This window comes from Somniosus microcephalus, chromosome 7 (assembly GCF_052327205.1).
Source record: "Somniosus microcephalus isolate GS21.2 chromosome 7, FLI_Smic_1.0, whole genome shotgun sequence".
Taxonomy (NCBI): Eukaryota; Metazoa; Chordata; class Chondrichthyes; order Squaliformes; family Somniosidae; genus Somniosus; species Somniosus microcephalus.
In genome coordinates, this window is record NC_140993.1 from 8414470 (window position 1) to 8486315 (window position 71846).

The 71846-nt window shown below is 52.7% G+C and overlaps 1 protein-coding gene across 1 annotated transcript; it reads left to right on the forward strand.

Moving 5' to 3' along the window:
- Positions 1 to 24791: 24791 nt before the first annotated feature.
- LOC147114489 (acid-sensing ion channel 1C-like) lies at positions 24792 to 53523 on the forward strand. Its single transcript, XM_085993925.1, has 2 exons — positions 24792 to 25352; positions 53437 to 53523. Exons 1-2 carry the CDS (start codon positions 24792 to 24794, stop codon positions 53521 to 53523), a joined length of 648 nt encoding a protein of 215 aa, XP_085850051.1.
- Positions 53524 to 71846: the final 18323 nt, after the last annotated feature.

Here is a 71846-nt window from a genome sequence, read left to right on the forward strand (position 1 = left end):
GTGTGTGAGTGTGAGTGTGAGTGTGAATGTGTGTGAGTGTGAGTGTGTGTGAGTGGGGGTGTGTGTGAGTGTGTGTGAAAGTGGGTCTGTGCATGTGTGTGTGAGTGTTAATGTATGTGAGACGGTGTATGTGAGTGTGGGAGAGAGTGTGTGTGAGTGCATGTGTAAGTGTGTGTGAGAGAGTGTGAGTTTGAGAGTGTGTGTGAGTGTGAGTGCGTGTGAGTTTGAGAGTCCATGTGTGAGTTTGTGTGAGTGTGTGTGAGTCTGAGTGCGAGTGTCTGTGAGTGTGTGTGTGAGTGTGTGTTTGAGAGAGTGTGAGTTTGAGAGTGTGTGTGAGTGTGAGTGGGTGTTTAGTATGTGTGAGTGTGAATGTGAGTGTGAATGTTTGTGAGTGTGAGTGTGTGTGAGTGCATGTGAGAGTGTGTGTGTGAGTGGTGTGAGTGTGAGTGTGTGAGAGTGTGTGTGAGTGTGTGAGTGTGTGTGAGTGTGTGAGTGTGTATGAGTGTGTGTGTGAGTGTGAGATTGTGTGAGTGTGAGTGTGTGTGAATGTGTGTGAGTGTGTGTGTGAGAGTGTGTTGGTGAGAATGTGTGTGTGAGTGTGTGAGAGTGTGTGTGAGTGTGAGTGTGTGTGTGTGAGTGTGCGTGTGTGAGTGTGAGTTTGTGAGAGACTGTGTGTGAGAGAGTGTGAGTGTGAGAGGGAGTGTGTTTTGGTGTGTGTGCATGAGTGTGTGTGTGCGAGAGTGTGATTGTGAGTGTGAGAGAGTGTGTGTGTGTGAGTGTGTGTGAGAGTGTGTGTGTGAGTGTGAGTGTGCGTGAGTGTGTGTGAGTGTGTGTGAGTGATTATCTGTGAGTGTGCGTGTGTGAGTGTGAGTGTGCGTGAGTGAGTGTGAGAGTGCGTGAGTGTGTGTGAATGTGTGTGTGAGTGATTGTCTGTGAATGTGTGTGAGTGTGAGTGTGTGTGTGAGAGTGTGAGTGTGAATGTGTGCGTGTGAGTGAGTGTGTGTGTGTGATTGTGTGTGAGTGTGTGTGAATGTGAGTGTGTGTGTGAGTGTGTGTGTGAGTGTGTGTGAGTGAGAGTGCGGGTGTGAGTGTGTGTATGAGTGTGAGTGTGTGTGAGTGTGAGTGTGTGTGAGTGTGTGTATGAGTGTTTGTGACTGTGAGTGTGTGAGTGTGAGTGTGAGTGTGAATGTGTGTGAGTGTGAGTGTGTGTGAGTGTGTGTGAGAGTGGGTCTGTGCATGTGTGTGTGAGTGTTAATGTATGTGAGACGGTGTATGTGAGTGTGGGAGAGAGTGTGTGTGAGTGCATGTGTAAGTGTGTGTGAGAGAGTGTGAGTTTGAGAGTGTGTGTGAGTGTGAGTGGGTGTTGAGTATGTGTGAGTGTGAATGTGAGTGTGAATGTTTGTGAGTGTGTGTGAGTGTGAGTGTGAGTGTGAGTGTGAATGTTTGTGAGTGTGTGTGTGCATGTGTGTGTGTGAGAGTGTGTGTGAGTGTGTGTGTGAGAGTGAGTGTGTGTGAGTGTGAATGTGTGTGTGTGAGTGTGGGAGTGTGAGTTTGAGAGTGTGTGTGAGTGTGAGTGTGTGTTGAGTATGCGTGAGTGTGAGTGTGAGTGTGAATGTTTGTGAGTGTGTGTGTGCATGTGTGAGTGTGAGTGTCTGTGAGTGTGTGTGTGAGTGTGTGTTTGAGAGAGTGTGAGTTTGAGAGTGTGTGTGTGTGTGAGTGTGAGTGGGTGTTGAGTATGTGTGAGTGAGTGTGTGAGTGTGTATGAGTGTGTGTATGAGTGTGTGATTGTGTGAGAGTGAGTTTGTGTGAGTGTGAGTGTGTGTGTGTGTGAGTGATTGTGTGAGTGTGTGAGTGTGTGTGTGAGTGAGAGTGTGTGTGAGTGTGTGTAAATGTGTGTGAGTGTGTGTGTGAGAGTGTGTGTGTGCGTGTGTGAGTGTTTGTGAGAGACTGTGTGTGAGAGTGTGAGAGGGAGTGTGTTTCGGTGTGTGTGCATGAGTGTGTGCGTGCGAGAGTGTGAGTGTGAGTGTGAGAGAGTGTGTGTGTGTGAGTGTGTGTGAGAGTGTGTGTGTGTGTGAGTGTGAGTGCGTGTGAGTGTGTGTGTGAGTGATTATCTGTGAGTGTGTGTGTGTGTGTGTGACAGTGTGGGTGTGAATGTGTGAGTGTGTGTGTGAGTGTGTGTGTGTGATTGTGTGTGTGATTGTGTGTGTGTGTGAGTGTGTGTGTGTGTGTGAGTGAGTGTGAGTGTGAATGTGTGTGAGTGTGAGTGTGTGTGAGAGTGGGTCTGTGCGTGTGTGTGTGTGAGTGTTAATGTATGTGAGACGGTGTGTGTGAGTGCGAGAGTGTGTGTGTGTGAGTGTGTGAGTGTGAGTGTGAGTGTGTGTGTGTGTGAGTGTGTGTGTGAGAGTGAGTGTGTGTGAGTGCATGTGTAAGTGTGTGTGAGAGAGTGTGAGTTTGAGGGTGTGTGTGAGTGTGAGTGGGTGTTGAGTATGTGTGAGTGTGAATGTGAGTGTCAATGTTTGTGAGTGTGAGTGTGTGTGAGAGTGTGTGTGTGAGAGAGTGTGTGTGTGTGAGTGTGTGTGTGAGAGTGTGTGTGAGTGTGTAAGTTTGTGTGAGTGTGTGTGAGAGTGTGTATGTGTGAGTGTAAGTGTGTGTGAGTGTATGTGTGTGAGTGTGAGTGTGAGTGAGTGTGAGTGTGTGTGAGTGTGTGTGTGAGTGTGTGTGTGAGTGTGTGTGAGTGTGTGTGTGTGAGTGTGTGTGTGAGTGTGTGTGAGTGTGTGTGAGTGTGTGTGAGTTTGGGTGAGTGTGTGTGAGTGTGACTGTGTGTGAGAGTGTGTGTGAGTGTGTGAGTGTGAGATTGTGTGGGTGTGTGTGAGAGTGTGCATGAGCGTGTGTGTGAGTGTGTGTGTGAGTGTGTGTGTGTGAGAGTGAGTGTGTGTTGAGCATGTGTGAATGCGTGTGTGAGAGTGTGTGCATGTGTGTGTGTTGTAAAGTCCGCGCCTCAATAATACACGGACTTCGGGAGAACAGTTTAACAGGCACTTTACTGAACAAGAGGCAGCTTGAAACTGAAACTACAGAAGCCTGCTAGGGCCTTTTATACAGGGGTGGTCACTGCCGGTACTGCAGTCTAAGACCAGTTGTTCCCTTAAAGGTACATACACAACAATTCCTCCCCTTTTAGATAAACAGTACATAACATTCATTTAACAACTAAATAATAACTAATTAACATTACAATTTTCTCAGTAATATATACATCAACTGAAATAGTCATTTATAAGTTCAGTCTTTGAGGAGGCTTCCTGATCCGGACTGGATAGCGCCTTTCTCGAGTATCCTGTTCTGGCGGTGGAGTCAATTCTGGCTCATTGTCATTGGTTGGTTCGTCAGCTTCCAATACCCCTGCTTCTGAGGTAGACGCAATCTGTACTTCGGGCTCATTACCAGGTGCACATGCTTGTGGTACAGGTTTGGCTTGTTCCTGTGACTCTAGAATCTGGTCAGCATGGCGTCTCACGATGCTCTCTCCAACGTCCACTGTGTACATTAGTGGTCCCTGCTGTGTGCAATCGTGCCTGGCTGCCATTTTTCTGTTCGGTAGTCGCGGGCCAAGACTGGTTGCCCTATCTTGAAGCTCCTGGTTGGCTTCTCATTTATGTGCTGGAACTGCTTATCCTCAACATCTCGTCTTATGTTTGGTTTGAGCAAATCCAAGCGACATCTTAGTCTCCGGTTGAAAAACAGTACGGCTGGATTTTGGTTGGTTACTGCATGTGTCGCATTCCGGTAAGCAAACAGGAAGTTATCCACCTTGTGTTGCAGTGGTATGTCGTCATTATACATTGCCTTTATGGCCTTTTTAAAGGTCTGAACAAACCTCTGAGCCAATCCATTTGTGGCTGGATGATATGGGGCAGATGTGTAATGTTTCACCCCATTATTCTTCAGGAACCTCCGGAAATCCTCAGACACAAACTGTGGGCCATTGTCGGAACAGATCTGTTCTGGCAACCCATTCCTGGCGAAGATGGTCCTTAGGACTGCAATAGTTTTCTCCATGGTGGTGGAGGACATTTTGATGACCTCTGGCCATTTCGAATGGGCATCCACAGCGATTAGAAACATTGGTCTAGAAATTCAGTCTAGCCACTTTTGGGGCGGTAAAGTCGGGCGGGCGCTAAAGTTTGCGCCCGGCGCAAAGTCGATGGCACTTCGCCGAAATTCAGTAGCTTCGCCCTAAGAGGTTGCTTGAGCGCTAAAACTGGCGTTGCACGCCTATCTTTAGGCGCTAAGCCGGCGGTGCAGAGGGATAGCGCCGAGGCCGGGCGCAGCGCAGGTGCGGTCATTTCTTGATTGACAGCAGACACCGTGGCGCCGGCCAGCTCTTAAAGGGGGAAGGATCGACTTGCTCTGCTGCAACGGCCTGCACACTGCAGCCTTCCAGCTAGGCCTGAACACTGCTGGTGATCAGAAGGAGCCATGGCAACGGTACAGAAGGCCCATGAGCGTGCCCTGCGCTTCTCAGCCCATGACTTGAAGGTGATGGTGAGGGCCTTGGAGAAGAGACAGCACATCTTGTTCCCGGACACTGGCAGGAAGCCTCCCACCAGCGTCTATAGGAAAGCCTGGAGGGAGGTCGCCCGCTGGGTGTCGGCCACCGGCGATGCCCCCAGGGACAATGTCCAATGCCGGAAGAAGTTTAATGACCTGACCAGGATTGTCAGGGTGAGTACCCTTTCCAGTCTCCTCCTCATCCTTGCATGTACACCTGACATGATGGGCAAAGGGACCTGAAAGCCCTAATGGCCAGCCCTCAGCCAGCAGCTATGAGACAGTCATGAACATCAATTGCACATTCTGCACTTTACACCATGGGAGGCAGCGCACACCACATCAGGGCTACACACTGGCCAAGCTATTCCACCATGGGAGGCAGCGCACACCACATCAGGGCTACACACTGGCCAAGCTATTCCACCATGGGAGGCAGCGCACACCACATCAGGGCGACACACTGCCCAAGCTATTCCACCATGGGAGGCAGTGCACACCACATCAGGGCTACACACCGTACTTACAGGCCGTCCTTTCTCTTGCAGGCAAAACTTGCCAACAATCGAAGGCACCAGGAGCAGACCGGGGGAGGCCGCCCCCAGATCCAGGAGCTCACTCCCCTGGAGGAGCGCGTGAGTCGCCTCATGGGACCCCGGGTGATTGGGCCCGTCGCCTGTGGAGATGCCGACCCTCTTCTGGGCCACAATGGTATGGACATCACCTTTTGGACCTCTCTCGTCGCACTTGCGCATCCGATCTACCTCCTTTGCCATTGTCCGACCAATGCGCTGAATGCCACCAGTCATGCCTCCCTCGCTGACGCCCTCTCCTCACTCTAAAGCTACTCTTGTGCCTTCCTGCTTTCAGCTGGTGACGAGGAGCTCCCTGAAGCTGCCAGTGACAGCCCCTCCGAGGAGGAGGAGGAGGAGGAGGAAGAGGAAGGCGGACCATCAGGGCAGCAGTCAGGTCCGGCTGCAGATGCCGAAGTAGTGGACACGTCTTCCCTGGAGGAGAGCCTAGAGGAAGTGTCGGAGGGGAGTGGAGCTGCTGGGACCAGTGGCGTCCAGCAACCCAGGAGGGCTGCGGTTGGTCCGCGGCCTTCCCCCCAGAGGGGGGAAGGATCGGAGGGGAGTGCAGTTGCTGGGCCCAGTCGCCGCCGGCAACGTGGCAAGGGTCGGCCAGCTCTGCCCCCTGCTCCCCAGCGGGAGAGTCCGGACTCCAGTCCGGCCACCTTCAACTCAGAGGAGGTGCGCCACCTCGATCAAATGGCCCAGGATTCGGATCGCCGGCACACCGAGCTGATGGGGGTAGTGGCACGGATGCCTGAGGCCATCGAGTCCCTGGCTAGTAGTGTGCGCGAGTTCGGGGCCTCACATGCCGCGAGTGGCCGGCTGATCAGTGATGCCGTCCAGACAGCGGCTGCTCTGTTGCAGTCGCAGACCAGGGCAACAGGGGCACTGACTGCTGCCACACGCGCTGCGTCAGCCAGGCATCGCCTGGACACCCGCCGCGCTGCAGCAGCACAGCGGGCTGCCCTTCGGCAGATTGGTGCGCATGCTGCAGTGCGGGCCCGTGCGAGTGCCAGAGTGGCACATCACCAGCCAGGGCCGACCATCCGCCAGATTGCACACATTCCTCCAGCCGTCACCGCCACTCCCCCAGTGGCGCCTCAATGGCAAGCGGCTGCGAATGATGTTGGCCAGGCACAGCTGCGCCCATCACCAGCCGGCCCCTCGAGGGGCAAACCCCGTCTAGGCCGCCCCCCAAGGGCATCTGCCGGAAGGACATCTAGCCCTCAGGAGCCTTTCCCCAGCCTCGCAGCAGCCACTGGGCAGAGCTTGCGGAGGAGCAGCAGGCCGGGCAGGGGCCCCAAAAGGCTCGACAAAGTCTCGCCCTCGCGGCCCAAGAAGTAGACGGTGTGGCCAAGTGTTATTTTATATGGCGATGCCTATGTTTCTTTTGGCCATGGTTGTTTTGTTTCTGGGGATGTTTTTTGGGTTAAGGCCGAGGATGAAGGCCATTTTTGTCCAAATGTTCAGTTATTCCTCCCCAGGTTGTGGGAGTGAGTCATTTGATGTACTGTTTTTTGGGGCCGTTTAATGTTTCTGGGTTTCATGTGTGAAGGGGTTTCATTGGTCTAAAATAAAGATTTCTCTTTATTCAGAGAGTGTCCATGTTTGTTGCTGTAAGTGTTTGTTGCCTTCGCCGGCTGAGGGCTTGCGGAGCGGCTGCGTTCATGCTCCTTCATGGCCACAAGGCATTCCCTGACAGGGGGCTTAGAAGTGACGTTCAATAAGCCGCCGACGGACGGCCCTTGGACCTTCTCGCTCCCTCCTGGGATGGTACTCCTCCTCCTCCTGCTCCTCCTCCTCATGCTCCTCCTGCTCCTCCTCCTGAGGTGGTGGTCCAACGTGAGGTGGCAGTGCCTGAGTCCTGCGGAGAGCCAGGTTGTGCAGCATGCAGCAAACAACGACGAATTGGGATACTCGGTCCGGGGAATACTGCAGAGATCCGCCGGAACGATCCAGGCAGCGGAACCGCTGCTTGAGGACGCCAATTGTTTGCTCGATTATGTTCCTGCTCGCTTGATGACTCTCGTTGTATGCCTCTTCAGCAGGGGTCCTGGGCGCGCGGAGCGGGGTCATGAGCCAGGTACACAAAGGATAGCCTTTGTCCCCGAGAAGCCATCCTCTTGGGGGAGGCTGTGCCTCGAACATGTCACGCACAGTTGTCTGCCGCAGGATAAAGGCATCGTGGCTGCTGCCTGGAAAGCGGGCATTGACAGCTAGGATGCGCTGCTTGTGGTCACACACCAGCTACACATTGAGAGAATGGTAGCCCTTCCCGTTGCGGTAATCCTCGGCATGCTCCACAGGTGCCCGCAAAGCCACATGCGTACAGTCAATGGCGCCCTGCACCAAGGGGAAGGCTGCGAATCTTGCAAATCCCAGTGCACGCTGATGCTGCCTCTCCAGGGCCATGGGGAAGGAGATGAATTGGCGTCTCCTTCTGAAAATGGCATCGGTCACCTGGCGGATGCAGCAATGCACGGCGAACTGGGATATGTTAGCAATGTCCCCAGCAGCGGATTGGAAGGAGCCGGTGGCATAGAAGTTCAAGGCCACCGTCACCTTCGCCTCCACCGACAGAGACGTCCTGCTCCTGAGCTTTGGACGCAGATCTCTGCGAATCAGATGGCAGATCACTCCAACCACCTCCTTTCGGAATCTCAGCCTTTTTACACATCTCGCGCCACTCATGTTGAGGTAGGTGCGCTGCTGGCGGTATGCCCTGACTGGGTAAGGCCTATGTTGCCGACGCCTGTTGCCCCCTCTGCGTCTAGCCAGGGCTGCCCCTCTCACACCGCGTCTGCGAGCCCTACGGACATGACGCTGAAACTCAGCGTTGGCACCCCATGCAGCCCCCATAATATGCTGCCAAACAGTCAAATATCCAAGAGGCCACTTGCAACGCTCTGGCCTGAAGCCAAAAATACCTGAGCTAGTGTTGGCCCAAACCAGAAAGCTGTCTTCCTTGGTCTCTCTCCAGAAATCCGTTGCACAAGAGTGTTTGCTGCAAAATGGCTGCCCTTTATAGTGCAGGGTAAGTGCCCTTTAATTTACGCTCCCCGGGTCCCGCGTCGGCTCTGTTGCGTTCCACTAAACAAGCGTGCGGGCCGCCGGCCGCACAATGGGGCGGTCCCACTGAAGTTCTGGATCGGGGCGCGCAAAGGGAGTTGCACGAGGATATGACGTCATTTTCTGCACGCGCAGGTGAGCGCGCGCTAAACTTTGCGCCGGCGCTAAATGTCTACTTAATTTGGGGCGAGGCGCAGATCGCGCTGCGCCCGGACGCTACACGCATAGCGCCCGAAATTCACTTCTCTTAAGGCGCTAACGGCTGGCGCAAGCAACTGAATTTCTAGGCCATTGAGTCCATAAATGGACCAGTGAAATCAATGTGTACCCATTGCCATGGAGATGAGGGCCACTCCCATGGATGTAGCGGGGCCTGTGGTGGAGCGTTTTGGACCTTCTGGCATCCTGTGCATCTCTTGGTCATATCCTCGCTTTCTTTATCGATTCTCGGCCACCACACAAACGCCCTGGCTAGGCTCTTCATTTTTACCCCTCCCAGATGACCCTCGTGAAGCTCATTGAGTACTCTATCTCTCAACTTGGGTGGAATTACCACTCGGGATCCACACATCAAGGTTCCCCAGCACACTGACAGCTGTTCCCTCCTTGGCGAGAATGCTGGCAACAGTGAGTCGCCATATGCTGGCCATCCCTTCACCGTCAAATCATAGACCCGAGAGAGTGTCGGGTCATTTCGGGTTTCCTTCTCAATACTTGCGTTTGTAACAGGCAAACATTCGACTATGGTCGCATGGAATCACAGAATCACAGAATCACAGAAACCCCACAGTGCAGATAGAGGCCATTTCGGCCCATCGAGCCTGCACTGACACATATCCCACCTGATCCCTGTAACCCCTACACCAACACATATCCCACCCTAGCCCCGTAACCCCACGTATTTAATCCCCCTAACACTAAGGGTCAATTTATCATAGCCAATCAACCTAACCCGCACATCTTTGGACTGTGGGAGGAAACTGGAGCACCCGGAGAAAACCCACGCAAACACGGGGAGAATGTGCAAACTCCACACTGACAGTCACCCGAGGCCGGATTTGAACCCGGGTCCCTGGCGCTGTGAGGCAACAGTGCTAACCACTATGCCACCGTGCTGCCACAGGGTCTCCACAGGGTCCACCGGGTCCACTGCAGGTGCTTCTTCCACCGTAGGCAACGGTAGGCGCGACAGCCCATCAGCGTTTCCATGTTGTTTCGTACCTTTGTACTCTATGTCATATTGATGTGCCCCTAGAAAAAGTGACCATCTTTGCAGCCGTTGCGCCATCATCATCGGAACGCCCTTCTTTGGGTTAAAAATTGAGACCAGGGGTTGATGATCAGTCAGTAGGGTGAATTTCTGCCCGTGCAGATAGTGATTGAACTTCTTCACCCCCCACACCAGGCTGAGGGCCTCCCTGTCAATCTGGGCGTAGTTACGCTCGGCTGAGGTTAGCGAGCGCGATGCAAAGGCTATTGGCCTCTCTGAACCGTCACGGAATTTGTGTGACAGCACCGCTCCAATGCCGTAAGGTGACGCATCACATGCCAACCAAATCGGTAGTGTTGGGTTGTAGTGGGCCAATACTTCTTCTGAAGTGATTTGGCATTTACATTCCTGAAAGGCACGCTTACACTCATCACTCCATTTCCATGTTACACCAGTTTGAAGGAGGGCATTCAGTGGGTGCAGAATTGTAGATAAATTCAGCAAGAACTTATGGTAGTAGTTCACCAACCCGAGGAACGACCTCAGTTGCGACACATTTTCTGGTGCTGGAGCCTTGACTACAGCCTCAACCTTGTCCGGTGACTTATGCAACCCTTCCTCATCAATCATGTGGCCACAATACGAGATTTGTCTCCTGAAGAACTCGCATTTGGGACGGTTGGCTCGTAGCCCATATTCCTGCAATCTCGTGAGCACCTGTTCCAGGTTGGCAAGGTATTCATTGTCATTTTCGCCCGTAACCAGGATGTCGTCCAAATAGCACTGGGTCCCCGGGATCCCTTGCAGGACTTGTTCCATTGCCCTCTGCCACATAGCCGGGGCTGATGCTACCCCAAATACCAGTCGATTGTACTGGTAAAGGCCTTTGTGAGTGCTTATTGTGAGGTATTTCCTAGGTGCTTCTTCCACCTCCATTTGTAGATACGCTTGAGCCAGGTCAATCTTTGTAAAACGTTTCCCTCCAGATAGTGAGGCGAAAATATCTTCTATCCGCGGAAGTGGATATTGTACTGTGTGCAGGAATGGGTTCACAGTCACCTTGAAGTCCCCACAGATGGGAACCTTCCTTGGCTCCCCAGGCGTGCTGCTCAATGCTTTCTTCATTACAGGAACGATGGGTGTGGCCCACTCACTCCAGTCCACCTTAGACAGCACCCCCGAATGCTCCAGACTCTCCAGTTCAGCTTCCACAGCTGGGCGTATCGCGTATGGCACCGGTCTGGCCTTGAAAAATTTTGGGGTTGCGTTATCCTCAATATTTATGGTTGCCTTTACTCCTTTTAGAGTCCCAAGTCCTTGTTGGAACACCTCTTCCGCGTCAGATAGAATTTGTGACAGACGTCCAGGTGCGACGTCATCATCTTTTTTGTCAGTCACAGTTAGTGCCAGAATGGAATGCCAATCCAATTGTAGTCTTCGGATCCATTCACGTCCCAATAATGGTGGTCCTCCATCTCGTAGTATATACATGTATAGTTTCTGTGTTTCCTTTCCGTTATATTCAACTGGCACCCTTATTTTTCCTCTGGGGTAGACCTTTTGCCCCGTGTATGTCTTCAATACAATTGACGTGTCCTTTAAGGGTATGTGTGAGAATAGCCGCTCATAGTCTCATCGATTCATGACAGTTAGGGCTGATCCTGTGTCCAATTCCATCTTCACTGGGGACCCTGCTATCATGAGGGTGACCCAAATGGTTCGGTGATCTTCTTTTGCAATCACGTTGTGTAACTTTAAACAACTTAGTCGCCTGCTCCCGGAGTCCTTATCACTCTCCTGATCTTCTGAACTACTATCTGTCAGTTTCTTTATTTTCCTGTACTGTTCCTTAGTAGTTCTTGTCATGTTGGTCTTCTTTCCCGACCTGCAGACTTTGCTATATGTCCTATTTTCCCGCATTGCCTGCATATTTTGTCTTTAAACCAGCAGTCCTTCTGCTCATGGGTTGTTCTGCCGCAGCGATAGCACTTTTCGGCTCCATACGCCATTTCGTTAGCGCTGTATTCTTGTGGTTTCTGTTGTATTTCCGCAGCTCCCCGTGCTGCTGTTTAGTAGGATACTGCCACGCTGAAAGCCTGTTCTAGCGTCGGGTCCTTTTTTGAAAGTAGTCGTTTCTGGGTTCCTTCACTCTGGAGCCCGCAGACAAACTTATCCCGTAAGGTGTCTGCCAGTCCTGCTCCGAACTGGCAGTGCTTCGATAACTTGCGTAGTTCCGTAAGATAGTCAGCATTGCTCTCATCTTTGTGCTGGTTTCTTTTATGGAACTTGAATCTTTCTGCTATCAGCAGTGGTGTAGGGCTTAGGTGTTCCTGTAAGATATGAACAATCTCCTTAAAACTTTTCTCCATTGGTTTAGCTGGGGTAATTAAATTCCACAATAGGCCGTACGTACTCGCACCCATCAGATTTAATAGTACCGACGCCCTCTTTCTGTAGTGTCCGTGTGTAGATAAAGACACTGAAGACAGGAGTTCGTTCATAGGTATTTACTAAGCAAGTCTGGCGGGGGGGGGTTTCTAAAGCTCTTGGTCATGTCTTCGATGTCTCCATCGATACCTGGCCACCATACAAACGCCCTAGCTAGGTTCTTCATTTTCACTCCACCCAGATGCCCCTCGTGAAGCTCCTTTAGCACTTTATCCTGGAGTTTGGGTGGAATCACCACTCTGGATCCACACATCAAGGTTCCTCGGCACACTGACAGCTGTTCTCTTCTTTGCGAGAATGCTGGCAACAGTGGTTCGCCATGTGCTGGCCATCCCTTCACTGTTAAATCGTAGACCCGTGAGAGAGTAGGGTCATTTCTTGTCTCCCTTTCAATGGCAGAATTTGTCACCGGTAGACATTCCACTATGGTAGAGTGGAATATCTCTACTGGGTCTACTGTAGGTGCCTCTTCTATCGTTGGCAACGGTAGGCGTGATAAACCGTCAGCATTCCCATGCTGTTTTGACCCTTTGTATTCAATGTTGTATTGGTGTGCCCCTAGAAAAAGGGACCACCTCTGTAGTCTTTGATCAGTCATAATGGGGACACCTTTTTTAGGGTTGAATATGGAGATGAGGGGTTGATGGTCAGTCAGCAAGGTAAATTTTTGTCCGTGTAGGTAATGGTTGAATTTCTTCACTCCCCATACCAGGCTGAGTGCTTCCCTGTCTATCTGGGCATAGTTACGCTCAGCTGAGTTCAATGAGCGTGACGCAAAAGCTATCGGCCGTTCCGAGCCATCAGGGAATCTATGGGACAATACCGCTCCTATGCCGTAAGGGGATGCATCGCACGCCAGTCTGATTGGTAGTGATGGGTTGTAATGAGCCAAAATTTTCTCGGATGTGATTAAGTCTTTACATTTATGGAAGGCATGTTTACAGTCTTCGTTCCATTTCCAAATCACTCCTGTCTGTAGAAGATCATTAAGAGGGTGTAGAATAGTTGATAAGTTCGGTAAAAATTTATGATAGTAATTTATTAATCCCAGGAATGACCTTAATTGTGAAACATTTTCAGGTGCTGGGGCTTTTATAATTGCTTCAATTTTTTCAGGTGACTTATGCAACCCTTCCTTATTAATTATGTGGCCACAATATGATATCTGATTTTGGAAAAATTCGCACTTGGGGCGATTTGCTCGTAGGCCCCGTTCTTTCAGCCTAGTGAGCACCTGCTCCAAATTGGCAAGGTGCTCGTTGTCGTTTTCTCCTGTTATAAGGATGTCGTCTAGGTAGCATTGAGTCCCCGGAATCCCTTGCAGGGCTTGCTCCATAGCTCTTTGCCAGATAGCTGGAGCTGATGCTATTCCAAAAACCAGTCGATTGTACTGGTACAGGCCTTTGTGTGTGTTTATTGTGAGATACTTTTTAGAGGTCTCCTCAACCTCCATCTGTAGATATGCCTGTGCCAAGTCAATTTTTGTGAAACGTTTCCCTCCGGATAGTGAGGCAAAAATATCTTCTATCCTTGGAAGAGGATACTGTACCGTGTGAAGGACCGGGTTTACAGTCACCTTAAAGTCTCCACAGATGCGAATTTTTTTCTGTTCCTCAGAGTTATTTTTCAATGTTTGTTTCATGACTGGAACGATGGGTGTTGCCCATTTGCTCCAATCTATTTTGGATAATACACCTGCCTTTTCCAAATTCTCCAGCTCTGCCTCGACTGCCGGACGTATTGCGTATGGCACCGGTCTTGCCTTAAAAAATTTTGGAATTGCTGTATCTTCCACTTTTATTGAGGCGGTGATGCCTTTCAAGGTTCCTAGTTTCTCTTGAAACACTTCTTTGGCGTTGGCCAAGATGTCTTTTAATCGTTCAGGTATGATGTCATCATTGTTTTTTTCCTTACTGGTCACCGTCAGTGCCTGAATGGAGTGCCAGTCTAAACGTATCTTCCTTATCCATTCACATCCCAACAACGGTGGACCACCATCTTGTAGAATGTATAAATACAACTTTTGTATTTCTTTGCCGTTGTATACCACAGGCACCCTTATTTTTCCTTTGGGGTAGACTTTCTGCCCCGTATATGTTTTTAAGATAATGGATGTGTCTTTTAGAGGTATATGCGAAAATAGCCTCTCGTAATCTCGTCGATTTATTACGGTTGGAGCTGATCCTGTATCTAGCTCCATTTTAACTGGGGACCCTGCTATTGTGAGGGTAACCCAAATGGTTTGGTAATCCTCTTTGGCAAGTACATTATGTAATTTGAGACAGCTTAGTCTCTTGTTTCCGGAGTCGCTATCGCTATTCTGGTCTTCGGAGCTATTGTCCGTCATCATTTGTACCTTCCTGTACTTTTCTTTATTGATTTTTTGTTTTCTGTCAGTGGATTTATTTTGTCCAGATTGGCATGCCCGTGCAATGTGTCCAATCTTACCACATTGCCTGCATGCTTTGCCCTTGAACCAGCAGTCCCTCTGGTTATGGGTGGATCTGCCGCAGCGATAACATCTTCCGAACTCCTGTGTCATTTTATGGGTGCCGAAGTCCTGTGTCTCTTGTTGTATCTCTGCAGCTCCTTTTGCTGCTGCTTCGTATGATACAGCCATACTGAAAGCTTTGTCCAATGTTAAATCTTTTTCAGAAAGCAGTCTTTTTTGTGTTCCTTCACTTAAGAGACCGCAAACAAATTTGTCTCGAAGATAATCCGATAGTCCTGCTCCGAATTGGCAGTACTTTGATAGCTTTCTTAATTCGGTTAGGTAATCAGCGTTACTTTCATTCTTGTGTTGATTTCTCTTGAAGAACTTGAATCGTTCCGCTATCAGCAGCGGTGTTGGGTTTAAATGCTCCTGCAGGGTATCAACAATTTCTTTAAAAGTCTTGTCCTTTGGTTTGGCTGGAGTGATTAAATTTCGTAACAGCCCGTATGTCTTCGCGCCCATTAAGTTCAGAAGTACTGAAGCTTTTTTTTCATCTGTTATTCCATTTGCAGTGCAATAAACCTCTACTCTTTCCACGTATGTGGTCCAATCTTCTATTTCGCCATCAAAAGCCTCAATATTACCAGATTTAGGCATTTCAGAAAAGATATGGCGCTTCCCGCGCTTTTTTTCTTTCTCTCTGTAGCAACGATATGGCGCTTCCCGCGCTTTCCCGCCGCTGCTACCGATAACAACGCTGTTTTACTGTGGTTTCCGTTTATTCACTGTTGGAGACTCGTTCCCGACGGAGGTCTAAACGCTGACCTGCTTGCCGCGCCGGCCGTCTCTCGAGTGCACCCTCCCAGTCCGTTATTGCTTGCCTCCGATTTCGCTGCCTATCTCAGCTGTAGAGCCCGCCGCTGGAGCCCCAGCCTGACGCCCAGGAAGGATTAGCGCAGTACCTGCCACCAGCTTGGCCAGCTGGTGAAACCACAGTTTCTCTTACTTCCTTGAGTCTTCTGGACGCTGGAGGAATCGATGTCCTTGAGGTGCTGCCGAATTGCAGGTAAGTCCGTTTCCACTTCGTCGCCACTGTAGTGTCCGTGTGTAGATAAAGACACTGAAGACAGGAGTTGGTTCATAGGTATTTACTAAGCAAGTCTGGGGGGGGGTTTCTAAAGGATATACACAATACACAGGCTTATATAGCCCAAGTGGCAATTACCGGCACTACGCACACCTGGGGCTCTTAAAGGCACATACACCACACTTTCCATCAGCCACCTCATTTGCCTTGCAGTACACTTCAATTCTTTCCACATACGTGGTCCAGTCTGCTACCTCGTTGTCGAAAGCAGTGATACTGCCACTTTTCGGCATCTTGGGCGATTTAAAATGGCGCCTCCCACGCTTTTGCTTCTTCCCCAATGGACTAAAATGGCGCCTCCCGCGCTTTTTCTTCTTCCCCAACGGGATATAATGGTGCCTCCCGCGCTTTTTCTTCTTCCCCTTACTGCCACGCTGCTCCTAGCGTTCTACGGGGTAATGGCGGCGACCCGCAGCTTCAGCGCGTCTCGCTTTCCTTCCCCCCCGTTTAGTTTCTCTCCGCTGTCCTGTTGTCGAGCACCGACCGTGCCCTGTGCGCTCCACCCTCACTCTCTTGTTTTCTTTTCCCGGCGACGCTGCGCGGCCCGATTTGTAGAGCCGCTCAATCGAGCTTGAGCCCGCCGCAGTCTGGAAGGGTCTGCTACCAGCACGATTCGCTGGAACCACAGTCTCTCCCGCAATTCTCCAAACACCGATGGAGTGTGTGTGACTGTGTGTGAGTGTGAGTGAGAGTGTGTGTGAGAGTGTGTGTGAGTGAGTGTGCGTGTGAATGTGTGTGAGTGTATGTGTGAGAGTGTGTGTGAGAATGTTTGTGAGTGTGAGTGCGTGTGAGTGTGTGTCTGTATGTGTGTGAGTGTTTGAGAGTGTGTGTGTTTGAGAGTGTGAGTGTGAATATGAGTGTGTGTGAGTGCGTGTGTGAGTGAGTGTGTGAGAGACTGTGTGTGTGTGAGAGAGTGTGCGTGTGTGAGTGTGTGTGCGTGTTTGAGTGTGAGTGTGTGTGTGAGAGTGCTTGAGTGTGTGTGTGAGTGTTTGTGTGAGTGTGTGTGAGTGTGAGTGAGTGTGTGTGAGAGTGTGTGTGTGAGTTTGTGTGAGTGTGAGTGAGTGTGTGTGAGAGTGTGTGTGTGAGTGTGTTTGAGTGTGAGTGTGTGTCTGTGTGTGTGAGTGTGTGAGTTTGTGTGTGAGTGTATGAGTGATTGTGTGTGAGTGTGAGTGTGTGTGAGTGTGTGTATGTGAGTGTGTGTGACTGTGTGTGAGTGTGAGTGTGTGTGAGAGTGTGTGTGAGTGAGTGTGCGTGTGAATGTGTGTGAGTGTATGTGTGAGAGTGTGTGTGAGAATGTTTGTGAGTGTGAGTGCGTGTGAGTGTGTGTCTGTATGTGTGTGAGTGTGTGAGAGTGTGTGTGTGTGTGAGAGAGTGTGCGTGTGTGAGTGTGTGTGCGTGTTTGAGTGTGAGTGTGTGTGTGAGAGTGCTTGAGTGTGTGTGTGAGTGTTTGTGTGAGTGTGTGTGAGTGTGAGTGAGTGTGTGTGAGAGTGTGTGTGTGAGTTTGTGTGAGTGTGAGTGAGTGTGTGTGAGAGTGTGTGTGAGTGTGTTTGAGTGTGAGTGTGTGTCTGTGTGTGTGAATGTGTGAGTTTGTGTGAGTGTGAGTGTATGAGTGATTGTGTGTGAGTGTGAGTGTGTGTGAGTGTGTGTATGTGAGTGTGTGTGAGGGTGTGTGTGAGAGTGTGAGTTTGAGAGTGTGTGTGAGTGTGAGAGTGTGTGTGAGTGTGAGTGAGTGTGTGTGTGAATGTGTGTGAGTGTGTGTGAGTGTGAGTGTGAGTGTGTGTGTGTGTGAGTGCAAGTGTGAGAGAGATAGTGTGTGTGAGAGTGTGTGTGAGTGTGAGTCTGTGTGTGTGAGTGTGTGAGTTTGTGTGAGTGTGCATGAGAGTGTGTGTGTGAGTGCGTGATTGTGTTTGAGTGTGTCTGAGTGTGTGTGCATGTGTGTGAGTGTGTGTGAGTGTGTGTGAGTGTGTGTGAGTGATTGTGTGTGTGAGTGTGAGTGTGTATGTGAGTGTGAGTGTGTGTGTGAGTGATTGTGTGTGAGTGTGAGTGTGTGTGAGTGTGTGTGTGAGTGTGTGTGAGTGATTGTGTGTGAGTGTGTGTGGGTGTGAGTGTGTATGTGAGTGTGAGTGTGGGTGTGAGTGATTGTGTGTGAGTGTTAGTGTGTGTGAGTGATTGTGTGTGAGTGTGAGTGTGTGTGAGTGATTGTGTATGAGCGTGTGTGAGTGTGAGTGTGTGTGACTGTGTGTGTGAGAGTGTGACTGTGTGTGAATGCGTGAGTGAGTGTGTGAGAGTGTCTGCATGAGTGTGTGTGAGTGTGAATGTGAGTGAGAGCGTGTGTGTTTGTGTGAGAGTGTGTGAGTGAGTGTGTGAGTGTGAGTGTGTGTGTGTGTGAGTGTGTGTGTGAGTGTGAGTGTGTGTGATTGTGTGTGATTGTGTGTGAGTGTGTGTGAGTGAGTGAGAGTGCGAGTGTGTGTGAGTGTGATTGTGTGTGTGTGTGAATGTGTGTGAGTGTGTGTGTGTGAGTGTGTGTGTGATTGTGAGAGTGAGTGAGTGTGTGTGTGAATGTGTGTGTGTGAGTGTGTGTGTGAGTGTGAGTGTGTGTGATTGTGTGTGATTGTGTGTGAGTGTGTGTGAGTGAGTGTGAGTGCGAGTGTGTGTGAGTGTGATTGAGTGTGTGTGTGAATGTGTGTGATTGTGAGAGTGAGTGAGTGTGTGTGTGATTGTGAGAGTGAGTGAGTGTGTGTGTGAATGTGAGGGTGTGTGAGTGTGTGTGTGAGTGTGAGAGTGACTGTGTGAGTGTGAGTGCCTGTGAGTGTGTGTGAGTGTTAATGTGTGTGAGACTGTGCGTATGTGAGTGTGTGTGTGAGTGTGAGAGAGAGTGTGTGTGTGTGAGTGTGTGAGTGTATGTGAGTGTGTGTGTGGGGGAGAAATTCAGTTGGCTACGCCACCCGTTAGCGCCTTAAGAGGGCGCTAATTGGGTCGCAAGCCACTGCCCACGCCTCCCGCTAAATTCCGCGGGATGCTAGTGGTGGCGCTAGCCGTTAGTGCTGCGCCGCTACTGATGATGTCACTGGTGTGCGCAGCACCCCGCTGATGCCCTGGCCACGATATTTGGAAGCGCCCCCTGATTTACCGCCGGACGCTATGTGCGACCGGTTCAGGGGGGTTACCTGTGGCTGGGAAGGCGCAAATTAAAGGCGAGGTGCGGGACGGTCACTTTTGTTGTTGGCCGCCTGCCAGCACCTGCTGCACTCCCGTCCCCGGCCTCCTGAACCCCCCCCTCCCCGCGGAGTGCCGGCTGCGCTCCAAGAGCCCGGCACTTCCCCCTCGGTGCCGGGCTCTTTTGCCGGCACTCGCGTGTCATAATGCCCCTCCCCTTTAAGAAGGGGAGGAAGGCCTGCAATACTGCAGCGCGCTGTGCCGCAGCGTGTGGCGCTGCAGCACGTAGCGCAACGATATTCAGTTGCAGCGTCCCAAGAGGGATGCGGGGCGCCTCCAGTAGCGCTGCGCTTCCCTTTGGGGCGCAACCACTCAATTTCCAGCGGGCGTCCGCGAATGCTTCCGGGGCGCTACTTTTAGCACCCTGGCGAGGCTGCTGCCCCAAACGGGGCTATAGTCAATTTCTCCCCCTGTGAGTTTGAGAGTGTGTTTGTGAGTGTGAGTGTGTGTGAGTGTGAATGTGAGTGAGGGCGTGTGTGTTTGTGGGAGAGTGTGTGTGAGAGCGTGTGTGTGTGAGTGTGTGTGAGAGCATGTGTGTGAGTGTGAGTGTGTCTGTGAGTGTGTGTGTGAGTGTGAGTGTGTGTGTGAGTGCGTGTGTGAGTATTTGTCTGAGTGTGTGTGAGTGTGTGTGAGTGTGAGTGTGTGTGTGAGTGCGTGTGTGAGTATTTGTCTGAGTGTGTGTGAGTCTGTGTGAGTGTGAGTGTGGGTGAGTGTGTGTGTGAGTGTGTCTGAGTGTGAGTGAGTGTGTGAGTGTGAGTGAGTGTGTGAGTGTGTGAGAGTGTGTGTGTGAGTGTGAATGTGAGTGAGAGGGTGTGTGTTTGTGTGAGAGTGTGTGTGTGAGTGTGTGAGAGTGTGTGCATGAGTGTGTGTGAGTGTGAATGTGAGTGAGAGGGTGTGTGTTTGTGTGAGAGTGTGTGTGAGAGCGTGTGTGTGAGTGTGAGTGTGCCTGTGAGTGTGTGTGAGAGTGTGTGTGAGTGTGTGTGAGAGCGTGTGTGTGTGAGAGAGTGTGATTGTGAGATTGTGTGAGTGTGTGTGTGAGAGAGTGTGAGTGTTAGTGTGTGTGAGAGTGTGTGTGTGAATGTGTGTGAGTGTGTGTGAGTGTGAGTGTGTGTCAGTGTGAGTGTGTGTGAGTGCGAATGTGTGAGTGTGTGTGTGTGAGTGTGAATGTGAGTTTGTGTGAGAGTGTGAGTTTGAGAATGTGAGTGTCTGTGAGTGTGAGTGTGTGTGAAAGTGTGTGTGTGAGTGTGAGTGTTTGTGAGACTGTGTGTGAGAGAGTGTGAGTGTGAGAGAGAGTGTGTGTGTCTGTGTGTGAAAGTGTGTGTGTGTGAGTGTGTGTGAGTGTGTGTGTGTGAGTGTGCGTTTGTGTGAGTGTGCATGTGTGAGTGTGAGTGTGTGTGAGACTGTGTGTGAGAGAGTGTGAGTGTGAGAGAGTGTGTGTGTCAGTTTGTGTGTGTGAGAGTGTGCGTGTGTGAGAGTATGAGTGTGAGAGAGAGTGTGTGTGTGAGTGTGTGTGAGAGTGTGTGTGTGAGTGTGTGTGTGAGTGTGTGTGTGAGAGTGTGAGTTTGAGTGTGTGTGAGTGAGAATTTATGTGAGTGAGTGTGTGTGTGTGAGAGTGTGTGAGTGCGTATGTGAGTGTGTGTGAGAGTGTGTGTGTGAGTGTGTGTGTGTGAGAGTGTGTGTGTGCGAGTGTGAGTGTGTGTGAAAGTGTGAGTGTGTGTGTGTATCTGTGTGAGCGTGTGTCTGTGTGAGTTTGTGTGTGTGTGAGTGAGTGTGTGATTGTGTGTGAGTGTGTGTGTGACAGTGATTGTGTGTGAGTGTGTGTGTGAGTGTGTATGCGTGTGTGAGAGTGTGTTTGTGAGTGAGTGTGAGTTTTTTTGAGTGTGTATACGTGTGAGTGTGTGTGTGAGTGTGTGTGAGTTTGAGTGAGAATGTGAGTGAGTGTGTGTGTGTGTGAGTATGAGTGTGTGTCTTGGTGTGTGTGTTAGCATGTGTGAGTGTGAGTATGTGTGAGTGTGTGTAAGTGTGTGTGTGAGTGTGTGTGTGAGTGAGTGTGTGTGAGTGTGAATGTGTGTGAGTGTTTGTTTGAGTGTGTGTGAGTGTGTGAGTGTGTGAGTGTGAGTGTGTGTGTGAGTGTGTGTGAGTGTGTGTGTGCGTGGGTGTGGGTGCATGTGTCTGAGTGAGTGTGTGAGTGAGTGTGTGAGTGTGTATGAGTGTGAGTGTGTGTGAGTGTGTGTGTGAGTTTGTGTATGTGTGAGCGTGAGTGTGTGTGAGTGCATGTGTGAGTGTGTGTGAGAGTGTGTGTGTGTGTGTGAGTGTGAGTGTGAGTGAGAGTGTGTTTGTGTGAGAGAGCGTGTGTGAGATCTGTTTGTGTGTGAGTGTGTGAGAGTGTGTGTGTGTGTATGTGAGAGTGTGAGAGTGAGTGTGTCTGTGTGAGAGTGTGTGTGAGAGCGTGTGTGTGTGTGACTGTGTGTGAGTGAGTTCGACTGTGAGTGTGTGTAAGTGTGTGTGAGAGTGTGTGTGTGTGTCAGTGTGAGTGTGAGTGTGAATGTGTGTGAGTGTGTGTGTGAGTGTCTGTGGATGTGTGTGTGAGTGTGTGTGAGTGTGAGTGGGTGTGAGTGTGTGAGTGTGAGTGTGTGTGAGTTTGAGTGTGAATGTGAGTGTGTGTGAGTGTGAGTGTGTGTGAGCATGAGTGTGTGTGTTGGTGTCTGTGATAGCATGTGTGAGTGTGAGCATGTGAGAGTGTGTGTGAGTGTATGTGTGAGCGTGTGTGAGTGTGTGTGTGAGTGTTGGTGTGTTTGTGAGTGTGAGCATGTGTGAGTGTGTGTGAGTGTGTGTGTGAGTGTGAGTGTGTATGTGTGCGTGTCTGTGAGTGTGAAAGTGTGTGTGTGAGCATGTGTGATTGTGTGTGAGTGTGTTTGAGTGTGAGTGTGTGTGTGCGTGTGAGTGTGTGTGAGTGTGAGTGTGTGTGAGTGTGTGTGCGTGTGTGACTGTGTGTGTGTGAGTGCGAGTGTGTGTATGTGTGTGTGAGTGTGCGTGTGTGAGTGTGAGTGTGTGCGAGTGTGTGTGTGCATGTGTGACTGTGAGTGTGTGTGAGTGTATTTGAGTGTGTGCATGTGTGAGTGTGAGTGTGTGTGAGTGTGTGTGTGTGAGTGTGTGTGAGTGTGAGTGGGTGTGTTGGTGTGTGTGTTAGCATGTGTGAGTGTGAACATGTGTGAGTGTGTGTGAGCAAGTGTGAGTGTGTGTGTGTGAGTGTGAGTGTGTGAAAGTGTGAGTGTGTGTGAGTGTGTGTGAGTGTCTGTGTGAGTGTGTGTGTGAGTGTGCGTGAGTGTGTGTGTGAGTGTGTGTGTGAGTGTGTGTGTGTGTGAGTGTCTGTGTGAGTGTGTGTGTGAGTGTGAATGTGTGTGAGTGTGAGTGTGAGTGTGTGTGAGTGTCTGTGTGAGTGTGTGTGTGAGTGTGAGTGTGTGTGAGTGTCTGTGAGTGTGAGTGTGAGTGTGTGTGAGTGTCTGTGAGTGTGTGAGTGTGTGTGTGTGAGTGAGGGTGAGTGTGTGAGTGAGTGTGAGTGTGTGAGTGTGAGTGTGTGTGAGTTTGTGCGTGTGAGGCAGTGTGTGCAGGTGCAGCAGGCGGTTAAGAAGGCAAATGGTATGTTGGCCTTCGTAGCAAGAGGGTTCGAGTACAGGAGCAAGGATGTCTTGCTGCAGTTATACAGGGTCTTGGTGAGACTGCACCTTGAGTATTGTGTGCAGTTTTGGTCGCCTTACCTGAGGAAGGACGTTCTTGCCATGGAAGGAGTGCAGCGAAGATTCACCAGGCTGATACCTGGGATGGCAGGAATGACGTATGAGGAGAAATTGTGTCGATTGGGCTTATACTCACTGGAGTTTAGAAGATTGAGAGGGGATCTCATCGAAACCTATAAAATTCTGTCAGGTCTGGACAGACTAGATGCAGGAAGGATGTTTCTGATGGCCGGGGAGTCCAGAACCAGGGGTCATAGTCTAAGGATAAGGGGTAAGCCATTTAGGACTGAAATGAGGAGGAATTTCTTCACCCAGAGAGTGGTGAATCTGTGGAATTCTCTGCCACAGAGGGCGGTGGAGGCCAGTTCATTAAATATATTCAAGAAAGAGTTGGATATATTTCTTAAGGCTAAAGGGATCAAGGGATATGGGGAGAAGGCAGGGACAGGGTACTGAATTTGGATGATCAGCCATGATCTCATTGAATGGCGGAGCAGGCTCGAAGGGCTGAATGGCCTACTCCTGCTCCTATCTTCTATGTTTCTATGTGAGTGTGTGTGTGAGTGTGTCAGTGTGTGAGTGTATCAGTGTGTGAGTGTGTCAGTGTGAGTGTGTCAGTGTGAGTGTGTGTCAGTGTGAGTGTGTGTGTGAGTGTGTCAGTGTGTCAGTGTATCAGTGTGTGTGTGAGTGTGTCAGTGTGTGTGTGTGTGAGTGTGTCAGTGTGTGAGTGTGTCAGTGTGTGAGTGTGTCAGTGTGTGTGTGTGTCAGTGTCAGTGTGAGTGTGTGTCAGTGTGTGTCAGTGTGAGTGTGTGTTAGTGTGAGTGTGTCAGTGTGTGTGTGTGTCAGTGTGAGTGTGTGTTAGTGTGAGTGTGTCAGTGTGTGTGTGTGTTAGTGTGAGTGTGTGTCAGTGTGAGTGTGTCAGTGTGAGTGTGTGTCAGTGTGAGTGTGTCAGTGTGAGTGTGTGTCAGTGTGAGTGTGTGTTAGTGTGAGTGTGTCAGTGTGTGTGTGTGTGTCAGTATGAGTGTGTGTTAGTGTGAGTGTGTGTTAGTGTGAGTGTGTCAGTGTGTGTGTTAGTGTGAGTGTGTGTTAGTGTGAGTGTGTCAGTGTGTGTGTGAGTGTGTGTTAGTGTGTCAGTGTGTGTGTGTGTCAGTGTGAGTGTGTGTTAGTGTGAGTGTGTCAGTGTGTGTGTGTCAGTGTGCGTGTGTGTTAGTGTGTGTGTGTGTTAGTGTGAGTGTGTGTCAGTGTGAGTGTGTGTCAGTGTGAGTGTGTCAGTGTGTGTGTGTGTCAGTGTGAGTGTGTGTTAGTGTGAGTGTGTCAGTGTGTGTGTGTGTCAGTGTGAGTGTGTGTTAGTGTGAGTGTGTCAGCGTGAGTGTGTGTTAGTGTGAGTGTGTGTCAGTGTGAGTGTGTCAGTGTGAGTGTGTGTTAGTGTGAGTGTGTCAGTGTGTGTGTGTCAGTGTGTGAGTGTGTCAGTGTGTGTGTGTGTGTGTGTGAGTGTGTGTCAGTGTGTCAGTGTGTGAGTGTGTCAGTGTGTGTGTCAGTGTGAGTGTGAGTGTGTCAGTGTGTCAGTGTGTGTCAGTGTGAGTGTGTGTTAGTGTGAGTGTGTGTGTGTCAGTGTGTGTGTGTGTCAGTGTGAGTGTGTGTTAGTGTGTTTGTGTCCCTGCACAAGGCTCAGCTTTGAACTAACAGCCTCGACACTTATCCTGTGGATCTTTGATCCATTGAACGGCCAGTGCAGGTGACGGCTCTGCTCTGTGCCACAGCTGCCGCTGCCTGTCTCTGCAATCCCAGCCCAGCCCGGAGGGCTTGCTTGCTCGGCTCCCCTTCCTGCACTCTCCCTGCGAGCACACTGCCTGTGGAACAATGGGAACTGCCGACAGGAGCACGTCGACATAATGAACATCTCTGGATTACTAAAGAGTGGAGGGAGGAGGAAGGGGAGAGGCTGAGGTGAGAGACTGAGCCCGGGTGAGTGTGAGAGAGCTCTGGAATGTGTCCCCCAGACACCGTTATCTTCTGCCGATCGCCTTGGATACACTGCCTGTGATATCGAGGATGTTCCTCCTGCAGCCGGTTAAGAGGCAGCTCACGGGGAGCTGAACATTGCCTGATTTATTCACTCTTTCGTTAGGCTCCTTATTTTGGAGCCTCTCTCTCTGTGCGAGTGTGTGAGTGTGTGTATGTGCGTGTGTGTGTGTGCGGTGAGGAGCTGGGTCTGTTCATGCAGTGGATTACAGAGGAGACTGTACAGAGACAGCGGAGGGGACTGAAGGAAGAAAGAGAAATATAGAGAGTGGAAAAAAGGCAATTCCCGGGACCCGCAGTATCGATAGTCTTTCACTGCCAGACAGAGACAACCAACCTTTTGATTCCTTTGCTATCGGCTGTCTGCAAGCTGCCTGTGCTGGCCATGGATCTGAAGGGGGGTTCGGAGAGCAGCAGTGACAGCGCCCGCCCATCCAACCTCGAGTCCTTTGCCAACAGGTCCACCCTGCACGGGATCAGCCATATCTTTGCCTACGGGCCCATGAGCTTCCGCCGCCTGCTGTGGATGTTGTCCTTCCTCGGCTCCTTCAGCCTGCTCTCGCTGGTGTGCGTGGAGCGCGTAGCGTATTACTTTGAGTACCCGCATGTCACCAAGCTGGACGAGGTGTCAGCGGGCAACCTGACCTTCCCTGCCGTCACCATCTGCAACCTCAACGAGTTCCGCTTCTCGCAGATCACCCAGAACGACCTGTACCATGTGGGCGAGTTGCTGTCCTTGCTCAACGAGCGCTACGAGATCACCCGGCCTGCGCTGGCCGATCCCGAGACGCTGGCCACGCTAAAGAGACTCGCCAACTTCCGCCACTTCAAGCCCAAACCCTTCAACATGTCCGACTTCTACAACCGCACGGGCCACACCATCCACGACATGCTGCTAATGTGCACGTATCGGGGAGACAACTGTACTCACCTCAACTTCACCACCGTGAGTACCACACCCGCGCATCACACAGCACCCGTGCATCTCACCATACTGCACCCACGCATCACACTGCACCCGCGCATCTCACTGTACTGCACCCGCACATCAAACAGCACCCGCGCATCTCACTGTACTGCACCCATGCATCACACCGCACCCGTGCATCTCACCGCGCCCACGCATCACACAGCGCCCGTGCATCTCACCGCACCCATGCATCTCACCGTACTGCAAACACGCATCACACTGCACCCACGCATTTCACCGTATTACAGCCACGCATCAAACCGCACTCGCGCATCTCACTGCACTGCACCCGCGCATCTCACCGCACTGCACCCGCGCATCACACCGCAACTGCGCATCTCACCGTACTGCACCCGCGCATCTCACCGCACTGCACCCGCGCATCACACCGCACCCATGCATCTAACCACACCCGTGCATCTCATCATACTGCACCCGCGCATCACACTGCACCCGCGCATTGCACTGCTCCCACGCATCACACCTCACCTGCACATCTCACCATACTGCACCCACGCATCACACAACACCCGTGCATCACACTGCACCTGTGCATCTCACCGTACTGCACCCACGCATCACACCGTACCCGCGCATCTCACCGTACTGGACCCACGCATCACACCATACCCGCGCATCTTACCGCATCCGCGCATCTCACGGTACTGCAGCCGCGCATCTCACCTCACCCGCGCATCAAACAGCACCAACGCATCTCACCGCACCCGTGCATCTCACCGTACTGCACCCACGCATCACACCGCACCCATGCATTTGACTGTACTGCAGCCGCACATCTCACCTCACCCGCGCATCTCACTGCACCTGCGCATCAAACAGCACCCGCGCATCTCATCACACCCTTGCATCTCACCGTACTGTGCCCGTGCATTGCACAGCGCCCGTGCATCACACCATACTGCACCCACGCATCATACCACACCCGCGCATCTCACTGCACTGCACCTGCGCATCACGCAGCACCCGTGCATCTCACAGCACCCATGCATCTCACCATACTGCGCCCGTGCATCACACAGCAACCACACATCTCTCCACACCCACGCATCACACAGTACCCATGCATCTCATCGTACTGCACCAGCGCATCAAACCGTACCCGTGCATCATGCAGCACCCATGTATCTCACCGCACCCGCGCATCTCACCGTACTACACCCACGCATCTAACCGCACTGCACCCATGCAGCACCCGCGCATCTCACCACACCTGTGCATCTCCCCGCACCCATGCATCTCACCATACTGCACCCGCGCATCTCACTGCACTGCACCCGCGCATCTCACCACACCCATGCATCTCACCATACTGCACCCGCGCATCACACCGCAACTGCGTATCTGACTTCACTGCACCCGCACATCACACCGCACCCACACATCTCACCATACTGCACCTGCACATCACACCGCACCCGCGCATCACACAGCACCCATGCTTCACACAGCACCCGCGCATCTCACAGCACCCATGCATCTCACCGCAACCGCGCATCTTACCGCACCCGCGCATCACACAGCACCTATGAATCGCACCGCACTGCACATCTCACCACACAGCACCCGCGCACCACACTGCACCTGCGCCCAGGCATCACACAGCACCCGCGCATCGCACCACATCAGCGCATCACACTGCACCTGCGCATCACACAGCACCCGCAAATCTCACAGCACCCATGCATCTCACTGCAACCGCGCATCTTATCGCACCCGCACATCACACAGCACCCGTGCATCACACCACACTGCACTTCTCACCACACAGCACCCGCGCACCACACTGCACTTGTGGCCAGGCATCACACAGCACCTGCGCATCGCACCACATCAGCGCATCGCACTGCACCTGTGCATCACACAGCACCCGTGCATCGCACAGCAGCCATGCATCTCACAGCACCTGCGACTCTCACCACACCCATGCGAATGCAGTGCGGGGAGAGGGGGGGTCCATATCATAGACACACTCGGTGTGAGGGCCGAGTCTGACTCTGTCCATAGACTTTACGATCTGTTGTGTATTTGACTGGTTATGGTCTACCCCTCCTGGGTTTCTGAGTTTCAAAATGAACAGTCACTTGGACAAGTGTGGAGGGGGTTGATGAGGGCAATGCGGTTGACGTGGTGTACATGGATTTTCAAAAGGTGTTCGACAAAGTGCCACATAATAGGTTGGCCAGCAAAGTTGAAGCCCATGGAATAAAAAGGACAGTGGCAGCATGGATACGGAATTGGTTAAGTGACAGGAAACAGAGAGTAGTGGTGAACGGTTGTTTTTCGGACTGGAGGAAGGTATACAGTGGTGTTCCCCAGGAGTCGGTTCTAGGACCACTGCATTTCTAGATATATATTAATGACTTGGACGTGGGTGTACAGGGCACAATTTCAAAATTTGCAGATGACACTAAACTTGGAAGTATAGTGAACAGTGAGGAGGAGAGTGATAGACTTCAAGAGGACATAGACAGGCTGGTGAAATGGGCGGACACGTGGCAGATGAAATTTAACACAGAAAATGAGAAGTGATACATTTTGGTAGAACGAGGAGAGGAAATATAAACTAAATGGTACAATCCTGAAGGGGGTGCATGAACAGAGAGACCTGGGGGTATATGTGCACAAATCGTTGAAGGTGGCAGGGCAGGTTGAGAAAGCGGTTAAAAAAGCTTACGGGATCCTGGGCTTCATAAATAGAGGTATAGAGTACAAAAGCAAGGAAGTTATGATGAACCTTTATAAAACACTGGTTCGGCCTCAACTGGAGTATTGTGTCCAATTCTGGGCACCGCACTTTAGGAGGGATGTGAAGGCCTTAGAGAGGGTGCAGAAAAGATTTACAAGAATGGTTCCAGGGATGAGGGACTTCAGTTACGTGGATAGACTGGAGAAGCTGGGGTTGTTCTCCTTGGAGCAGAGAAGATTGAGAGGAGATTTGATCGAGGTGTTCAAAATCATGAGGGGTCTGGACAGAGTAGATAGAGAGAAACTGTTCCCATTGGCGGAAGGGTCGAGAACCAGAGGGCACAGATTTAAGGTGATTGGCAGAAGTTCCAACAACAACAACAACTTGTGTTTATATAGCACCTTTAATGTAGTAAAACATCCCAAGGCGCTGCACAGCAGTATTTTAAGACAAAATAAAATGTTGACACCGAGCCACATAAGGAGAACTTAGGGCAGGTGACCAAAAGCTTGGTCAAAGAGGTTGGTTTAAAGGAGCGTCTTAAAGGAGGTAGAGGAGTGGAGAGGTTTAGGGAGGGAATTCCAGAGCTCAGGGCCCAGGCAGCTGAAGGCATGGCCGCCAATGGTGGAGCGATTATAATCAGCGATGTTCAAGAGGTCAGAATTAGAGGAGCGCAGAGATCTCCTGGGGGATTGTGGAGCTGAAGGAGATTACAGAGATAAGAAGGGGCTAGATTGATTTCCGGACTCTAGGGGAATCAAGGGATATGGGGATCGGGCGGGAAAGTAGAGTTGAGGTTGAAGGTCAGCCATGATCTTATTGAATGGTGGAGATTTGGCCCCTCGAGCCTGCTCCGCCATTTAATGAGATCATGGCTGATCTGATCTTGGCCTCAACCCCACTTTCCTGTCTGCTCCCCATAACCCTCGACTCCCCTGTTGCTCAAATGTCTGTCTCTCTCAGCCTTGAATATATTCACTGACTCCGCCTCCACAGCTCTCTGGGGTAGAGAATTCCAAAGATTCACGACCCTCTGAGAGAAGAAATTCCTCCTCATCTCCGTCTTAAATGGGCGACCCCTTCTTCTGAAACTATGCCCCCTAGTTCTAGATTCCCCCACGAGGGGAAACATCCTCCCTGCATCTACCCTGTCAAGCCCCCTCAGAATCTTATATGTTTCAATAAGATCACCTCTCATTCTTCTAAGCTCCAATGAATATACACAGAAACATAGGAACATAGAAGATAGGAGCAGGAGTAGGCCATTCGGCCCCTCGAGCCTGCTCCGCCATTCAATGAGATCATGGCTGATCATCCAAATTCAGTACCCGGTCCCTGCTTTCTCCCCATATCCCTTGATCCCTTTAGCCTTAAGAAATATATCCAACTCCTTCTTGAATATATTTAATGAATTGGCCTCTACTGCCTTCTGTGGTAGAGAATTCCACAGGTTCACCACAGTTTAGGCCCAGCCTGCTCAACCTTTCCCCATAAGACAATCCTTCCATCCCAGGAATCAACCCAGTGAACCTTCTCTGAACTACCTCAAATGCAAGTATATTCCTCCTTAAATAAGGAGACCAAAACTGTACGCAGTACTCTAGGTGTGGTCTCACCAGCGCCCTGTACAGTTGTAGCAGGACTTCCCTACTTCAATACTCCAACCCCCTTGAAATAAAGGCCAACACTCCATTTGCCTTCCTAATTACTTGCTGCACCTGCATGCTAACTTTTTGTGTTTCATGTACGAGGACACCCAGATCCCTCTGTACTGCGGCATTCTGTAGTCCTTCTCCATTTAAATAATATTTTTCTTTTCTATTCTTCCTACCAAAGTAGATAACCTCACATTTTCCCACATTATACTCCATCTGCCAAATTTTTGCCCACTCACTTAACCTATCTATATCCCTTTGCAGACTCTTTTATGTCCTCCTCACAACTTGCTTAATCGGGGCTTGTAAAAAAGATATTGCGATAATCATGTGCGATTCTAATCATCATATAGATTGGACAAATCAAATTGGCAAGGGTGGCCTTGAGGACGAGTACATACAATGTATTTGGGGTGGTTTTTTAGAACAATACGTTGTGGAACCAACCAGGGAGCAGGCTATTTTAGATCTAGTAATGTGTAATGAGACAGGATTAATTAATGATCTCATTGTAAAGGATCCTCTAGGGAAGAGTGATCATAACATGATAGAATTTCATATTCAGTTTGAGGGTGAGAAACCTGTGCCTGAAGCTAGTGTCCTAAACTTAAATAAAGGCAATTACAGACAGAAGTTGGCTAAAATAGACTGGGAAATAGATTAAAGTGTAAGATGGTAGATAAGCAGTGACAGACATTTAAGGAGATATTTCATAACTCTCAGCAAAGGCTTATTCCAGTGAGAAAGAAAGACTCTATGAGAAGAATGCACCATCCGTGGCTAACTAAGGAAGTTAAGGATGGTATTAAATTGAAAGAAAAGGCATACAATGTTTTGAAAATTAGTGGTAGGCCAGAGGAATTGGAAATTTTTAGAAACCAGCAAAGGATGACTAAAAAAATAATAAAGAGGGAGAAGATCGATTATGAGAGTAAACTAGCAAAAAGTATAAAAACAGACAGTAAGAGCTTCTACAGGTATACAAAAGGGAAGAGAGTAGCTAAAGTAAACATTGGTCCCTTAGAGGACGGGACTGGGGAATTAATAATGGGACACAGGGAAATGGCGGAGACTTTGATCAAATATTTTGTATCTGTCTTCACGGTAGAAGACACTAAAAGCATCCCAATAATAGATAATCAAGGGGCTATAGGGAGGGAGGAACTTAAAACAATCACCATCACTAGAGAAAAAGTACTAGGCAAACTAATGAGACTAAAGGCTGACAAGTCCCCTGGACCCGATGGCCTGCATCCTAGAGTCTTAAAAGAGGTGGCTGTAGAGATAGTGGATGCATTGGTTGTAATCTACCAAAATTCCCTGGATTCTGGAAAGGTCCCAGCGGACTGGAAAACCGCAAATGTAACGCCCCTATTCAAGAAAGGAGGGAGACAGAAAGCAGGAATCTATAGGCCAGTTAGCCTAACAGCTGTCATTGGGAAAATGCTGGATCCATTATTAAGGAAGTAATAGCAGGACATTTAGAAAATCATAATACAGTCAAGCAGAGTCAATATGGTTTTATGAAAGGGACATCGCGTTTGACAAATTTACTAGCATGGATAGAGGCTTGGCTAACTAACAGAAAGCAGAGAGTCGGGATAAATGGGTCATTTTCAGGATGGCAATCTGTAACTAGTGGGGTGCCACAGGGATCAGTGTTGGGGCCTCAACTATTTACAATCTATATTAATGACTTGGATGAAGGGACTGAGTGTAATGTAGCCAAATTTGCTGACGATACAAAGATAGGTGGGAAAGCAAATTGTGAGGAGGACACAAAAAGTCTGCAAAGGGATATAGAGAGGTTCAGTGAGTGGGCAAGAATTTGGCAGATGGAGTATAATCTGGGAAAATGTGAGGTTATCCACTTTGGTAGGAAAAATAAAAAAGCAAATTATTATTTAAATGGAGAGAGACTACAGAATGCTGAGGTACAGAGGGATCTGGGGGTCCTTGTACATGAAACACAAAAGGTTAGCATGCAGGTACAGCAAGTAATTAGGAAGGCAAATGGAGTGTTGGCCTTTATTGCAAAGGGAATGAAGTATAAAAGCAGGGAAGTCCTGTTACAACTGTACAGGGCGTTGGTGAGACCACACCTGGAGTACTGCGTACAGTTTTGGTCTCTTTATTTAAGGAAGGATATACTTGCATTGGAGGCAGTTCAGAGAAGGTTCACGAGGTTGATTCCGGAGATGAAGGGGTTGTCTTATGAAGAAAGGTTGAGCAGGTTGGGCCGATACTCATTGGAGTTTAGAAGAATGAGAGGGGATCTTATTGAAACATATAAGATTCTGAGGGGGCTGGACAGGGCAGATGCTGAGAGAATGTTTCCCCTCGTGGGGGAATCTAGAACTAGGGGGCATAGTTTCAGAATAAGGGGGCACCCATTTAAATCGGAAATGAGGAGGAATTTCTTCTCTCAGAGGGTCGTGAATCTTTGGAATTCTCTTCCCCAGAGAGCTGTGGGGGCGGAGTCATTGAATATATTTAAGGTGGAGATAGACAGATTTTTGAACGATAAGGGAGTCGAGGGTTATGGGGAGTGGGCGGGGAAGTGGAGTTGAGGCCAAGATCAGATCAGCCATGATTTTATTGAATGGTGGAGCAGGCTCGAGGGGCCAAATGACCGACTCCTTCTCCTATTTCTTATGTTCTTATGTTTCCCACCTATCTTTGTATCGTCCGCAAATTTGGCTACAATAAACACACACAAACTCACACTCACACACACACACTCACTCTCACACACACAAACTCACTCTCACACACACAAACTCACACTCACACATTCACACACACACTCACACTCACACACACTCACACACACGCACACACACTCACACTCACACACACACACTCACACACACTCTCACACACATACACACACGCACACACACTCACACTCACACACACACACTCACTCTCACACACACAAACTCACACTCACACACTCACACACACACTCACACTCACACACACACACTCACACACACGCACACACACTCACTCTCACACACACACACACACTCACACACACACAGTTACACTCACACACACACTCACACTCACACACACACTCACACTCACACACACACTCACACTCACACTCAAACACACACACTCACACACACACACACTCACACACACACACTCACACTCACACACACACACACTCACACACACACACACTCACACACACACACTCACACACACACATACACTTACACTCACACACACACACACTCACACTCACACACTCACACACTCACACACTCGCACACTCGCACTCACACACACACACACACACACACACACACTCACACTCACACTCACACACTCACACACACTCACACTCACACACTCAAACACACACTCACATTCACTCACACACACACACTCACAGACACACACACACTCACACACACACACTCACATACACACACAATCTCACACTCACACACACTCACACACACACACACACTCACACTCACACACTCACACACTCACACACTCGCACACTCACACTCACACACGCACTCACACACACACTCACACACACACACACACACACACTCACACTCACACTCACACTCACACACTCACACTCACACACACACTCACACTCAAACACATATACACTCGCACAAACTCAAGCACACAAACACAAACGCAGTCATTCAAACAGTGACCAACCTGTATCCCCTATTACTGTACCTGAGTGTTATACAGTGACAGACCTGTACCCACCAGTACTGTACCCCAGAATGCGAGGAGCATTTGTAATAAGGTGGACGAATTGGCTGCGCAAATAGAGGTAAACGAATATGATTTGGTTGGGATTACGGAAACGTGGCTCAAGGATGGCCAAGACTGGGAACTCAACATCCAGGGGTATTCAATATTCAGGAAAGATAGGCAAAAAGGAAAGGGAGGTGGGGTAGCATTACTGGTTAAAGAAGGGATTAATACAATTGTAATGAAGGATATTAGCTCTGATGATGTGGAATCTGTATGGGTAGAATTGAGAAATACTAAGGGGAAAAAAACATTAGTGGGAGTGGTTTATAGACATCCAAACAGTAAGGCGGAGGTTGGGGATGGCATTAAAAGGGAAATTAAAGAAGCGTGCAATAAGGGCACAGTAGTCATCATGGGTGACTTTAATCTACATATAGATTGGGCCAACCAAATTAGTAACAATACTGTGGAGGAGGAATACCTGGAGTGTTTACGGGATGGTTTCCTGGACCAATATGCTGAGGAACCAACCAGAGATCAGGCCATCTTAGACTGGGTATTATGTAACGAGAAAGGATTAATTAGCAATCTTGTTGTACGAGGCCCCTTGGGTCGGAGCGATCATAATATGATCGAATTCTTCATTAAGATGGAGAATGAAGTAGTTGACTCAGAGACAAGTGTCCTCAATTTAAATAAAGGAAACTACGATGGTCTGAGGAGCGAGTTGGGTAGGATTGATTGGGGAATGGCAGTCAAAGGGTTGATGGTGGATAGGCAATGGCAAACATTCAAAGACCGAATGGATGAGCTACAGAATTTGTTCATCCCAGTTTGGCATAAAAATAAAACAAAAAAGGTGACTCAACCGTGGCTAACAAGGGAAATTAGGGATAGCATAAGATCCAAGGAGAGGACATATAAATTGGCCAGAAAAAGCAATAATCCTGAGGATTGGGAGCAGTTTAGGATTCAACAAAGGAGGACAAAGGGATTAATTAAGAAAGGGAAAATAGAATATGAGAGTAAGCTATCAGGAAACATAAAAACTGACTGTAAAAGCTTTTATAGATATGGGAAGAGAAAAAGATTGGTGAAGTCAAGCATAGGTCCCTTGCAGTCAGAATCAGGGGAATTTATAATGGGAAACAAAGAAATGGCAGACCAACTAAATTCATAGTTTGGTTCTGTCTTCACAAAGGAGGACACAAATAGCCTCCCAGAGATGCCGGGGAACATAGGGTCTGATGAAAGGGTGGAACTGAAAGAAATCAGTATTTGTAGGGAAATGGTGTTAGGAAAATTGATGGGACTGAAGGCCAATAAATCCCCAGGTGTGAGGGTGCCGGTCAGTTCCTTCAGTAACCCCTAGATGGCACCTTCACTGGTTGGTTTCCCTTTGCTAAATTGTTACTGGTTTACTTAACTGCCTTTTATCAGGTTCATTGGTTTCACCTGTTTTTGCTTGTATTTAAGTTCTGTGGTTTCTTCCCTCTGGGCTCAGTCCTGACAAGGGAGTTAGTCTTGACAAGGTGCGCTGTCTTGACTAGGCGCTCAGTCTCGGCAAGCCTGTTGCCCTGTGGTAGCTTGCCTTGACAAGCCGGTTGCCTTAATGGTTGCTTGTCTTGAGCTCCTATGTCTATAACTGTTTATCTGTGTTATGTTTTGCTTGTATTTAAGTTCTGTGGTTTTTCCCTTTGTTCTTGGTCTTGACAAGGTGCTGACAAGTTGCTCAGTCTTGATAAGGTGCTCAGTTTGGACAAGCCAGTTGCCCTGTGGTAGCTTGTCTCGAGCTCAGTCTTGACAAGCTGGTTGCCTCACGGTAACTTGTCTTGAGTTCCTATCTTGACAAGCCGGTTGCCCTGTGGTAGCTTGTCTTGCGCTCAGTCTTGACAAGCCGGTTGCCTCATGGTAGCTTGTCTTGAGTTCCTATCTTGAAGAGCTGTTTGCCTATGTGGTAGCTTGTCTTGAGCTCCTATGTTTGTACTGTTAGGGCGGGGGACACGGGGCCGTGTAGACACGGGGCCGTGCTGTCTGGGCGAGGCTGGTTCTGGACCCAAGTGCAGACAGACAAGGCGAGAAGCAGGTATGCAGTCTTAAATAAAGGTACTTCACTAGAATCACACAGGTAAACAGCTCTTGCCATGGAAGGAGTGCAGCGAAGATTCACCAGGCTGACACCTGGGATGGCAGGAATGACGCCTGAGGAGAGATTGTGTCGATTGGGCTTATACTCACTGGAGTTTAGAAGATTGAGAGGGGATCTCATCGAAACCTATAAAATTCTGTCAGGTCTGGACAGACTAGATGCAGGAAGGATGTTTCTGATGGTCGGGGAGTCCAGAACCAGGAGTCACAGTCTAAGGATAAGGGGTAAGCCATGTAGGACTGAAATGAGGAGGAATTTCTTCACCCAGAGAGTGGTGAACCTATGGAATTCTCTGCCACAGAGGGCAGTGGAGGCCAGTTCATTAAATATATTCAAGAAAGAGTTGGATATAATTCTTGAGGCTAAAGGGATCAAGGGATATGGGGAGAAGGCAGGGACAGGGTACTGAATTTGGATGATCAGCCATGATCTCATTGAATGGCGGAGCAGGCTAGAAGGGCCGAATGGCCTACTCCTGCTCCTATCTTCTATGTTTCTATGTTACTGTACCCCAGTGTTACTGTTACACACCTGTACCCACCAGTACTGTACCCCAGTGTTATATGGTGACAGACCTGTACCCACCATTACAGTACCCCAGTGCTATACAATGTCAGACCTGTACCCACCAGTACTGTACTTGTGCTAGTGATAGACCTGTACCCACCAGTACTGTACTTGTGCTAGTGATAGACCTGTACCCACCAGTACTGTACCCCAGTGTTATACGGTGACAGACCTGTACTCACCAATAATGTACCCCAGCGTTATACAGTGACAGACCTGCACCCACCAGTTCTGTACCCCAGTGTTATACAGTGACAGACCTGTACCCACCAGTACTGTACCCCAGTGTTATACAGTGACAGACCTGTACCCACCAGTACTGTACCCGAGTGTGATACAGTCACAGACATGTCCCCATCAGCACTGTACCCAAGTGTTTTACAGTGACAGACCCGTACCTACCAGTACTGTACCCGTGTTATACAGTGACAGACCTGTACTCACCAGTACTGTACCCCAGTATTTTACAGTGACAGACCTGTCCCCACCAGTACTGTACCCCAGAGTTATACAGTGACAGACCTGTACAAACCAGTACTGTACCCCAGTGTTATACAGTGACAGACCTGTACGCACCACTACTGTACCCCAGTGTTATTGTGACAGACCTCTACCCACCAGTACTGTACCCCAGTGTTACTGTGACAGACCTCTACCCACCAGTACTGTACCCCAGTATTATACAGCGACAGACCTATACCAACCAGTACTGAACCCCAGTGTTATACAGCAACATACCTGTACCCACTAGTACTGTACCCAAGTGTTATACGGCGACAGACCTATACCAATCAGTACTGTACCCCAGAGTTATACAGTTACAGACCTGTACCCACCAGTACCGTACCCCAATGCTATACAGTGGCAGACATGTACCCAACAGTACTGTACCCCAGTGTTATACAGTGACAGATCTGTACCCACCAGTACTGTACCCCATTGTTACAGTGACCCAACTCTACCCACCAGTACTGTACCCCAGTGTTATACAGCGACAGACCTGTACCAACCAGTATTGTACCCCAGTGTTATACATCGACAGACCTGTACCTACCAGTACTGTACCCAAGTTTTATACAGTGACAGACCTGTACCCACCAGTAATGTACCCCAATGTTATACAGTGACAGATCTGTACCCACCAGTACTGTACCCCATTGTTACAGTGACCCAACTCTACCCACCAGTACTGTACCCCAGTGTTATACAGCGACAGACCTGTACCAACCAGTATTGTACCCCAGTGTTATACATCGACAGACCTGTACCTACCAGTACTGTACCCAAGTTTTATACAGTGACAGACCTGTACCCACCAGTAATGTACCCCAATGTTATACAGTGACAGACCTGTACCCACCAGTACTGTACGCCAGTGTTATACAATGACAGGCCTGTTCCACCTGTACAGTTCCCCAGTGTTATACAGCGACAGACCTGTACCCACCAGTACTGTATCCCAGTGTTATACGCTGACAGATCTGTACCCATGGCAGGAATGACGTACGAGGAGAGATTGTGTCAATTGAGATGATCTTTTTTTCCCCCATTTAGACACGACAAACACATATCATTCTTTAACCTATCATAGTAAAACTTAAAATGAAATCCTTATATATTTTGACTTGGAATATCCAAGGTCTACGCTCTTCGGTGCTCGACGTGAAGAGTAGGACCCCAGAGTTCATAGATGAAACTAAAGATCTGGATATTATCATTTTACAGGAAACTTGGTATAGAGGAGAAGGACACAGTGGCCGTCCCCAAGGGTACACAGAGCTGATGGTCCCCTCCAATAAATTGCCAGGAGTAACCCAAGGCAGAGACTCTGGAGGCATACTGATTTGGTTTAAAACAGAGCTTAAGAATTGCATCAAATTTATAAAAAAGGGCGAAAACCACATGTGGCTCAAAATTGAGAGGGGGATTATCTCTAACACACAAGATGTTTTCATTTGCGCACTCTATATCCCCCCAATGGAATCCCCGTACTTTAAAGAGGACACCTTCTCCAACATTGAGAGGGAGATTATCCAATTCCAGGCCCAGGGGAACGTGTTGATCTGTGGTGACCTCAATTCAAGAACTGGCGAAGAACCAGACTTCACCAATAATCAGGGAAACAATTACATATTTGGGAATAACCACTTCGATATCCCCTCCCATCCATACAGGCATAACTTCGACAAACAGACAAATACTAACGGAAAACAGCTCCTGCAGCTCTGTCGAAGCCTGGGTCTGTACATTGTCAATGGTAGGTAAATGGGAGACCTCCTAGGAAGATCCACCTATTGCTCACCTCTTGGCTGTAGCACCGTAGACTATATGATTATGGATTTGGACCCATCCTCTTTCAGAGCATTCACAGTCAAACCACAAACAACACTGTCAGACCACAGTCAAATTACTATGTATCTTAAAAAGACAGAAACAACCAACACAGAAACACAACCCAGTAAGCTGTACAACACCAAAAAATCGTACAGATGGGCCAAAAACAGCACGGAAAAATACCAAAAAGCAATTAGCAATCAATCAACTCAAGCTCTCTTGGACACCTTTCTGGATAACATATACACTCACAACAAAGAAGGCGTAAGCCGGGCAGTGAATAACCTAAATAATATTTTTGATAATTTGGCAACAAGGTCAAACTTGAAAGCTCGCAAGAACAAACCCAAAACAAAAAACTATGAAAAATGGTTTGACCCAGATTGCCATAACATGAGGAAAAAACTTAGAAAAATATCAAACCAAAAACACAGACTGTAAAAGTATCCTCCGGACTCAAAGGAAAACCGTAAACAATGCATGCAGGGCAGAACTAGGCCAATATCCATTAATAATCACTATCCAAAAAAGAGCCACCAAATTTTGGAAACACCTAAAAATGAGCAACCCCCACTGCTATCATTACGAAGCCCTGAAATGCCAAGAGAGGACCATAAAGAAGAATACCCTCAGTCAACTAGTCCTGGGACTCAGTGAAGTAACTACTAACACTACTAACAATAACCAGCCCCAGGACAGTGACAGCGTAACACAAAGAATTCGACCCAACACAATCATCACTAAGCAAAAGGAAAAATATCTGTCATATTGGGCAGAAACAACCAAAACCCAAAACAAACTCAATTGCTACTTGGCCCGAAACAGACAATACAACATGGCTGATTACCTGACCATGGTAAAGGATAGCAAACTGAGAAAAACCTTGACAATGTACAGACTTAGTGAACATAGCCTGGCGATCGAAAAAGGTAGACACAGGCAGACCCAGCTACCAAGAGAGGACAGGATATGCTCTCACTGCAGTCCAGGGAGTGGTGGAGACAGAGATGCACTTCCTCACAGCTTGTAGAAAATATCAGGGCATCAGGGAGAATTTCTACCCAAAATTCACAAAAATATGCCCGGAATTCAGAAATTTGAATGACGACCAAAAACTCCCATACCTACTAGGGGAAGAGAGAAATTGTGTAACCTTAGCGGCACACTATGTTACAGCTTGCCATAAACAGAGCGACAACCACTAAATATAAGAAAAGAGTATATACAAATTATATGAATGTATATTTATACACTCAGAGATATATCTGTTTATACACTGTATGGATAGATCTGTATTTTTGTGTTCAACCATGAATGTTTTTCGATGCTTTGGCAACATAAGATGCACCTTGTCATGCCAATAAAGCGATTTGAATTGAATTGAATCAATTAGGCTTATACTCACTGGAGTTTAGAAGATTGAGAGGGGATCTCATCGAAACCTATAAAATTCTGTCAGGTCTGGACAGACTAGATGCAGGAAGGATGTTTCTGATGGCCGGGGAGTCCAGAACCAGGGGTCATAGTCTAAGGATAAGGGGTAAGCCATTTAGGACTGAAATGAGGAGAAATTTCTTCACCCAGAGAGTGGTGAACCTGTGGAATTCTCTGCCACGGAGGGCGGTGGAGGCCAGTTCATTAAATATATTCAAGAAAGAGTTGGATATATTTCTTGAGGCTAAAGGGATCAAGGGATATGGGGAGAAGGCAGGGACAGGGTACTGAATTTGGATGATCAGCCATGATCTCATTGAATGGCGGAGCAGGCTCGAAGGGCCGAATGGCCTACTCCTGCTCCTATCTTCTATGTTTCAATGTTTCTAACCCACCACTACTGTACCTCAGTGTTATAGTGACAGACTTGTACCCACCAGTACTGTACCCCAGTGTTGTACCGTGACAGCCCTGTACCCACCAATACTGTACCCCAGCGTTATACAGTGACAGACCTGTACCCACCAGTACTGTACCCCAGTGTTATACAGTGTCAGACCTGTGCCCACCAGTACTGTACCCCAGTGTTATACAGTGACAGAGCTGTACCCACCAGTACTGTACCCCAGTGTTGTACAGTGACAGACCTGTACCCACCAGTACTGTAACCCAGTGTTATACAGTGACAGACCTGTACCCACCAGTACTGTACCCCAGTGTTGTACAGTGACAGCCCTGTCCCCACAAATACTGTACCCCTGCATTATACAGTGACAGACCTGTACACACCAGTACTGTATCCCAGTGTTAGTGACAGACCTGTACCCACCAGTACTGTGCCCCAGTGTTATAGTGACAGAACTGTAAACACCAGTACTGTACCCCAGTGTTATAGTGATAGAACTGTACCCACCAGTGCTGTACCGCAGTGTTATACAGTGACAGACCTGTACCCACCAGTACTGTACCACAGTGTTATAGTGACGGAACTGTACCCACCATTACTGTACCCCAGTGTTATTCAGTGACAGACCTGCACCCACCAGTACTGTACCTGTGTTAGTGATAGACTTGTACCCACCAGTACTGTACCCCAGTGTTAGAGTAACAGACCTGTACCCACCAGTGCTGTAGCCTAGTGTTATACAGTGACAGAGCTGTACCCACCAGTGCAGTACCCTAGTGTTATACAGTGACAGAGCTTTACCCACCAAAACTGTACCCCAGTGTTACAATGACAGACCTGTACCCACCAATACGGTACCCCAGTGTTATACAGTGTCAGACCTGTAACCGCCAGCACTGTACCCCAGTGTTATACAATGACAGACCTGTACCAACCAGTACTGTATCCCAGTGTTATACAGTGACAGACCTGTACCCACCAGTACTGTACCCCAGTGTTGTACGGTGTGAGACCTGTACCCACCAGTACTGTACCCCAGGGTTATACAGCGACAGACCTGTACCCACCAGCACTGTAACCCAGTGTTATACAATGACAGACCTGTACGGTCTGCACGGGCAGCACGGTGGCATAGTGGTTAGCACTGTTGCCTCACAGCGCCAGGGACCCGGGTTCGAATCCGGCCTCGGGTGACTGTCTGTGTGGAGTTTGCACATTCTCCCCGTGTTTGCGTGGGTTTCCTCCGGGTGCTCCGGTTTCCTCCCACAGTCCAAAGATGTGCGGGTTAGGATGATTGGCTATGATAAATTGACCCTTAGTGTTAGGGGGATTAAATACGTGGGGTTACGGGGATAGGGTGGGATATGTGTTGGTGTAGGGGTTACGGGGATCGGGTGGGATATGTGTTGGTGTAGGGGTTACGGGGATCGGGTGGGATATGTGTCGGTGCAGGCTCGATGGGCCGAAATGGCCTCTATCTGCACTGTGGGGTTTCTGTGATTCTGTGATTCTGTGATACCCACCAGTACTGTACCCCAGTGTTATACAGTGACAGACCTGTACCCACCAGTACTGTACCCCAGCGTTATAGTCACAGATCTGTACCCACCAGTACTGTACCCCAGTGTTATAAAGTGACAGGCCTGTACCCACCAGTACTGTACCCCAGTGTTATACAGTGACAGACATGTACCCACCAGTACTGTGCCCCAGTGTTAGTGACCAACCTGTACACACCAGTACTGTATCCCAGTATAAGTGACCGACCTGTACACACCAGTAATGTACCGCAGTGTTTTACAGTGTCAGACCTGTACCCACCAGTAATGTACTCCAGTGTTATAGTCACAGATCTGTACCCACCAGTACTGTACCCCAGTGTTATACAGTGACAGGCCTGTACCCACCAGTACTGTACCCATGTTATACAGTGACAGACCTGTACCCACCAGTACTGTACCCCAGTGTTATACAGTGACAGACGTGTACCCACCAGTACTGTATCCCAGTGTTAGTGACAGACCTATACACACCAGTACTGTATCCCAGTGTCAGTGACCAACCTGTACACACCAGTACTGTACCGCAGTGTTTTACATTATCATACCTGTACCCACCAGTATTGTACCCCAGTGTTATACAGTGACCGACCTGTACACACCAGTACTGTACCGCAGTGTTTTACTGTGTCAGACCTGTACCATCCAGTACCGTACCCCAGTGTTATAGAGTGACAGGATTGTACCCACCAGTACTGTACCCCAGTGCTAAACAGTGACAGACCTGTACCCATCACTACTGTACCACAGTGTTATAGTGACAGAACTGTACCCACCAGTACTGTACCCCAGTGTAATAGTGACAGAACTGTACCCACCAGTACTGTACCCCAGTGTTATACAGTGACAGACCTGTACCCACCAGTACTTTACCGCAGTGTTATACAGGGACAGACCTGTACCCACCAGTACTGTACCCCAGTGTTATACAGCGACAGACCTGTACCCGCCAGTACTGTACCCCAGTGTTGTACAGTGACAGACCTGTACCCACCAGTACTGTACCCCAGTGTTATACAGTGACAGACCTGTACCCACCAGTACTGTACCCCAGTGTTATACAGTGACAGACCTGTACCCACCAGTACTGTACCCCAGTGTTAAACAGTGACAGACCTGTACCCACCAGTACTGTACCCCAGTGTTACACAGTGACAGACCTGTACACACCAGTTCTGTAACCCAGTGTTATACAGTGACAGACCTGTACCCACCAGTACTGTACCCCAGTGTTATACAGTGACAGACCTGTACCCACCAGTACTGTACCCCAGTGTTACACAGTGACAGACCTGTACCAACCAGTACTGTACCCCAGTGTTATATGGTGACAGACCTGTACCAACCAGTACTGTACCCCAGTGTTATATGGTGACAGACCTGTACCCACCAGTACTGTGCCCCAGTGTTATACAGCGACAGACCTGTACCCACCAGTACTGTATCCAAGTGTTATACAGTGACAGACCTGTACCCACCAGTACTGTACCCCAGTGTTATACCGTGACAGACCTGTACCCACAGTACTGTACCCCAGTGTTATAGTGACAGACGTGTACGAAACCAGTAGTGTACCCCAGTGTTGTACAGTGAGAGACCTCTACCCACCACTACCGTAACCTAGTGTTATACAGTGACAGACCTGTACCCACCAGTAATGTACCCGTGTTATACAGTGACAAACGTGTACCCACCAGTACTGTACGCCAGTGTTATACAGTGACAGACCTGTACCCAGCAGTTCTGTACCCCAGTGTTGTACAGAGATGGACCTGTACCCACATGTACTGTAGCCCAGTGTTATACAGCGACAGACCTGTACCCACGAGTACTGTATCCCAGTGTTAATGACTGACCTGTACCCACCAGTACTGTACCCCAGAATTGTACAGTGAGAGACCTGTACCCACCAGTAATGTACCCCAGTGTTATGCAGTGACAGACCTGTACCCACCAGTACTGTACCCCAGTGTTATTTAGTGACAGACCTGTACCCACCTGTATTTTACCCCAGTGTTATAATGACAAACCTGTACCCACCTGTATTGTACCCGTATTACACAGCGACAGACCTGTACCCACCAGTACTGTAACCCCGTGTTAGACAGCAACAGGCCTGTACTCACTAGTGCTGTACCCGTGTTATACAGTGGCAGACCAGTACCCACCAGTATTGTACCTCAGTGTTATACAGCGACAGACTTGTACCCACCAATACTGTACTCCACTGTTATACAGTGACAAACCTGTACCCACCAGTACTGTAACCCAAGGTTATACAGTGACAGACATGTACCCACCAGTACTGTACCACAGTGTTATACAGTGACAGACCTGTACCCAGCAGTACTGTACCCCAGTGTTATACAGTGACAGACATGTACCCACCAGTACTGTACCACAGTGTTATACAGTGACAGACCTGTACCCACCAGTACTGTACCCCAGTGTTATACAGTGACAGACATGTACCCACCAGTACAGTACCCCAGTGCTATACAGTGACAGACCTGTACCCACCAGTACTGTACCCCAGTGTTATACAGCGACAGACCTGTACCCACCAGTACTGTACCCCAGTGTTATACAGTGACAGATCTGTACCCACCAGTACTGAACCACAGTGTTATACAGTGACAGACCTGTACCCACCAGTACTGTACCCGTGTTATACAGTGACAGACCAGTACCCACCATTACTGTACCTCAGTGTTATAATGACAGACCTGTACCCACCTGTACTGTACCCGAGTGTTATACAGTCACAGACCTCTACCCACCAGTACTGTACCCCAGTGTTATACAGCAACAGACCTGTACCCACCAGTACTGTACCCCAGTGTTATACAGTGTCAGACCTGTACCCGCCAGTACGGTACCCCAGTGTTATGCATTGACAGACCTGTACCCACCAGTACTGTATCCCAGTGTTAGTGACAGACCTGTACCCACCAGTACTGTACCCCTGTGTTATACGTTGACAGACCTGTACCCACCAGTACTGTACCACAGAATTATACAGTGAGAGACATGTACTCACCAGTACCGTACGCCAGCGTTATACAATGACAGACCTGTGCCCAGCAGTACAGTATCATAGTGTTTTACACTGACAGACCTGTACCCACCAGTACTGTACCCCAGTATTATACAGCGACAGACCTGTGCCCACCAGTACTGTACCCCAGTGTTATGAAGCGACAGACCTGTACCCATCAGTACTGTATCCCAGTGTTATACAGTGACAGACATGTACCCACCAGTACTGTACCCCAGTGTGATACAGTGACAGACCTGTACCCACCAGTACTGTACCCCAGTGTTGTACGGTGCGAGACCTGTACCCACCAGTACTGTACCCCAGTGTTATACAGTGACAGACCTGTACCCACCAGTACTGTAACCCAGTGTTATACAGCGACAGACCTGTACCCACCAGTACTGTAACCCAGTGTTATACAGCGACAGACCTGTACCCACCAGTACTGTACCCCAGTGTTATACAGTGACAGACCTGTACCCACCAGTACTGTACCCCAGCGTTATAGTCACAGATCTGTACCCACCAGTACTGTACCCCAGTGTTATACAGTGACAGGCCTGTACCCACCAGTACTGTACCCCAGTGTTATACAATAACAGACATGTACCCACCAGTACTGTACCCCAGTGTTATACAGCGACAGCCCTCTACCCACCAGTACTGTGCCCCAGTGTTAGTGACAGACCTGTACACACCAGTACTGTATCCCAGCATCAGTGACCGACCTGTACACACCAGTAATGTACCGCAGTGTTTTACAGTGTCAGACCTGTACCCACCAGTACTGTACCCCAGTGTTATAGTCACAGATCTGTACCCACCAGTACTGTACCCCAGTGTTAAACAGTGACAGGCCTGTACCCACCAGTACTGTACCCATGTTATACAGTGACAGACCTGTACCCACCAGTACTGTACCCCAGTGTTATAGAGTGACAGGCCTGTACCCACCAGTACTGTACCCGTGTTATACAGCGACAGACCTGTACCCACCAGTACTGTACCCCAGTGTTATACAGTGACAGACCTGTACCCACCAGTACTGTATCCTAGTGTTAGTGACAGACCTATACACACCAGTACTGTATCCCAGTATCAGTGACCAACCTGTACACACCAGTACTGTACCGCAGTGTTTTACTGTATCAGACCTGTACCCACCAGTACTGTACCCCAGTGTTATACAGTGACCGAGCTGTACACACCAGTACTGTACCGCAGTGTTTTACTGTGTCAGACCTGTACCCACCAGTACCGTACCCCAGTGTTATACAGTGACAGGATTGTACCCACCAGTACTGGGCCCCAGTTTTATACAGTGGCAGACATGTGCCCACCACTACTGTACCCCAGTGCTAAACAATGACAGACCTGTACCCATCACTACTGTACCACAGTGTTACAGTGACAGACCTTTACCCAACAGTACTGTACCCCAGTGTAATAGTGACAGAACTGTACCCACCAGTACTGTACCCCAGTGTTATACAGTGACAGACCTGTACCCACCAGTACTTTACCGCAGTGTTATACAGTGACAGACCTATACCAAGCAGTACCATACCCCAGTGTTATACAGCGACAGACATGTACCCACCAGTACTGTACCCCAGTGTTGTACAGTGACAGACCTGTACCCACCAGTGCTGTGCCCCAGTGTTATACAGTGACAGACCTGTACCCACCAGTACTGTACCCCAGTGTTATACAGTGACAGACCTGTACCCACCAGTACTGTACCCCAGTGTTGTACAGTGACAGACCTGTACCCACCAGTACTGTACCCCAGTGTTATACAGTGACAGACCTGTACCCACCAGTACTGTACCCCAGTGTTATACAGTGACAGACCTGTACACACCAGTTCTGTAACCCAGTGTTATACAGTGACAGACCTGTACCCACCAGTACTGTACCCCAGTGTTATACCGTGACAGACCTGTACCCACAGTACTGTACCCCAGTGTTATAGTGACAGACCTGTACGAAACCAGTAGTGTACCCCAGTGTTGTACAGTGAGAGACCTGTACCCACCAGTAATGTACCCGTGTTATACAGTGACAAACATGTACCCACCAGTAATGTATGCCAATGTTGTACAGTGACATGTCTGTACCCACCAGTACTGTACGCCAGTGTTATACAGTGACAGACCTGTAACCAGCAGTTCTGTACCCCAGTGTTATACAGAGACGGACCTGTACCCACATGTACTGCAGCCCAGTGTTATAGAGCGACAGACCTGCACCCACCAGTACTGTACCCCAGTGTTATACAGTGAGAGACCTGTACCCACCAGTACTGCACCCCAGTGTTATACAATGACAGATCTGTATCCACCAGTACTGTACCCCAGTGTTATAAATTGACAGACCTGTACCCACGAGTACCGTATCCCAGTGTTAATGACTGACCTGTACCCACCAGTACTGGACCCCAGTGTTATACAGTGAAGGACCTGTACCCACCAGTACTGTACCCCTGTGTTATATATTGACAGACCTGTACCCACCAGTACTGTACCCCAGAATTGTACAGTGACAGGCCTGTACCCACCAGTACTGTACCCGTGTTATACAGTGACAGACCTGTACCCACCAGTACTGTACCCCAGTGTTATAGAGTGACAGGCTTGTACCCACCAGTACTGTACCCGTGTTATACAGTGACAGACCTGTACCCACCAGTACTGTACCCCAGTGTTATAGAGTGACAGGCCTGTACCCACCAGTACTGTACCCGTGTTATACAGCGACAGACCTGTACCCACCAGTACTGTACCCCAGTGTTATACAGTGACAGACCTGTACCCACCAGTACTGTATCCTAGTGTTAGTGACAGACCTATACACACCAGTACTGTATCCCAGTATCAGTGACCAACCTGTACACACCAGTACTGTACCGCAGTGTTTTACTGTATCAGACCTGTACCCACCAGTACTGTACCCCAGTGTTATACAGTGACCGAGCTGTACACACCAGTACTGTACCGCAGTGTTTTACTGTGTCAGACCTGTACCCACCAGTACCGTACCCCAGTGTTATACAGTGACAGGATTGTACCCACCAGTACTGGGCCCCAGTTTTATACAGTGGCAGACATGTGCCCACCACTACTGTACCCCAGTGCTAAACAATGACAGACCTGTACCCATCACTACTGTACCACAGTGTTACAGTGACAGACCTTTACCCAACAGTACTGTACCCCAGTGTAATAGTGACAGAACTGTACCCACCAGTACTGTACCCCAGTGTTATACAGTGACAGACCTGTACCCACCAGTACTTTACCGCAGTGTTATACAGTGACAGACCTGTACCCACCAGTACTGTACCCCAGTGTTATACAGTGACAGACCTGTACCCACCAGTACTGTACCCCAGTGTTATACAGTGACAGACCTGTACCCACCAGTACTGTACCCCAGTGTTGTACAGTGACAGACCTGTACCCACCAGTACTGTACCCCAGTGTTATACAGTGACAGACCTGTACCCACCAGTACTGTACCCCAGTGTTATACAGTGACAGACCTGTACACACCAGTTCTGTAACCCAGTGTTATACAGTGACAGACCTGTACCCACCAGTACTGTACCCCAGTGTTATACCGTGACAGACCTGTACCCACAGTACTGTACCCCAGTGTTATAGTGACAGACCTGTACGAAACCAGTAGTGTACCCCAGTGTTGTACAGTGAGAGACCTGTACCCACCAGTAATGTACCCGTGTTATACAGTGACAAACGTGTACCCACCAGTAATGTATGCCAATGTTGTACAGTGACATGTCTGTACCCACCAGTACTGTACGCCAGTGTTATACAGTGACAGACCTGTAACCAGCAGTTCTGTACCCCAGTGTTATACAGAGACGGACCTGTACCCACATGTACTGTAGCCCAGTGTTATAGAGCGACAGACCTGTACCCACCAGTACTGTACCCCAGTGTTATACAGTGACAGACCTGTACCCACCAGTACTGCACCCCAGTGTTATACAATGACAGATCTGTATCCACCAGTACTGTACCCCAGTGTTATAAATTGACAGACCTGTACCCACGAGTACTGTATCCCAGTGTTAATGACTGACCTGTACCCACCAGTACTGGACCCCAGTGTTATACAGTGAAGGACCTGTACCCACCAGTACTGTACCCCTGTGTTATATATTGACAGACCTGTACCCACCAGTACTGTACCCCAGAATTGTACAGTGACAGGCCTGTACCCACCAGTACTGTACCCGTGTTATACAGTGACAGACCTGTACCCACCAGTACTGTACCCCAGTGTTATAGAGTGACAGGCCTGTACCCACCAGTACTGTACCCGTGTTATACAGCGACAGACCTGTACCCACCAGTACTGTACCCCAGTGTTATAGTGACAGACCTGTACCCACCAGTACTGTACCCCAGTGTTATACAGCGACAGACCTGTACCCACCAGTACTGTACCCCAGTGTTATACAGCGACAGACCTGTACCCACCAGTACTGTACCCCAGTGTTATACAGTGACAGACCTGTACCCACCAGTACTGTACCCGTGTTATACAGCGACAGACCTGTACCCACCAGTACTGTACCCCAGTGTTATACAGCGACAGACCTGTACCCACCAGTACTGTACCCGTGTTATACAGCGACAGACCTGTACCCACCAGTACTGTACCCCAGTGTTATACAGTGACAGACCTGTACCCACCAGTACTGTACCCCAGTGTTATGCAGTGACAGACCTGTACCCACCAGTACTGTACCCCAGTGTTATACAGTGACAGAGCTGTACCCACCAGTACTGTACCCTGTGTTATACAGTGACTGACCTGTACCCACCAGTACTGTACCCCTGTGTTATACAGTGACAGACCTGTACCCACCAGTACTGTACCCCAGTGTTATACAGTGACAGACCTGTACCCACCAGTACTGTACCCCAGTGTTGTACAGTGACAGACCTGTACCCACCAGTACTGTACCCCAGTGTTATACGGTGACAGACCTGTACCCACCAGTACTGCACCCCAGTGTTATACAGTGACAGACCTGTACCCACCAGTACTGTACCCCAGTGTTGTATAGAGACAGAGCTGGACCCACCAGTACTGTACCCCAGTGTTATACAGTGACAGACCTGTACCCACCAGTACTGTACCCCAGTGTTATACAGTGACAGAGCTGTCCCCACCAGTACTGTACCCCAGTGTTATACAGTGACGGACCTGTACCCACCAGTACTGTACCCCAGTGTTATAAAGTGACAGACCTGTACCCACCAGTACTGTACCCCAGTGTTATACAGTGACAGACCTGTACCCACCAGTACTGTACCTCAGTGTTATAGTGACAGACCTGTACCCACCAGTACTGTACCCCAGTGTTATATAGAGACAGAGCTGTACCCACCAGTACTGTACCCCAGTGTTATATAGAGACAGACCTGTACCCACCAGTACTGTACCCCAGTGTTATATAGAGACAGAGCTGTACCCACCAGTAATGGATGTAAAGGATTGCACGGCACTATTTCGAAGAAGAGCAGGGGAGTTTTCCCCGGTGTCCTGACAAATATTTATCCCTCAACCAACATCACTAAAACAGATTCTCTGTGTCGAAATTGACTGCCATAATTCCTTATAAAACAACACTGACTGCATTTTAAAAACACTTCATTGGCTTTGTCTTTCTGAGAATGTGAAAGAATCTTAAAATCATAGACTGGTTACAGCACAGAAGGAGGCCATTCGGCCCCTCGAGCCCGTGCCGGCTCTCTGTAAGAGCAGTTCAGCCAGTCCCACTCCCGCCCTTTCCCCGGAGCCCTGCAAATACTTTTCCTTCAGGTACTTATCCAACTCCCTTTTGAAAGCCACAATCGAATCTGCCTCCACCACCCTTTCAGGCAGTGCATTCCAGATCATAAAAGATGTAATAGCAGAGCACTTGGAAAAGAGTGACAGGATTGGACAAAGTCAGCATGGATTTACAAAAGGTAAATCATGCTTGACTAATCTACTGGAATTTTTTGAGGATGTATCTGGTAGAATAGATAAGGGAGAACCAGTGGATGTGGTATATTTGGACTTTCAGAAGGCTTTCGATAAGGTCCCGCATAAGAGATTAGCGTGCAAAGTTAAAGCACATGGGATTGGGGGTAAGGTACTGACTTTGATAGAGAACTGGTTGGACGACAGGAAGCAAAGAGTTGGAATAAACGTGTCTTTTTCCGAGTGGAAGGCAGTGACTAGTGGGGTACCGCAGGGATTGGTGCTAGGATCTTGTAGGAACGGGAGTTCCTAGCGAAAAAACTGAGCACTGCTCAGGAATTTAACAAAGAACTTTAATGGAAAAACTATTTTAACAGTAAACTACAGGAGACATCGAGTGTAGGTCTTTTTTCTTCCGAGGTTCCACGAGGACTGATTAGGAAACCCCGTAGCTGACGTCATGACGTTCCTCCCGCCATACGGTGATCACGTGATGCACGGTATGACGTCATCACGTTTTGTCCGGGCTGTTGAAGCAACCGCGCTCTGTTAAGTTAAAGGTACAGATAATGGTACAGACAAGGTTGTGACTAACAATCTGTTAAAGGCATTATGTACAGACGGTCTGAGTCCGTTGTGGGCTCCACCACAACCCCAGTTCTTCACAATATATATTAATGATCTAGACGAGGGAGCTAGATGTAATATCTCCATGTTTGCAGATGGCTCAAAGCTGGGTGCGCATGTGTGCTGTGAGGAGGATGCCGAGAAACTCCAGTATGACTTGGACAGGTTGGACGATTGGGCAGTGCATGGCAGATGCAGTATAATGTGGATAAATGCGAGGTTATCCACTTTGGTGGCAAAAACAGGAAGGCAGATTATTATTTGAATGGTAATAGATTGGGAAAAGGGGAAGTGCAACGAGACCTGGCTGTCCTTGTGCACCAGTTGCTGAAGGTAAGCAGGCAGGTGCAGCAGACGGTTGAGAAGGCAAATGGTATGTTGGCCTTCATAGCGAGAGGATTTGAGTACAGGAGCAGGGATGTCTTGCTACAGTTGTACAGGGCCTTGGTGAGACCACACCTTGAGTATTGTGTGCAGTTTTGGTCGCCTTATCTGAGGAAGGATGTTCTTGCCATGGAGGGAGTGCAGCGAAGATTCACCAGACTGATACCTGGGATGGCAGGAATGACATATGAAGAGAGATTGGGTCGATTAGGCTTATATTCGCTAGAGTTTAGAAGAATGAGAGGGGATTTCATTGAAACGTATAAAATTCTAACAGGACTAGACAGACTAGATGCAGGAAGGATGTTCCTGATGGTGGGGGAGTCCAGAACCAGGGGTCACAGTCTAAGGATAAGGGGTAAGCCATTTAGGACTGAGATGAGGAGGAATTTCTTCACCCAGAGAGTGGTGAACCTGTGGAATTCTCTGCCACAGAAGGCAGTTGAGGCCAATTCATTAAATATATTCAAGAAGGAATTAGATATATTTCTTAAGGCTAAAGGGATCAAGGGATATGGGGAGAAGGCAGGGACAGGGTACTGAATTTGGATGATCAGCCATGATCTCATTGAATGGCGGAGCAGGCTCGAGGGGCCGAATGGCCTACTCCTGCTCCTATCTTCTATGTTTCGATGTTTCTATGTTTGTACGGTGTGACCTCCCACTGTTCATTGATAACACCTGGGGAATAGACACAAACACTGGAGACTGAGAACCAGCCCATTCACTGAGTGCATTTCCCGTCTTTTTGAAGAGTGTAAGTACATTGCACCTGCCCTGTGCTCACACCCAATGTTTATGGAACCTGAAGACGTTACCAATCCTATAACTCTCTGCGATTGCTGGGATTTATTCCAAAATAGCCCAGGAGTCCTGTGGCTATTGAATCCTTTCAGTTTCCGCCTGACACATTCTTCACCTCATTCTTCCCGCCAGCGTTGTTGAGTCTCCTTCACCGGGGCTGCACCTTCCCCGAGGTCCTGCTGATGAATGCTGAAGTGAAGATTCCAGCACAGGACCAGAGGGAGGCCATTCGGCCCCTCGAGCCTGTTCCGCCATTCAACCAGATCACGGCTGATCTGTACCTCAACTCCATCTACCCGCCTTGGTTCTGTAACCGGTAACACCCTGACCCAACAAAACTCTCAGTTTTGAAATTTCCAATTGACCTCCAGCCTCAACAGTTTTTTGGGGGAGAGAGTTCCAGATTTCCACTGCCCTTTGTGTGAAGAAGTGCTTCCTGACATCACCCCTGAACGGCCTGGCTCTAATTTTAAGGTTCTGCCCCCTTGTTCTGGACTCCCCCCCCGACCAGAGGAAATAGTTTCTCTCGATTGACCTGATCGAATCTCGTTATCATTTAAAAACACCAGAGAACTGCAGTGTGACAATCTTAAAATGAACCCAAGTCCTCGAAAACTCTCCTCCCAACAGATTTCTCACGAGGTTAGAGCGAAAAAACCTTCAGTCCGTATAGAAGAGAAATAAGCCTAACCTGCAACGGGGGCTTTGGAGAGCTGAAGGAACACGAGGCATGATTAATGGGCGGCTTAGAATAATGGGCTGGTGCTGTGAAGGATGATGGGCCTCTCTGGGAGTTGGGAACATTACAGAGTGAGCGAGCTGATAATTAGCAGCTCCATTGTTTAGTGACAGCAGATTGTAGCACCATATGTCTGTGTGTGCAGAGAAGAGAAATCAGAAAGTCTGGCATTTCTCCAGCGCCTTTCACCACCTCCGGACATCCCAAAGCACTTTACAGCCAATTAGGTACTTTTCGAAGTGGAGTCACTGTTGTAATGTAGGATACGCTGCAGCCAATTAGCGCACAGCAAGCTCCCACAAACAGCAACGTGATAATGACCAGAAAATCTGTTTTTAGTGATGTTGGTTGAGGGATAAATATTGCCCTGGACACCGGGGAGAACTGCCCTGCTCTTCTTCGAATAGTTCCACGGGACACTTTACACCCACCTGAGAGAGCAGACGGGGTCTCGGTTTAATGTCTCATCCAAAAGACGGCACCTGCAACAGTGCAGCGCTCCCTCAGTACTGCAACACGGCAGTGTAACGCTCCCTCAGTACTGCCCCTCCGAAAGTGCAGCGCTCCCTCAGTACTGCCCCTCCGACACAGCAGCGCTCCCACAGTACTGCCCCTCCGACAGTGCAACGCACCCTCAGTACTACCCCTCCGACAGTGCAGCGCTCCCTCAGTACTGCTCCTCCGACAGTGCAGCGCTCCCTCAGTACTGCCCCTCCGACAGTGCAGCGCTCCTACAGTACTGCCCCTCCGACAGTGCAGCGCTCCCTCAGTACTGTCCCTCCGACACAGCAGGGCTCCCACAGTACTGCCCCTCCGACAGTGCAACGCACCCTCAGTACTGCCCCTCCGACAGTGCAGCGCTCCCTCAGTACTGCTCCTCCGACAGTGCAGCGCTCCCTCAGTACTGCCCCTCCGACAGTGCAGCGCTCCCTCAGTACTGCTCCTCCGACAGTGCAGCGCTCCCACAGTACTGCCCCTCCGACAGTGCAACGCTCCCTCAGTACTGCCCCTCCGACAGTGCAGCGCTACCTCAGTAATGCCCCACCGACAGTGCAGCGCTCCCTCAGTACTGCCCCTCCGACAGTGCAGCGCTCCCTCAGTACTGCCCCTCCGACAGTGCAGTGCTCCCTCAGTACTGCCCCTCCGACAGTGCAGCGCTCCCTCAGTACTGAACCTCCGACAGTGCAGCACTCCCTCAGTACTGCCCTCCGATAGTGCAGCGCTCCCTCAGTACTGACCCGCCGACAGTGCAGCACTCCCTCAGTACTGCACCTTCGACAGTGTGGCGCTCCCTCAGTACTGCCCCTCCGACAGTGCAGCGCTCCCTCAGTACTGCCCCTCCGACAGTGCAGCGCACCCTCAGTACTGTCCCTCCGACACTGCAGCGCTCCCACAGTACTGCCCCTCCGACAGTGCAACGCTCCCTCAGTACTGCCCCTCCGACAGCGCTCCCTCAGTACTGAACCTCCGACAGTGCAGCACTCCCTCAGTACTGCCCTCCGATAGTGCAGCGCTCCCTCAGTACTGACCCTCCGACAGTGCAGCACTCCCTCAGTACTGCACTTTACACAGTGTGGCGCTCGCTCAGTACTGCCCCTCCAACAGTGCAGCGCACCCTCAATACTGCCCCCCCAACAGTGCAGCGCTCCCTCAGTACTGACCCTCTGTCAGTGCAGCACTCCCTCAGTACTGCCCCTCCGACAGTGCAGCAATCCCTCAGTACTGCCCATCTGACAGCGCAGCACTCCCTCAAAACTACCCCTCCAACAGTGCAGCACTCCCTCAGTACAGCCCCTCCGACAGTGCAGCGCTCCCTCAGTACTGCCCCACCGACGGTGCAGCACTCCCTCAGTAGAGCCCCTCCAACAGTACAGCGCTCCCTCAGTACTGCCCCTCTGACAGTGCGGCTCTCGCTCAGCACTGCCCCTCCGACAGTGCAGCGCTCCCACAGTACTGTCCCTCCGACAGTGCAACGCTCCCTCAGTACTGCCCCTCTGACAGTGCAGCGCTCCCTCAGTACTGCCCCGCCGACAGTGCAGCACTCCCTCAGTACTGCCCCTCCGACAGTGCAACGATCACTCAGTACTGTCCCTCCGACAGTGCAGCGCTCCGTCAGTACTGCCCCTCCAATAGTTCGGCACTCCCTCAGTACTGCACCTCCGACAGTGCGGCACTCCCTCAGTACTGCCCATCCGACAGTGCGGCACTCCCTCAGATCCGCCCCTCCGACAGTGCGGTGCTCCCTCAGTACTGCCCCTCCGACAGTGCAGCACTCCCTCAGTACTGCCCCTCCGACAGTGCAGGGCTCCCTCAGTACTGTCCCTCCGACAGTGCAGCGCTCCCTCAGTACTGCCCCTCCGACAGTGCAGCACTCCCTCAGTACTGCCCCTCCGACAGTGCAGCACTCCCTCAGTACTGTCCCTCCGACAGTGCAGCGCTCCCTCAGTACTGCCCCTCTGACAGTGCAGCACTCCCTCAGTACTGCCCCTCCGACAGTGCAGCGCTCCCTCAGTACTGTCCCGCCGACAGTGCAGCGCTCCCTCAGTACTGCCCCTCCGACAGTGCAGCATTCCTCAGTACCGCCCCTCCGACAGTGCAGCGCTCCTTCAGTACTGTCCCTCCGACAGTGCAGCGCTCCCTCAGTACTGCCCCTCCGACAGTGCAGCGCTCCCTCAGTACTGCCCCTCCGACAGTGCAGCGCTCCATCAGTACTGTCCCTCCGACAGTGCAGCGCTCCCTCAGTACTGCCCCTCCAACAGTGCAGCACTCCCTCAGTACTGCCCCTCCGACAGTGCAGCACTCCCTCAGTACTGCCCCTCCGACAGTGCAGCGCTCCCTCAGTACTGCCCCTCCGACAGTGCAGCGCACCCTCAGTACTGCCCCTCCGACAGTGCAGCGCTCCCTCAGTACTGTCCCTCCGACAGTGCAGCGCTCCCTCAGTACTGCCCCTCCAATAATGCGGCGCTCCCTCAGTACTGCCCCTCCGACAGTGCGGCACTCCCTCAGTACCGCCCCTCCGACAGTGCGACGCACCCTCAGTACTGCCCCTCTGACAGTGCAGCACTCCCTCAGTACTGCCCCTCCGACAGTGCAGCGCTCCCTCAGTACTGCCCCTCAGACAGTGCAGCACTCCCTCAGTACTGCCCGTCCGAGAGTGCAGCGCTCCTTCGGTACTGTCCCTCCGACAGTGCAGCGCTACCTCAGTACTGCCCCTCCGACAGAGCGGCACTCCCTCAGTACTGCCGCTCTGACAGTGCGGCACTCCCTCAGTACTGCCCCTCCAATAGTGCGGCACTCCCTCAGTACTGCCCCTCTGACAATGCGGCACTCCCTCAGAACAGCCCCTCCGACAGTGCAGCGCTCCCTCAGTACTGCCCCTCTGACAGTGCAGCACTCCCTCAGTACTGCCCCTCCGACAGTGCAGCGCTCCCTCAGTACTGCCCCTCCAACAGTGCAGCACAACATCAGTACTGCCCGTCCGAGAGTGCAGCGCTCCCTCAGCACTGTCCCACCGACAGTGCAGCGCTCCCTCAGTACTGCCCCTCCAATAGTGCGGCAGTCCCTCAGTACTGCCCCTCCGACACTGCGGCACTCCCTCATTACTGCCGCTCCAATAGTGCGGCACTCCCTCAGTACTGCCCCTCCGACAGTGCGGCACTCCCTCAGTCCCGCCCCTCCGACAGAGCGGCACTCCCTCAGTACTGCCCCTCCGACAGTGCGGCACTCACTCAGTACTGCCCCTCCAATAGTGCGGCACTCCCTCAGTACTGCCCCTTCGACAGTGCGGCACTCCCTCAGTCCTGCCCCTCCGACAATGCGCACTCCCTCAGAACTGCCCCTCCGACAGTGCAGCGCTCCCTCAGTACTGCCCGTCCGACAGTGCTGCACTCCCTCAGTACTGCCCGTCCGAGAGTGCAGCGCTCCCTCAGTACTGTCCCTCCGACAGTGCAGCGCTCCCTCAGTACTGCCCCTCCATTAGTGCGGCAGTCCCTCAGTACTGCCCCTCCGACAGTGCGGCACTCCCTCAGTCCTGCCCCTCCGACAGTGCGGCACTCCCTCAGTACTGCCCGTCCGACAGTGCACCGCTCCCTCAGTGCTGCCCCTCTGACAGTGCAGCGCTCCCTCAGTAATGCCCCTCCGACAGTGCAGCACTCCCTCAGTACTGCCTCTCCGACAGTGCAGCGCTCCCTCAGTACTGCCCCTCCAATCGTGAGGCACTCCCTCAGTCCTGCCCCTCCGACATTGCGGCACTCCCTCAATACTGCCCTTCCGACAGTGCAGCACACCCTCAGGACTGCCCTTCCGACAGTGCAGCGCTCCCTCACAACTGTCCCTCCGACAGTGCACCACTCCCTCAGTACTGCCCCTCCGACAGTGCAGCACTCCCTCAATACTGCCCTTCCGACAGTGCAGCACTCCCTCAGGACAGCCCTTCCGACAGTGCAGCGCTCCCTCACAACTGTCCCTCCGACAGTGCAGCGCTCCCTCAGTACTGCCCCTCCGACAGTGCGGCACTCCCTCAGTATTGCCCCTCCGACAGTGCAGCGCTCCCTCAGTACTGCCCCTCTGACAGTGCAGCACTCCCTCAGTACTGCCCCTCCGACGGTGCAGCGCTCCCTCAGTACTGCCCCTCCGACAGTGCAGCACTCCCTCAGTACTGTCCCTCCGACAGTGCAGTGCTCCCTCAGTACTGCCCCTCCGATAGTGCGGCACCCCCTTAGTACTGCCCCTCCGACAGTGCAGCACTCCCTCAGTACTGCCCCTCCGACAGTGCAGCGCTCCCTCAGTACTGCCCCTCTGACAGTGCAGCACTCCCTCAGTACTGCCCCTCCGACAGTGCGGCGCTCCCTCAGTACTGTCCCTCCGACAGTGCAGCGCTCCCTCAGTACTGCCCCTCCGACAGTGCAGCATTCCTCAGTACCGCCCCTCCGACAGTGCAGCGCTCCCTCAGTACTGTCCCTCCGACAGTGCAGCGCTCCCTCAGTACTGCCCCTCCGACAGTGCAGCGCTCCCTCAGTACTGCCCCTCCGACAGTGCAGTGCTCCATCAGTACTGTCCCTCCGACAGTGCAGCGCTCCCTCAGTACTGCCCCTCCAACAGTGCAGCACTCCCTCAGTACTGTCCCTCCGACAGTGCAGCGCTCCCTCAGTACTGCCCCTCCGACAGTGCAGCGCTCCCTCAGTACTGCCCCTCCGACAGTGCAGCGCTCCCTCAGTACTGTCCCTCCGACAGTGCAGCGCTCCCTCAGTACTGCCCCTCCAATAATGCGGCGCTCCCTCAGTACTGCCCCTCCAACAGTGCGGCACTCCCTCAGTACCGCCCCTCCGACAGTGCGGCGCACCCTCAGTATTGCCCCTCAGACAGTGCAGCACTCCCTCAGTACTGCCCCTCCGACAGTGCAGCGCTCCCTCAGTACTGCCCCTCAGACAGTGCAGCACTCCCTCAGTACTGCCCGTCCGAGAGTGCAGCGCTCCTTCGGTACTGTCCCTCCGACAGTGCAGCGCTACCTCAGTACTGCCCCTCCGACAGAGCGGCACTCCCTCAGTACTGCCGCTCCGACAGTGCGGCACTCCCTCAGTACTGCCCCTCCAATAGTGAGGCACTCCCTCAGTACTGCCCCTCTGACAATGCGGCACTCCCTCAGAACTGCCCCTCCGACAGTGCAGCGCTCCCTCAGTACTGCCCCTCTGACAGTGCAGCACTCCCTCAGTACTGCCCCTCCGACAGTGCAGCGCTCCCTCAGTACTGCCCCTCCAACAGTGCAGCACTCCCTCAGTACTGCCCGTCCGAGAGTGCAGCGCTCCCTCAGCACTGTCCCACCGACAGTGCAGCGCTCCCTCAGTACTGCCCCTCCAATAGGACGGCAGTCCCTCAGTACTGCCCCTCCGACACTGCGGCACTCCCTCATTACTGCCGCTCCAATAGTGCGGCACTCCCTCAGTACTGCCCCTCCGACAGTGCGGCACTCCCTCAGTCCCGCCCCTCCGACAGAGCGGCACTCACTCAGTACTGCCCCTCCAATAGTGCGGCACTCCCTCAGTACTGCCCCTCCGACAGTGCGGCACTCCCTCAGTCCTGCCCCTCCGACAATGCGCACTCCCTCAGAACTGCCCCTCCGACAGTGCAGCGCTCCCTCAGTACTGCCCGTCTGACAGTGCAGCACTCCCTCAGTACTGCCCCTCCGACAGTGCAGCGCTCCCTCAGCACTGCCCCTCCGACAGTGCTGCACTCCCTCAGTAATGCCCGTCCGAGAGTGCAGCGCTCCCTCAGTACTGTCCCTCCGACAGTGCAGCGCTCCCTCAGTACTGCCCCTCCATTAGTGCGGCAGTCCCTCAGTACTGCCCCTCCGACAGTGCGGCACTCCCTCAGTCCTGCCCCTCCGACAGTGCGGCACTCCCTCAGTACTGCCCGTCCGACAGTGCAGCGCTCCCTCAGTACTGCCCCTCTGACAGTGCAGCACTCCCTCAGTACTGCCCCTCCGACAGTGCAGCGCTCCCTCAGTAATGCCCCTCCGACAGTGCAGCACTCCCTCAGTACTGCCTCTCCGACAGTGCAGCGCTCCCTCAGTACTGTCCATCCGACAGTGCAGCGCTCCCTCAGTACTGCCCCTCCAATCGTGAGGCTCTCCCTCAGTCCTGCCCCTCCGACATTGCGGCACTCCCTCAATACTGATCTTCCGACAGTGCAGCACTCCCTCAGGACTGCCCTTCCGACAGTGCAGCGCTCCCTCACAACTGTCCCTCCGACAGTGCAGCGCTCCCTCAGTACTGCCCCTCCGACAGTGCAGCACTCCCTCAGTACTGCCCCTCCGACAGTGCAGCGCTCCCTCAGTACTGTCCTTCCGACAGTGCAGCACTCGCTCAGTACTGCCACTCCGACAGTGGAGCGCTCCCTCAGTACTGCCCCTCCGACAGTGCGGCACTCCCTCAGTCCTGCTCCTCCGACAGTGCGGCACTCCCTCAGTATTGCCCCTCCGACAGTGCAGCGCTCACTCAGTACTGCCCCTCTGACAGTGCAGCACTCCCTCAGTCCTGCCCCTCCGACAGTGCAGCGCTCCCTCAGTACTGCCCCTCCGACAGTGCAGCACTTCCTCAGTACTGTCCCTCCGACAGTGCAGCGCTCCCTCAGTACTGCCCCTCCGACAGTGCAGCACTCCCTCAGTACTGTCCCTCCGACAGTGCAGCACTCCCTCAGTACTGCCTCTCCGACAGTGCAGCGCTCCCTCAATACTGTCCATCCGACAGTGCAGCGCTCCCTCAGTACTGCCCCTCCAATCGTGAGGCACTCCCTCAGTCCTGCCCCTCCGACATTGCGGCACTCCCTCAATACTGCCCAACCGACAGTGCAGCACTCCCTCAGTACTGCCCCTCCCATAGTGAGGCACTCCCTCAGTACTGCCCCTCTGACAATGCGGCACTCCCTCAGAACTGCCCCTCCGACAGTGCAGCGCTCCCTCAGCACTGCCCCTCTGACAGTGCAGCACTCCCTCAGTACTGCCCCTCCGACAGTGCAGCGCTCCCTCAGTACTGCCCCTCCAACAGTGCAGCACTCCCTCAGTACTGCCCGTCCGAGAGTGCAGCGCTCCCTCAGCACTGTCCCACCGACAGCGCAGCGCTCCCTCAGTACTGCCCCTCCAATAGTGCGGCAGTCCCTCAGTACTGCCCCTCCGACACTGCGGCACTCCCTCATTACTGCCGCTCCAATAGTGCGGCACTCCCTCAGTACTGCCCCTCCGACAGGGCGGCACTCCCTCAGTCCCGCCCCTCCGACAGCGCGGCACTCCCTCAGTACTGCCCCTCCGACAGTGCGGCACTCACTCAGTACTGCCCCTCCAATAGTGCGGCACTCCCTCAGTACTGCCCCTCCGACAGTGCGGCACTCCCTCAGTCCTGCCCCTCCGACAATGCGCACTCCCTCAGAACTGCCCCTCCGACAGTGCAGCGCTCCCTCAGTACTGCCCCTCCGACAGTGCTGCACTCCCTCAGTCCTGCCCGTCCGAGAGTGCAGCGCTCCCTCAGTACTGTCCCTCCGACAGTGCAGCGCTCCCTCAGTACTGCCCCTCCATGAGTGCGGCAGTCCCTCAGTACTGCCCCTCCGACAGTGCGGCACTCCCTCAGTACTGCCCCTCCGACAGTGCAGCACTCCCTCAGTACTGCCTCTCCGACAGTGCAGCGCTCCCTCAGTACTGTCCATCCGACAGTGCAGCGCTCCCTCAGTACTGCCCCTCCAATCGTGAGGCACTCCCTCAGCCCTGCCCCTCCGACATTGCGGCACTCCCTCAATACTGCCCAACCGACAGTGCAGCACTCCCTCAGGACTGCCCTTCCGACAGTGCAGCGCTCCCTCACAACTGTCCCTCCGACAGTGCAGCGCTCCCTCAGTACTGCCCCTCCGACAGTGCAGCACTCCCTCAGTACTGCCCCTCCGACAGTGCAGCGCTCCCTCAGCACTGTCCCTCCGACAATGCAGCGCTCGCTCAGTACAGCCCCTCCGATAGTGCGGCACTCCCTCAGTACAGCCCCTCCGAGAGTGCGGCACTCCCTCAGTACTGTCCCTCCAACAGTGCAGCGCTCCCTCAGTACAGCCGCTCCGATAGTGCGGCACTCCCTCAGTACTGCCCCTCCGACAGTGCAGCACTCCCTCAGTACTGCCCCTCCGACAGTGCAGCGCTCCCTCAGTACTGTCCCTCCGACAGTGCAGCGCTCTCTCAGTACTGCCCCTCCGACAGTGCAGCACTCCCTCAGTACTGTCCCTCTGACAGTGCAGCGCTCCCTCAGTACTGCCCCTCCAATAGTGCGGCACTCCCTCAGTACTGCCCATCCGACAGTGCGGCACTCCCTCAGTACCGCCCCTCCGACAGTGCGGCGCTCCCTCAGTACTGCCCCTCAGACAGTGCAGCACTCCCTCAGTACTGCCCCTCCGACAGTGCAGCGCTCCCTCAGAACTGTCCCTCCGACAGTGCAGCACACCCTCAGTACTGCCCCTCCGACAGTGCAGCACTCCCTCAGTACTGCCCTCCGATAGTGCAGCGCTCCCTCAGTACTGAACCTCCGACAGTGCAGCACTCCCTCAGTACTGCCCTCCGATAGTGCAGCACTCCCTCAGTACTGCCCTCCGATAGTGCAGCGCTCCCTCAGTACTGACCCTCCGACAGTGCAGCACTCTCTCAGTACTGCACCTTCGACAGTGCGGCGCTCCCTCAGTACTGCACCTCCGACAGTGCAGCGCTCCCTCAGTACTGCCCCTGCGACAGTGCGGCGCTCCCTCAGTACTGCCCCTCCGACAGTGCAGCGTACCCTCAGTACTGTCCCTCCGACACTGCAGCGCTCCCACAGTACTGCCCCTCCGACAGTGCAACGCTCCCTCAGTACTGCCCCTCCGACAGCGCTCCCTCAGTACTGAACCTCCGACAGTGCAGCACCCCCTCAGTACTGCCCTCCGATAGTGCAGCGCTCCCTCAGTACTGACCCTCCGACAGTGCAGCACTCCCTCAGTACTGCACTTTCGACAGAGTGGCGCTCGCTCAGTACTGCCCCTCCGACAGTGCAGTGCACCCTCAATACTGCCCCCCCAACATTGCAGCGCTCCCTCAGTGCTGACCCTCTGTCAGTGCAGCACTCCCTCAGTACTGCCCCTCCGACAGTGCAGCAATCCCTCAGTACTGCCCATCTGACAGCGCAGCACTCCCTCAATACTGCCCCTCCAACAGTGCAGCACTCCCTCAGTACAGCCCCTCCGACAGTGCAGCACTCCCTCTGTACTGCCCCTCCGACGGTGCAGCACTCCCTCAGTAGAGCCCCTCCAACAGTACAGCGCTCCCTCAGTACTGCCCCTCTGACAGTGCGGCTCTCGCACAGTACTACCCCTCCGACAGTGCAGCGCTCCCACAGTACTGTCCCTCCGACAATGCAACGCTCCCTCAGTACTGCCCCTCTGACAGTGCAGCGCTCCCTCAGTACTGCCCCTCCGACAGTGCGGCGCTCCCTCAGTACTGTCCCTCCGACAGTGCAGCGCTCCCACAGTACTGTCCCTCCGACAATGCAACGCTCCCTCAGTACTGCCCCTCTGACAGTGCAGCGCTCCCTCAGTACTGCCCCTCCGACAGCGCAGCACTCCCTCAGTACTGCCCCTCCGACAGTGCAACGATCACTCAGTACTGTCCCTCCGACAGTGCAGCGCTCCGTCAGTACTGCCCCTCCAATAGTGCGGCACTCCCTCAGTACTGCACCTCCGACAGTGCGGCACTCCCTCAGTACTGCCCATCCGACAGTGCGGCACTCCCTCAGATCCACCCCTCCGACAGTGCGGTGCTCCCTCAGTACTGCCCCCCCGACAGTGCAGCACTCCCTCAGTACTGCCCCTCCGACAGTGCAGGGCTCCCTCAGTACTGCCCCTCCGACAGTGCAGCGCTCCCTCAGTACTGCCACTCCGACAGTGCAGCACTCCCTCAGTCCTGCCCCTCCGACAGTGCAGCATTCCCTCAGTACTTTCCCTCCGACAGTGCAGCGCTCATTCAGTACTGCCCCTCTGACAGTGCAGCACTCCCTCAGTACTGCCCCTCCGACAGTGCAGCGCTCCCTCAGTACTGTCCCTCCGACAGTGCAGCGCTCCCTCAGTACTGGCCCTCCGACAGTGCAGCACTCCCTCAGTACTGCCCCTCCGACAGTGCAGCGCTCCCTCAGTACTGCCCCTCCGACAGTGCAGCGCTCCCTCAGTACTGCCCCTCCGACAGTGCAGCGCTCCCTCAGTACTGTCCCTCCGACAGTGCAGCGCTCCCTCCTTACTGCCCCTCCGACAGTGCGGCACTCCCTCAGTACCGCCCCTCCGACAGCGCGGTGCTCCCTCAGTACTGCCCCTCCGACAGTGCAGCGCTCCCTCAGTACTGTCCCTCCGACAGTGCAGTGCACCCTCTGTACTGCCCCTCCGACAGTGCAGCGCTCCCTCAGTACTGCCCCTCCAATAATGCGGCGTTCCCTCAGTACTGCCCCTCCGACAGTGTGGCACTCCCTCAGTACTGCCCCTCTGACAGTGCAGCGCTCCCTCAGTACTGCCCCTCCGACAGCGCAGCACTCCCTCAGTACTGCCCCTCCGACAGTGCAACGATCACTCAGTACTGTCCCTCCGACAGTGCAGCGCTCCGTCAGTACTGCCCCTCCAATAGTGCGGCACTCCCTCAGTACTGCCCCTCCGACAGTGCGGCACTCCCTCAGTACTGCCCATCCGACAGTGCGGCACTCCCTCAGATCCACCCCTCCGACAGTGCGGTGCTCCCTCAGTACTGCCCCCCCGACAGTGCAGCACTCCCTCAGTACTGCCCCTCCGACAGTGCAGGGCTCCCTCAGTACTGCCCCTCCGACAGTGCAGCGCTCCCTCAGTACTGCCACTCCGACAGTGCAGCACTCCCTCAGTCCTGCCCCTCCGACAGTGCAGCACTCCCTCAGTACTTTCCCTCCGACAGTGCAGCGCTCATTCAGTACTGCCCCTCTGACAGTGCAGCACTCCCTCAGTACTGCCCCTCCGACAGTGCAGCGCTCCCTCAGTACTGTCCCTCCGACAGTGCAGCGCTCCCTCAGTACTGGCCCTCCGACAGTGCAGCACTCCCTCAGTACTGCCCCTCCGACAGTGCAGCGCTCCCTCAGTACTGCCCCTCCGACAGTGCAGCGCTCCCTCAGTACTGCCCCTCCGACAGTGCAGCGCTCCCTCAGTACTGTCCCTCCGACAGTGCAGCGCTCCCTCCTTACTGCCCCTCCGACAGTGCGGCACTCCCTCAGTACCGCCCCTCCGACAGCGCGGTGCTCCCTCAGTACTGCCCCTCCGACAGTGCAGCGCTCCCTCAGTACTGTCCCTCCGACAGTGCAGTGCACCCTCTGTACTGCCCCTCCGACAGTGCAGCGCTCCCTCAGTACTGCCCCTCCAATAATGCGGCGTTCCCTCAGTACTGCCCCTCCGACAGTGTGGCACTCCCTCAGTAAAGCCCCTCCGACAGTGCGGCGCACCCTCAGTACTGCCCCTCAGACAGTGCAGCACTCCCTCAGTACTTCCCCTCCGACAGTGCAGCGCTCCCTCAGTACTGTCCCTCCGACAGTGCAGCACTCCCTCAGTACTGCCCCTCCAATAGTGCGGCACTCCCTCAGTACTGCCCCTCCGACAGAGCGGCACTCCCTCAGAACTGCCCCTCCGACAGTGCGGCACTCCCTCAGTACTGCCCCTCCAATAGTGTGGCACTCCCTCGGTACTGCCCCTCTGACAATGCGGCACACCCTCAGAACTGCCCCTCCGACAGTGCAGCGCTCCCTCAGTACTGCCCCTCAGACAGTGCAGCACTCCCTCAGTACTGCCCCTCCGACAGTGCAGCGCTCACTCAGTACTGCCCCCGCAACAGTGCAGCACTCCCTCAGTACTGCCCCTCCGACAGTGCGGCACTCCCTCATTACTGCCCCTCCAATAGTGCGGCTCTCCCTCAGTACTGCCCCTCCGACAGTGCGGCACTCCCTCAGTCACCCCCCTCTGACAGTGCGGCACTCCCTCAGTACTGTCCATCTGACAGTGCGGCACTCCCTCAGTACTGCCCCTCCGACAGCGCAGCACTCCCTCAGTACTGCCCCTCCGACAGTGCAACGATCACTCAGTACTGTCCCTCCGACAGTGCAGCGCTCCGTCAGTACTGCCCCTCCAATAGTGCGGCACTCCCTCAGTACTGCACCTCCGACAGTGCGGCACTCCCTCAGTACAGCCCATCCGACAGTGCGGCACTCCCTCAGATCCGCCCCTCCGACAGTGCGGTGCTCCCTCAGTACTGCCCCCCCGACAGTGCAGCACTCCCTCAGTACTGCCCCTCCGACAGTGCAGGGCTCCCTCAGTACTGTCCCTCCGACAGTGCAGCGCTCCCTCAGTACTGCCCCTCCGACAGTGCAGCACTCCCTCAGTCCTGCCCCTCCGACAGTGCAGCACTCCCTCAGTACTTTCCCTCCGACAGTGCAGCGCTCCCTCAGTACTGCCCCTCTGACAGTGCAGCACTCCCTCAGTACTGCCCCTCCGACAGGGCAGCGCTCCCTCAGTACTGTCCCTCCGACAGTGCAGCGCTCCCTCAGTACTGGCCCTCCGACAGTGCAGCACTCCCTCAGTACTGCCCCTCCGACAGTGCAGCGCTCCGTCAGTACTGTCCCTCCGACAGTGCAGCGCTCCCTCAGTACTGCCCCTCCAACAGTGAAGCACTCCCTCAGTACTGCCCCTCCGACAGTGCAGCACTCCCTCAGTCCTGCCCCTCCGACAGTGCGGCACTCCCTCAGTACTGCCCGTCCGACAGTGCAGCGCTCCCTCAGTACTGCCCCTCTGACAGTGCAGCACTTCCTCAGTACTGCCCCTCCGACAGTGCAGCGCTCCCTCAGTAATGCCCCTCCGACAGTGCAGCACTCCCTCAGTACTGCCTCTCCGACAGTGCAGCGCTCCCTCAGTACAGTCCATCCGACAGTGCAGCGCTCCCTCAGTACTGCCCCTCCAATCGTGAGGCACTCCCTCAGCACTGCCCCTCCGACATTGCGGCACTCCCTCAATACTGCCCTGCCGACAGTGCAGCACTCCCTCAGGACTGCCCTTCCGACAGTGCAGCGCTCCCTCACAACTGTCCCTCCGACAGTGCAGCGCTCCCTCTGTACTGCCCCTCCGACAGTGCAGCATTCCCTCAGTACTGCTCCTCCAACAGTGCAGCGCTCCCTCAGTACAGACCCTCCGATAGTGCGGCATTCCCTCAGTACAGCCCCTCCGAGAGTGCGGCACTCCCTCAGTACTGTCCCTCCGACAGTGCAGCGCTCCCTCATTACAGCCTCTCCGATAGTGCGGCACTCCCTCAGTACTGCCCCTCCGACTGTGCAGCACTCCCTCAGTACTGCCCCTCCGACAGTGCGGCACTCCCTCAGTACTGCCCCTCCAACAGTGCGGCGCTCCCTCAGTACTGCCCCTCAGACAGTGCAGCACTCCCTCAGTACTGCCCCTCCGACAGTGCAGCGCTCCCACAGTACTGTCCCTACGACAGTGCAGCACTCCCTCAGTACTGCCCCTCCGACAGTGCGGCACCCCCTGAGTACTGCCCCTCCGACAGTGCGGCACTCCCTCAGTCCTGCCCCTCCGATAGTGTGGCACTCCCTCAGTACTGCCCCTCCGACAGTGGAGCGCTCCCTCACAACTGCCCCTCCGACATTGCAGCAATCCCTCAGTACTGCCCCTCCGACAGTGCAGCGCTCCCTCAGTACTGCCCCTTCGACAGTGCGGCACTCCCTCAGTACTGCCCCTCCGACAGTGTGGCACTCCCTCAGTACTGCCACTCCAATAGTGCGGCACTCCCTCAGTGCTGCCCCTCCGACAGTGCGGCACTCCCTCAGTCCTGCTCCTCCGACAGTGCTGCAGTCCCTCAGTATTGCCCCTCCGACAGAGCAACGCTCCCTCAGTACTGCCCCTCTGACAGTGCAGCACTCCCTCAGTACTGCCCCTCCGACAGTGCAGCACTCCCTCAGTACTGCCCCTGCGACAATGCGGCGCTCCCTCAGTACTGCCCCTCCGACAGTGCAGCGCACACTCAGTACTGTCCCTCCGACACAGCAGCGCTCCCACAGTACTGCCCCTCCGACAGTGCAACGCTCCCTCAGTCCTGCCCCTCCGACAGCGCTCCCTCAGTACTGAACCTCCGACAGTGCAGCACCCCCTCAGTACTGCCCTCCGATAGTGCAGCGCTCCCTCAGTACTGACCCTCCGACAGTGCAGCACTCCCTCAGTACTGCACTTTCGACAGTGTGGCGCTCGCTCAGTACTGCCCCTCCGACAGTGCAGCGCACCCTCAATACTGCCCCCCCAACAGTGCAGCGCTCCCTCAGTACTGACCCTCTGTCAGTGCAGCACTCCCTCAGTACTGCCCCTCCGACAGTGCAGCAATCCCTCAGTACTGCCCATCTGACAGCGCAGCACTCCCTCAATACTGCCCCTCCAACAGTGCAGCACTCCCTCAGTACAGCCCCTCCGACAGTGCAGCGCTCCCTCAGTACTGCCCCTACGATGGTGCAGCACTCCTTCAGTAGAGCCCCTCCAACAGTACAGCGCTCCCTCAGTACTGCCCCATGACAGTGCGGCTCTCGCACAGTACTGCCCCTCCGACAGTGCAGCGTCCCTCAGTACTGTCCCTCCGACAATGCAACGCTCCCTCAGTACTGCCCCTCTGACAGTGCAGCGCTCCCTCAGTACTGCCCCTCCGACAGCGCAGCACTCCCTCAGTACTGCCCCTCCGACAGTGCAACGATCACTCAGTACTGTCCCTCCAACAGTGCAGCACTCCGTCAGTACTGCCCCTCCAATAGTGCCGCACTCCCTCAGTACTGCACCTCCGACAGTGCGGCACTCCCTCAGTACTGCCCATCCGACAGTGCGGCACTTCCTCAGATCCGCCCCTCCGACAGTGCGGTGCTCCCTCAGTACTGCCCCCCCGACAGTGCAGCACTCCCTCAGTACTGCCCCTCCGACAGTGCAGTGCACCCTCTGTACTGCCCCTCCGACAGTGCAGCGCTCCCTCAGTACTGCCCCTCCAATAATGCGGCGTTCCCTCAGTACTGCCCCTCCGACAGTGTGGCACTCCCTCAGTACCGCCCATCCGACAGTGCGGCGCACCCTCAGTACTGCCCCTCAGACAGTGCAGCACTCCCTCAGTACTTCCCCTCCGACAGTGCAGCGCTCCCTCAGTACTGTCCCTCCAATAGTGCGGCACTCCCTCAGTACTGCCCCTCCGACAGAGCGGCACTCCCTCAGAACTGCCCCTCCGCCAGTGCGGCACTCCCTCAGTACTGCCCCTCCAATAGTGCGGCACTCCCTCGGTACTGCCCCTCCGACAATGCGGCACACCCTCAGAACTGCCCCTCCGACAGTGCAGCGCTCCCTCAGTACTGCCCCTCTGACAGTGCAGCACTCCCTCAGTAATGCCCCTCCGACAGTGCAGCGCTCACTCAGTACTGCCCCTGCAACAGAGCAGCACTCCCTCAGTACTGCCCCTCTGACAGTGCGGCACTACCTCATTACTGCCCCTCCAATAGTGCGGCACTCCCTCAGTACTGCCCCTCCGACAGTGCGGCACTCCCTTAGTCCCGCCCCTCCGACAGTGCGGCACTCCCTCAGTACTGCCCGTCCGACAGTGCAGCGCTCCCTCAGTACTGCCCCTCTGACAGTGCAGCGCTCCCTCAGTACTGTCCATCCGACAGTGCGGCACTCCCTCAGTACTGCCCCTCCAACAGAGCGGCACTCTCTCAGTACTGCCCCTCCGACAGTGCGGCACTCACTCAGTACTGCCCCTCCAATAGTGTGGCACTCCCTCAGTACTGCCCCTCCGACAGTGCGGCACTCCCTCAGTACTGCCCGTCTGACAGTGCAGCACTCCCTCAGTACTGCCCCTCCGACAGTGCAGCGCTCCCTCAGTACTGCCCCTCCGACAGTGCTGCACTCCCTCAATACTGCCCGTCCGAGAGTGCAGCGCTCCCTCAGTACTGTCCCTCCGACAGTGCAGCGCTCCCTCAGTACTGCCCCTCCATTAGTGCGGCAGTCCCTCAGTACTGCCCCTCCGACAGTGCGGCACTCCCTCAGTACTGCCCCTCCGACAGTGCGGCACTCCCTCAGTCCTGCCCCTCCGACAGTGCGGCACTCCCTCAGTACTGCCCGTCCGACAGTGCAGCGCTCCCTCAGTAATGCCCCTCCGACAGTGCAGCACTCCCTCAGTACTGCCTCTCCGACAGTGCAGCGCTCCCTCAGTACTGTCCATCCGACAGTGCAGCGCTCCCTCAGTACTGCCCCTCCAATCGTGAGGCACTCGCTCAGTACTGCCCCTCCGACATTGCGGCACTCCCTCAATACTGCCCTGCCGACAGTGCAGCACTCCCTCAGGACTGCCCTTCCGACAGTGCAGCGCTCCCTCACAACTGTCCCTCCGACAGTGCAGCGCTCCCTCTGTACTGCCCCTCCGACAGTGCAGCATTCCCTCAGTACTGCTCCTCCGACTGTGCAGCGCTCCCTCAGTACAGCCCCTCCGATAGTGCGGCATTTCCTCAGTACAGCCCCTCCGAGAGTGCTGCACTCCCTCAGTACTGTCCCTCCGACAGTGCAGCGCTCCCTCATTACAGCCCCTCCGATAGTGCGGCACTCCCTCAGTACTGCCCCTCCGACAGTGCAGCACTCCCTCAGTACTGCCCCTCCGACAGTGCGGCACTCCCTCAGTACTGCCCCTCAGACAGTGCGGCGCTCCCTCAGTACTGCCCCTCCGACAGTGCAGCGCTCCCTCAGTACTGCCCCTCCGACAGTGCAGCGCTCCCTCAGTACTGTCCCTCCGACAGTGCAGCGCTCCCTCCTTACTGCCCCTCCGACAGTGCGGCACTCCCTCAGTACCGCCCCTCCGACAGTGCGGTGCTCCCTCAGTACTGCCCCTCCGACAGTGCAGCGCTCCCTCAGTACTGTCTCTCCGACAGTGCAGTGCACCCTCTGTACTGCCCCTCCGACAGTGCAGCGCTCCCTCAGTACTGCCCCTCCAATAATGCGGCGTTCCCTCAGTACTGCCCCTCCGACAGTGTGGCACTCCCTCAGTACCGCCCCTCCGACAGTGCGGCGCACCCTCAGTACTGCCCCTCAGACAGTGCAGCACTCCCTCAGTACTTCCCCTCCGACAGTGCAGCGCTCCCTCAGTACTGTCCCTCCGACAGTGCAGCACTCCCTCAGTACTGCCCCTGCAATAGTGCGGCACTCCCTCAGTACTGCCCCTCCGACAGAGCGGCACTCCCTCAGAACTGCCCCTCCGCCAGTGTGGCACTCCCTCAGTACTGCCCCTCCAATAGTGCGGCACTCCCTCGGTACTGCCCCTCCGACAATGCGGCACACCCTCAGAACTGCCCCTCCGACAGTGCAGCGCTCCCTCAGTACTGCCGCTCTGACAGTGCAGCACTCCCTCAGTACTGCCCCTCCGACAGTGCAGCGCTCACTCAGTACTGCCCCTGCAACAGAGCAGCACTCCCTCAGTACTGCCCCTCCGACAGTGCGGCACTACCTCATTACTGCCCCTCGAATAGTGCGGCACTCCCTCAGTACTGCCCCTCCGACAGTGCGGCACTCCCTTAGTCCCGCCCCTCCGACAGTGCGGCACTCCCTCAGTACTGCCCGTCCGACAGTGCAGCGCTCCCTCAGTACTGCCCCTCTGACAGTGCAGCGCTCCCTCAGTACTGTCCATCCGACAGTGCGGCACTCCCTCAGTACTGCCCCTCCAACAGAGCGGCACTCCCTCAGTACTGCCCCTCCGACAGTGCG

Bases quoted from the DNA above. Each gene is read 5' to 3' on its own strand.
- LOC147114489 (XM_085993925.1), top strand. From the start codon at position 24,792: ATGGATCTGAAGGGGGGTTCGGAGAGCAGCAGTGACAGCGCCCGCCCA. The intron at 25,353-53,436 runs GTGAGTACCACA...TCACGAGGTTAG, and splicing joins CTCACCTCAACTTCACCACC to AGCGAAAAAACCTTCAGTCC.